Consider the following 67598-nt stretch of genomic DNA (forward strand, 5'->3'; position numbering starts at 1 on the left):
TTGTAACTTGAAAGAGCAGCAGCCTACATCAAGTGATTAGCAATAAGTTCAAGATTTTGTGAGTGGGAAAAAGCAAATAAATGGGTGAATGAGAGACTCTGATAGAGAGCAGAGGGACAAAGTGGGGTAGGGAAAGGGACCTCTTCCTGTGAATGAACATGAGACTTGTGGGTTCCATTTAATAGCTTAGCATAGCGATCATACGAATTGGCAAGCACTGAAACCATCCTTCGAAGCAAATTTCTTCGGAAGAGAAATATGGCAGAAACACCCCGATGATTGAAGTATTCTACTATTTCTTTATGGTGCTCCATCAATCCCTGGGGAAAAATACATCAAGCAGTTAGCTATAGAACGTCAGGCAGCTCCTTAAATGCAAATAATTTTGATGCATCACATAGAATTGCCACCATCTCAATTTCAAAGTTCTATCGCATGGTTGCTTCTATGGCTAATCATAGTACAGAGTTTGAGGACATGAAAATCAGATATCTAGAACAAAGTCCAGTTTTCTCAGCTAATCCAGATAGATAAAACATACAAAGATTAGTAAACCAGAACTGAGCACCCTTTACCCAATATTTTACCTGAAATTACCTAAAGATAAGAGAATTGAGATCTCCTGACCACAACCTTATCAATTCTTTTCTTTTAGGAAGGGAATTCATTAAAACCTTTCTATATATTTAAAAAATAATATATGACAGAACTAACAGGAAGAGACATCATGCTAATACCAAATAGACCATTAGCTTCAATTCTTCCTCATTCCATTCCGGCAAATTGACAACAAGCTAGTACTCTCTCACTGGGACTTCATAAATCACTTGGTCAAGACTAAAAAGAAAATAAGAAAAACATGAACCTACCATCTACATGAATGAAATTTCAAAGTTATAAAGCAGTTTGACAGTTGGCGTACATCTGCAACAGCTAAGCCTCTGACTACAAACAAGGTGTGGGGGAAAGAAAAATGGAAGAGAGCATCGACTGCTAATAATTATATTAGAGCCAGGAGTGAACAAAAGTAAAGTCTCGACCACATAGCTGCTCTATAGTGATGACTGCAACAGTTTCAAATACAATCATAATGGAAAATTCAACTACGTTGTTTACCTGATTCAGCATCCACTTGAAGCCAACTGCAGCAGAGCACTCATTCTTGGAAGCACTAGTAAACCAGTCTAAATTATAAACTTTCTCCAAAGTCTGTATAATAGTCGAGATATTTTTCCTCCTAGCCATTACAGAGAATATCTCCCCATTTGAGCTTACATTAATATGACTATTTAGCAAAGTCTCAAACCATCCACTTCCTGACCTTTGCATTGACAATATGGCAAAGAAACGCACCGGATTCTGTGTGCATTCACCCCTGGCAAAGTATCAATAGCAAAACTTAAGCAAATTTGACAAAACCTGAAATCCCAAAAAAAAAAAAATTCAAAATACAAGTATTCTTGCTTACCTGCTAAAGGTTTCAGGTTTAGGATAATGCAAGGAAGGAATTTGAGATTCTAATTCTGTAATTATGTTACTATCTGGAGATGGCCTCTCAATGACTTGGATTTTCTGAAATTTCATCTTGGTGACGGTACTTATCTGCTTTAAACAGATTGTACAGATATAAACACCACACACCATAGCAAACAACAAAACTATTGTCCTTAAGAAACATGGAGATTTCTTAGGAGGCTTTATAATTAGAGTATCCTGCATGGAAAAGGGAACATATGAAACCCAAATTATCGTCAAGAAGGAGATAACAAGAAGAGGTTAAAAAATTGGCATGCGAGCAAACACTTTTAGTAGAAAATAAGGGGACAATACTGAGAGACATAATTCAAACTAATGCAAGCTAGGCAAGCGAAAAGGTAAAGGTGCCTGGAAAAGAAAAAGACACAAAACAATAGAAGAGTAAAGTTAAATCAGTAGCAAATTGAGTAATTTTACACTAAAAAAATAAAACAAAAACAGTCCTTAAACAGAAAAAATAAATCAAATACTGGTTTTAAACAGGTAGATAATAGTTACACATGAAACTCCAAATTTAAGAATGCCAACAAGCATGAAACCAGTGAAAAGAAAACCCAGATCCAAACATGCAGAGAGTTAAATAAAGCATTATCCTTCAAACCCAGCAAGATGTTATTTATAAAGCTGAAATATTAACTTCAAATAAAATAAAAGACAAAGAAAAAGCTTGAATAGGAAATAAGAAAAATCAAACATTTTCCTCGAGAAAAAAAAAAAGAGCTTTAACACCAACCGACGCAATCCAGGGCCATTCAACAAAAAAATTGAGTTTCTTCTTAGAAAACAAAAGGCATATTACTAACCCAACAAAGCAAAAAAAAAAAAAAAACCCAGAAAGAAAATAAGTGAAAAAATAAAGGGTACCTTGTTAACTAAACAGATATACTCAGCCATTGCTATTTTACAGAAGCTGAAGCAATCCTTGAAGAAAAAAGCAAGAGATTACAGTATATATAATCACAAAGCCGAAGACAAAGAGCGTTCATTGGTACTATCCATCTGCTTTTCCTTCGTATTCTCAGCTACTAAAACAACCCCAAGGAAACAAAAACAAAACGGAAGAAAGGATAGAGAAGAAGAAGCCAAAGAGAAGAGGCAAAATCCTTGCTATGTTTGGACTTTGGAGCAGAGTAAAGCTTTTTTTTTTTTTCTTTCTTCTTTTGTTTGGTTTTGCCTCGTGGAAAACAATGACATGAAAGTGAAACAGCTGTTTTTTACTTGTTTTCTTAGTTTTTATCTACAGACTTTTTTCTTGTTTATTATTCGTACAGAAAATAATTCATGTGTAAATACTAAACAGTAATGACTAATTTAAAAGAAAAAACACAATTTTTGTACGAAATAAATAGATGCCTGAAATCTGGCTAAGGTCCCAGCACGAAACTGGAATCTAACCAAAGCGCACGGCCTCAAGCCGTGTCAAGTGGAGGCTGCAGCGTCTTCCTTGACTTTTGACTTTTATTTATTGATTATGATAATTAATTATTTAATTTTTTATTTTTAATTTAATTAAAACTGAACTTTTGATAAGGGAAAAGGATGGCTTTGCATAAATAAAATACGGATTAACAAGAAGTAATTGTGTAATATTTTAATTTATTTATTTATTTGTGTTTTCTATGCTGCTATGTGTATTTTCTAAATATTTTTATAATAAGATTGATGGTAACTGGTTGAAATAATCTAATTAGGTGGTAGGCCTGATATACGCAATGTTGGCATTTTTTTTTTAATGATTTCACCAATGCTTTCTACCTAAAACGTTATAATACATGACAATATATTTGTACAAAACCTATACCTGTTTCATCGATGCTTTCTCCCTTTGATATAGAGGGTTAAAATTTAAATTTATTTTACTGATGCTAAAATATTATAATACATGGCGATACATTCGTACAAAACTTATATTCGAGCACATGCAATTGAGTTATGTACAATCAAGTGAAATCTAATCCTTTGAAATAATTTGATTTATGGATAACATCGTTGTGATCAAAGATCATAATGTTAAAGAAATTATTATGGCAAGATATGGTGGGGTAGGTCATAAGTCTTTGTAGTCTTTACTATAAATCGATTTTCAACAAAATAAAAAAGACTTACATGGTAAAATCGCTAGCATAAAATATGATCTGAATTGAAATGCATACATTTATCTTGTACATTGTAGGATGGTAAAAATAGCAAAAATTAGTTTAATTTTTGTTGTTTTTCTTAATTTCTTTTTACAATATTTGGGTATTTTACTTGTACTATACAAACAATAACCACCCATAGAAAGTAATTTTAGTATGAAGTTATTTGATGTTTACTACTTCATTAGAATATTACTAATTTTAGCAAAAAATAATCACTCTATTTTAGGTAACAAGATCTCATCAGATAATATAATTATTGACTTTTCCATAAAATTAATTGCTGACTAATTAAGGGTAGGAGTTTATATATTTGTTGTCACCATCTTCGTCAGCGGTAGAAATTTCAAAGCTTTGAATGTTTCCATTTGTCACGGATAAAAGCAAACGAAAATGCTCTTTCCATTCAACCAAATTTCCAAAACCTATTTAATGTCAAACCAAAACCCAGTTGCCTAAGCAACAATTTTGTTTGGAAAGGAATTCGTTTGGTTGGTGGATATGTCTTGATCGTCCATGAGAGTTCTCGTTACGAGCAAGTACGCAATCATCACTAGAAGACTTCTAAACTATTAGTTCCTCCTCCTTTTTTTTTTTTCCTTTTTCTCACACAATTCTTTAAGTAATTCTTTATGGATTAAGTTCATTATAATGGATGGCAGCAAATTAATTTCGAACCGTTTAGCTTGAGATCGAGTTTGCATTTAATTGTTATCATCAAATTTAATCAGAAATACAATATTAAATTAAGCACTAAATTTCAATTACAATAAATTCATTCTTAATTAATCGCAAAACTAGATAATTCCCAAAGATATTGGTTTCTTAATTTTAAGATCAATTATCATTTTAATCATATAAAGTATAAGATGAAGATCTCAATGTCGAGAGATGGCTGCTAGCTAATTTCCAAATCTTTGTTCGCTTACTTAAGCAATGATAAGGTCAACTGATCATAGATTCACAGTATAACAATGGAGGGCTGTGTAAAATAATGGGATTAACATTTATGGAAAATAAATGCCCTCAGTAATCATTTTACTTAAAGAAAGAATTGCTTTGACTTGGTTAGCAGCCCCCCTGCAGATATCTTCACTTCTTCCGGCCCAGGTAGTGGACGAAAGATTAAACTAAAAATTTGAATAACTATATATAATGTGTGTGTATGAAAACACATTTATTATCTTCTGAAAGATTTACATTTATTACTGTATTTAAAAATGATAATCTTACATGTTACATCATGAGCATGATATGATTTAATTTATTAAAATATGTGCAGAAAGAGCAGGCAGGCGTTATAGTGTCGGAGGATTAGTAAGAGATTAGCTATTGGTTCGAATGCTTCTTGCTGAATCATGAGCAGATTTTGATCTTGGTCAAACAATTAAGACTTAAGTTTTGTCTAAGCTTAATCTCTATTTCGTTTGATTATAAGAATGTATTTTTTATATTGATTTAATACATTCAAAATTTACCGTATTTTGATTTATCTAAAAAAAAAATCTCTTCTATTCGACAAATGGACTAACTCGTGTAGTAGCTATGACTCAAACACATCAAGCACGTAGCCACAGCCACAAATTTTGAAAGAATATGAAAGAGTGATGGAAATCTTTTTGCAGCCGCGTGCATCAGGGACTCAAACTCACGGTATTAAATTATTGATGAGGACAAGCCAGACGCGCAGTACTCTACCAAGCACCTAAAACTGGGCATGGTTTGCTTAAATTGGCCCCATTCCATCCCTCCAAAGAGACCTTCTACCTAAATTGTTAATTAATTAATTATTTAATTAATTCCTTGACATTAATAATCACCAGGCATCAATTCCATGAAACCTAATCTAGTCTATTTTTTTCTTTTAGTAAAACATAATGTTTAAAGCAAATTCTTACTTACATAGTGACATTATAACAAACTGACCCAAAATCATCAAAATCAGTGGCAACGATTGAGGGGGGGGAATAAAGCTATCTATCTATATATACAAATTACGCTATTGGCATCCGTGGTGTCACGCATGGCGGCATGCCCATCATTAATGACAATGAGTTGTTCTCCAACCTTTTTCCATAAAGGAATTTTTGATAATTAATGAATGGATAGGGTGCACTTTCATGACTTAGATGAATAATTCTTTGCAAACACCTTTTTTTTTTTTTTCAATTTAGCAAAGAAGAAGGAGGAGGGAAGAGAAGAAAACAAAGTCAGCATATGTGACAGGGTTAAGGTTTCATACAGATTTCTATAAAGTTGCCTTTCTATTAAAGACATTGAAAGTTTAGACCATTTTCAAGGAAGTTCAGGTTTTCTTGCTACATGTGTTTCTAGTTGATGTAACATTAACCTCTCCCATTAGTGAAAAATAATGAGAAAACGATTTATTTTGACTTTTAGTGGATGAAAGACTTTTCTTAATTTCTCTGTACTTGCAAGAGAAATTTTCTTTTAGAGTGCGAGACTAATCTAATTTAATAAGAGCTTAGACTTGATAATTATGAATATGACATGAAAAAATATGAAATTATATAAAATTAAATTTAATTTTATCGTATTTCATGTGTTAATCTTGGTGAGATGTTTAATTTGATTAAACTCTTTTTCATAAAAAGTTATCAAACAAATAAAATTTTTTACATAAAAAGCTCACATGAATGCATATATTTTCTCAAAAAAAAAAGGTACATTTTTCAGAGAATTTATCTACTTGGTTTAGGGGGTCAACCCCTTAATGTAGGATTAGAAATTTAAACCCTAAATTAACAACTGGTATTAACTTTTCTCCTTACAAAAAGCACTTGTATAATTGTAAGCTGAGCAATGCCTTCTTCTCCCTCACAACTCATGGAGCATATAGTGGCAGCTAGCATGGAGGAAAGCATTTCTTGGAATGAAAACAATTATTATAACTTGAGCAACACTCGAAAAGAATGATCCTTTGGCCCCTAGCCAGCGCCTCCCCTAAGCAAATGCAGTGGTCTTTTTTTCTTGAGACAGCCTATCCGATTCATATGTTTTTTCCAACCCTTTTCCTTGAATTTGAAGTTTCAAAGAAAGAATCCAACATAATCACAAAAACCCAAAAAAAGAAAATCATTAAAGATTTAGATATCTCATGTCTGCCGACGTGAACCCCACGCCGGTGTGTATTTGTGGTATCTAGGCAAGTTTAAACATTTGATTTATATCTATTGCGGGAAGTCATTGATGACGAGAAATAAAATAGGAAACATAATCTATCATGGACGTCTTTGTTTTATGGTTGGGGTGGGGTTTCAGGGAGGCACGAAGGAGGGTGTGAGAAATTAACAACATTCTTAGCAAAAAAACAAAACATAATTAAGGAGTGTTTATTGGGAGTTTAAGTATCATTAAGTACTGCTGATGGAGATTCTGTCAAAAGTTATTGTCCCACATGGGACATGGCTTGCGTTTGAAACCATCTATCAAGCATGACACATTTTAACACTTGTCAGAGTAAAAAAGAGAAATAAAAAAACAAATATTTGTTGGTTTTGATTGTGTCGGTGAAATGCAGTTCTATGGTGAAAGAAGAGATGAGATGGACTTGGAGACGTGACATTTAAGTGATTTTAATATGATCATCACTTATGCGATATGTACTACTGTTTCTTATTGTTCCATTAATTTAGAAAACTTTATTAAGGTGTAAATTATCCCTTTTTATAAAGGGAAAAAAAAGCAAAATTTTGGGTATAAATAGCTTGAAATGTGAATTATAAGAAATATGTTAGAAAACTATTTGGTACAAAGACAAATGGAGAGAAAAAGAAAAGTGTTTCAATGTTATATAGGTAGAATGAAGGAGGGAGAATAGAACCAAAGAAGAAAATTTTTTTAATAAAAGATATTAAAGACAAGAAAAAATGAATTATAAAAGAAAGTGAGTTTATCACATAATCATGTTGTAATATCACATTACTATTATTTATTGTAATAAATTAATATGTCACATCAATATATATCACATGTATTAAATAATAAATGTTATTTTAATTAATGGTAGTTAACCAACCTTTAATTATAAAATTTTATTTGATTTAAAAAAATTATAAAATTTTGATTAAATATAATAAATAAGAATTTATTTATAAAATCGTAAATAATTTTAATTTTTTTAATGTATTATTCCAAAAAAAATCACTTGATAAAAGCATCGTAGGTGGAAGACCGAAAGGAAACCTGGGGCAGCGTAGTAATGGACCTTGAAGCGGCTTACGGAGTTAATGGGCTTTGCTAAGCGGTACTCTAGGCCTAAGAAAATTAATCACTAAACAGTATTTAGCAGCTTTCTTCGGCCAATTTTAAAGTAAAATGGGCCTTAGCAAAGAGCCCATAACCATTGGATTTTCTTCTTCATTACCATGGATCTTACACTAGGAAAACAAGATTTCTAATCCGACTCATCTGCAATTAATTATAAAACAAAGAAGAATAAAATAAAATAAAAAATGGGTGAAGGTATGAGGCGTTCATATTCTTTAAGGGATAATAGAGAAATTTTAGTTTCTAAAGATATTGAATTTGATTGGTCAAATCTTATAAATTCAAAACTTCCATCTTCAATAGTCAATTATATTTTTATTTTTAAGAGTCAAGAGTATAAAACAAGAAACCCATTTTCTAATTTTTCATTACTAAGACATTCTAATCTCTCTCTCCTTATTATATTTTATTTTAATCATTTAATAATGCGGTTCAAGTTCTCATGTATATCCTAGTTTATCTATTCTCTTAGTTTGGAATTTATTAATTAGAATATAAACAGGGAACTAAACCGATTCAAGAAACCCTATTTTTTTTTGAGAGAGAATTGAAGGTTTAGTCATAATCTAATCACAAAAAATTTTGCATCAAATTAACTATTCGAGTTGTGCAAAGCATGACTATGATAATCATGCAATTAATTAATCGTACCACCCACTTTATCCTTAATTTCTTTTCTTGCCGACATATGACTGGCATCCATTTTCTTATCCGAGTATTCGTTGCATTAGCATAACATGTAGTTTAGCCCATTTTGTCATAATGCAAATTAGAGGAATATTAATTCATGCTTTACCTGTCACTTTTTTTCGTTTTGGCATGTAATTAAAGAAGTTTATGGAGTCACTTGCTAAAAGAACTAGCTTAATTACTCTTGATATATTGATGGATTATAGGTAGTTGTTACCGGTAAATCATAGGCAGTGCTGCCATTAATTATGCACATGCAAGAATTAATCTACATACGTTTACATAATTTATTTATGCAAATAATAAAACATCCCCAGCTAAATTTCCCATGTAGAAAAGTAATTTCAAAACACAAAGAAGTCAAAGCAGCGCAGGTTAATTAGTTTAAATAATTATTACAGTGGAAGATTTTACGTAAGAACAATGATTGAACAAACTAGACAAGCATTTATTTAATTATAATAACCTTATGATTATTAGTATATATTTACTTGGTGACAACCCTTTTGATAAATATTGAAAAATTCTCCAGGTGGAATGGTAGATGAGTGACGGACGAAAGCATGGGGACGGAATTGAAGTCAATTAATTAAGAAAGAAATTAATGGCGTGCGGGAGGGAAACGAAGATTTCATCACTCTTGTATTTAATTATTATAAGATTAAGCAACAAGTTTAACATAAGGAAGACACTCCATTTGTTTGAATAGATTCAAAGCTTGACGGCTTTAAATATCAGTGAGCATGATGAAAGAGTCTGGATATGGCATTGAAAATAAACTCTCCATGTGTTTTTACTCTTTCATCTTGCCCTTGTTTTGTTTAATCCTGACATGACTAGAGCATGTACTATCATCCCTTCTCATAAACTACAAACCTCAATAATAAAATCTGTTGAACATTTGACCTCTAAGAGTTGCATCAGTCCATATTGCCACTGCAAATGGAGAGAAGTACATTCCACCAAGAACTTCAAATGAGTATTCTCCAAGAATCATGGCTTCGAGTTGATCTCGAATCGACCAGGTCATTAGGCAAAGGTTTTCCATCTTTATTTCTAGTTTTTCTTTTTGACCAACAAGCTGGATCTAGCTAATATATAGATTGAGGAGCAAGGCAACCATTTGCTAAACCGGAGAGAGTACTGAAAAGGTTTGAATGTTTAAATATCATATCATAGTACATTGATGAATATATAATAGATTTTTAAATAAAAAAAATAAGTGTTGAATTAATCCTTTAGATAATGTTTATTACTGTACATGAAATTAAAAGTACATCAAAGTAAGTACAAGTTATGAAGATTATTTATATCTCAACTAGTATTAAAATGTACATCATTTGCTATATAATTAGTACTAAACCAGTGATTTTTTTGTATGAAGATAACAACATGATGGTAACGTATCAATTGATTACACTACGGGTTCTAGAACAGGGCTCCTAGCTAGGTGACAAGAGATCATGCACGAGAAGCTTGGATTTCCTTTTCCTTTGCACTTTTTCTCCATTCAAATCAAAATAAATTTGAAGGCACCACACTTGACTCAGTAACGTTTTGTGTTAGGGTTAAACTAAGCATTTGGAGTAGAATTCTAATTTCCAAATTAAAATTATGAGGAGAGGGAAGAATAATCTTTATCAATTGACTATATCTATATCACATGATTAGAACTTCATATTAAGAAAAACATTATTTTCTAAATGGACAAATTTTGTACGAGTAAAGATCAAATTGGTCGACCGGAATATTAAAAAGTTACATTCCAAGTTTGAAACTGAATCTTTCTAATTTGGCCAAGTAGCTAGTTAGGAATGGTGGAACGTGACTCAATCATGGTATATATTAATGCTATACAAAATAAAAAGATGGAGAACAATTTTCATATATACGAGAGCATGGTGATTTTGGTTTAAAAGGCAAACTTCAGGTATCTCTTAGGTTAGCCAAGTAGCACACCCTAAGCATAGTAATTTTGGTTTTGACCAGGATTTCTTTTTCATCTTACCTGTGATACGGTGATTTTCTATGATTCATTAATGGAAGTCTTCTCCTTTTACTTAAAAAACTAGATTAAGAAATGTGAACCTCAACCCGAACTCAATTGGTCCAGGTCAGCTTTGTTTCATTTTTTAAGCTCTGGCAAGCCAGGTTGCGGTGCGTGATTGCACGCCAACGCTTAAAGACTTCGAAGAAGTTCACCAACTTACCAACTTTTTGGATATTCAAATCAAATTCCGTTCAGCAGCTAAGCGGACTAAATATGCAATTCTCTCTATAAATACATTTGTGTTTGTTGATAACTTCAATCATGTGCTCTTCTTTAATTTGCCTGAATACAAAATATAAGTTATCCTGTCTCGCAAATCTGTTTCCTTTTAACATTTTTCAGGCCCTGATTTGCTTTCCAAGTTACTGAAGAAACAACATCATGGAGAGAAGATTATCATCTTTAAAAATCCAACCACCAACATATGGAAATCTGATCACTATACTCAGTATTGATGGAGGGGGAGTAAGAGGAATCATTCCTGGAGTTATTCTTGCTAAACTCGAATCCGAACTTCAGGTAACAAATGAACATGTCGCCATATATACACATATCCAACGAGAATTCATAGCCAAAATTATGTATTGATGTCACTCATTTTGTATGTTAATTTGGTTCTGACTCTGAAGCTTTCATTGTGTGATGAAAAACAGAATATCGATGGTGAGGATGCTAGGCTTGCAGATTATTTCGACGTGATCGCGGGAACTAGCACCGGTGGTCTCATAACAACCATGGTAGCTGCCCCAAATGAAAATGACCGTCCCCTATATGCTGCCAAAGATATAGTGCCTTTTTACCTTGAAAACAGCCCTAAAATTTTTCCACAGATGAGGTAATCAAAGGAAGAACATATCAATACCTTGAGGCATTTTAGTAACTTTGAAATTAAACGTATATTAATTTTTCTTTCTCTTCTTTTCCATTTCCGTAAGCAACTTAAGCTGTTCTTTTATTCATATTCCTGGCTTTTCGATGACACAGTGGGGTGCTGGGTTGGGCTGCAAAGCTATTAAAAGTTCTAACAGGACCAAGGTACGACGGGAAGTATCTTCGCAAGCTAATAAGAGGCATCTTGGGGACGACAAAACTGCATCAAACCTTGACCAGTGTGGCTATCCCTACTTTTGACATCACGAAACTCCAGCCTACAATCTTTTCCACTTATCAGGTTGTTAATTTTCCATGCCTGCCGACCTTCTCAATTTCTAGTTGTCTGCGCTGTAATTTGCAAAGGGAAGTTAAGCTTTCCTTTTCGTTTTGAACACTTGCTAATTGATTCTTTAATATTTATACCTGTTTAGGTTGAAGAAGGGTTTAGTTAATTAGATATTAAATTTTATGCGTGGTCAACACTATAAGCTAAGCAATAACAAAGTTGAGAATTTGGCCATGCAGATTCCTATCAATCCAGACATGGACGCTCCCTTAGCAGACATCTGCATAGGCACGTCTGCAGCACCAACTTATTTCCCTCCTTATTATTTCAAGAACAACAAAGAAGAATTCAACCTTATCGACGGAGGCATTGCAGCGAACAATCCCGTGAGTAAAATATTTTAGATTCCAAAGCAAATAGCAGAAGCATAAATCAAACGGAGTTTCAACAATCGGTGAGTAAAATTTCTCCGATCAATGGACTGACAAGCTATTGGCCTTTGATCTCAGACATTGGTTGCCATCCGAGAAGTGACCAAACAGATAATGAAGGAGAATCCTAATTTTTCCGATATGGATCCCTTGGACTATACACGCTTCCTTGTGATCTCATTAGGGGGAGGCTCGAACAGACTTGAAAAGAAATACAGCGCCAAGGAAGCCTCCAAATGGGGTGTAATATGTTGGTTATTTGAAAACAATCACACTCCAATAATAGATTGTTATAGCGAAGCAAGCAAGGATATGGTTGACTACCATAACTCTGTGGTTTTCGAAGCCCTCCATTCGGAGGACAAGTATCTCCGGATCGATGTAAGCTTCCATTTTTGTATTCTTTTATCCAAATATAATCGAAGTATAACTAGCAATACATGGTAAATAACTTTATCCCAAATCTCACTGTCCTAGAATAAGAAAATCCAATGTTTTTTTATTTTGTTTTTATAAATGGAAAACCAGGATGACACGCTACGTGGTGAGTTGGCCTCCGTCGATGCAGCTACGAAGGAGAATATGGACAACCTTGTAAAAGTAGGTGAGGACTTGCTCAAGAAAACTGTTACTCGCATTAATCTGGACACCGGTCTATATGAACCAATTGAAAATGGAGGCACCAATGAGGAAGCTCTGCGAAGGTATGAATCATCCTAGCTGCTGCCCAATATCTTTCCTGTTTTGTTGTTTCTCCTGGTAGATCTTACGGGGTCAACAATGGCTTCAGACTAAATCATCAAACATTTTCTAGGTTTGCGAAACTACTCTCGGATGAAAAGAAAGTGAGAGAGTCAAAATCCCCACAGGCCAAAGCTTCTGCTTAGCGTTTGATATTTACTTTGTAAATCAAATTTGTTTCTGACCGTTGAGACATTTTATTTTTTACTTATTATTTCAATAGTTTGTCGATTTGCAAGATCCAATAAGAGCTATTATTACTGTATTCGCCTTTCTGTTGATTATTGTCAACAAAATTATTCCGGATTAATCTTATTCCACGTTGCTAAAAATGTTGTATGCAATCAAGCATGATCGTCAAAACATCATGCTATATAAGAAGTTCCATCCGATTGATTTATATTTATATTTTTCATTTTTTTTCTTCTTTTATAAAAGATTAAAAAAGAAATAAAAATATATTTGGATTTTTCTAAATCCCCTGGACATGCAAAATAGAAATTGGATGAAAACATATAGGCACGACTAATATTGAGGATCACTTTAATAGGAAATTCGATTTTATTACCTCTCCAAGCCAATAATTCAATTCAATAACGATGAACCATTTTTCCTGAAAACAACGGTAACTTGTGCTCTAGCTAGTGTATAAAATCTCAATAACAACTTGATCCTTTTTGAAAGTTTGTTTATATATCTACAACAAATTTGAATAAAATAATATTATTCAAATAATTAATAAACAAATAAAATCAGATTTCTCTACTGTTCTACATGTAAAACTATGCAAATATTTGCTGGATTACTGTCTCAGCATTTCCATTGTTTTGTGCAAGGAGATGGATTGCATCAGCCCTTGGCAAAGCAAGAAATTCCTGCATCAACCACAAACATAGTATTGAGATAGGTTAAGCAGCCATAATCCTTGTTTGCATACCAGTAAAAGTAATTTTTGTAAGTACTATACATAGGAGCTAATTTTGCCACAAGCTTTGACAGCAAGATAATGGCATAGGTTAAATATTTAAAAGATGAGACCAATTAAGAGCCATTGTTAAACTCGAGTTTTATGAGAGTACTAGCTAAGAGAACAGCAACATGAAAACAGAGTAACAGAATATTCACCATCTCTGGCAAGAATCCAAGTTACTGACTTCCTCGGTATCAGTAGTAGGAGAGGAGATGATCGAAGGGTTTTTTTTTTTTCTTTTGTGAAATAGTATTTGACTGGTCATGCATAAGAGGAACAAAGTTAACTTACCATTACTTTAAGTATTGCATTCTCATCGCAAATAACATCTCTTGATGATGCTTGATTAGGACTACTACCATCATCTGATATACGGGTAGTTGATGAGATAGTAACTTGTGAAGACCCCAGGGTACAACTATCGGTGTTTGACTTTGATGTGGCCAGAGAAGTTAGCACAGGAGCATTATTTTCCTTCAAAGAATCAATTCTCAAGAGACTTTCAAAACGATCTTTACACATTTGAAGTTTAAACCATTCAGTATGTGTGTGAAGAGTTGCTCTCATTATCCTCATAAGTTGAGGCTCCTCAATACCAAGTCTCTTGCCAAAAGCAACCTAACCAAGATAAAAAAACCATATATTAACAATTTATGCAGAAAAAGTATATACATGTACATATGATTAACCACTGATCCAGAGATAACAAAGTAATTAAAAATAACCCAGGGCAGTGACAAGCATACATATGTATATATGTATCTACTAAATTTCAAACATCAGTGTACCTGAAGCGAAGTTGCAAGAGCATGTAAAGGCAAGCCTGTCACAAGTGCATCTTCATTTGGTCGAAGCAGTGACAACAAAGTCTCCTTCAAGGGCTTCAGCAAATTGGGGTCACTAGCCGCTAAGGGACCTAAATAGGAGCTCGCAACCCTTAGAGCACCAGAATGATCATCCAAGCCAACCAGTTTTAGAAATTCAACCTAAAACAAACAGAACAGTAAAATAACATTCTTTGTATGCTTATTGGCAACTTGAACAGAAATTCACCCTTAATGTTTCACTTAATAAAGCCACTGCCAGTGTAAAATCTACTGACCTGCTTGAGTTGGAATAGCAAAACAGGATTTTGCACAAAGAAGCTTGGATCCAATGCATTAATTTCCTCCACAACCTCAGCAGCCATTCCTCTGCTAGCTAGTTCCCTCATCCCCAGAACAATTTCATATTTTTCTTCCCCATTGATTTTCTCCACTCCCTGCAGAACAAAGCTACATTATTATTTATCAATTTATCATTAAAATAGTAACATAAATAAGAATTCCCAAATATACCTGTTGTGTCTTTGGTATATTTGTGCCGTCAACTTGCATTGCAGTGCCAACCTCTTGCTTCCCGCATCGGTTAGAATGGATATCAGAAATATCTAGTTCATCATGTCTTCCCCTCCATCGCTTGCGTTTACTTCTTTCACCAGCAACATGGCTTCTGTTTCTCAGGAGCCTTGAATTTTCAGATTGATTTGACCCACTAGTGCTACAGTCTTCAAGGTTGTTGGCTGGCTCAGAAGCATATCTTAATTCAACATCAGTTCCTTGCATGGTACTCAGATCTGTAGTAGCAGAAGATTCACTATTTGAACGCTTAGTGCTGCTATAATCCACATCAAGAGAACAGTCTTGTGATGAACAATTCCTAGACTCTTGTTGGTTCACTTTGAAAGATTCAGAAAGTGTTTGCATTCCTGGAAAAGGACAAGTTAATCAGCATTTGCAGAAGGTAAAGAAGAATATAGTGAACACACATTAATGCTAGAGTTTCACAACATGGGATAAAATTACCAGATTCCACAATTCCCCTATAAATACAGTACTCACGAACAAGTTCATCAAGCATGGCAGCATCCAATCTCATTCGACATATTTCATTCTGCATACATAGTCAAAATTAACAATCAACAACTAAAAAGCCAACAAATGAAGGGGACTCTAGGCCCAGACCCCAGAAAGATTAGGTGGATGCATCCTTGTGAGAGAGAGTATCTTCAGAATGTAAAATATTAAATGCACATCCTCATGATCCAGCGTAACTGTGCAGATATTAGTCGGACAATTACTAAAAGGAAGGCACATATTGCCATGGGCCTTCAGATTTGAAGTTAAAACCTACTTTAAGTATTAATTTATCAAATGAAAAATCCTAGTACTCTTTTGATATTCATCTCAGATATATGGGGAAAACAGGAATCACCACCGATTGAAGTATAGAGACCATGCAAAACCCCAACATCAATAAAGTAAGGAATCAGGGAGATGGGGGTGGGATTGATAATTGTTTCAACAAACCTGAAATGCCTGAAACAGATCACCCTTTGCAAATCTCAAGCTATCAATAGCCCCTTGTCTTGTAAGCTCTACAGCATGTGCGAGAGCTTGTATATCCACCTGATTTTCAAAACAAACACATAAGTACACAACATATAAGAGGCATCCATGTAACCTAACAAATAAACACAGAGCATTGCAAATTCATGCATCAACCCATATCGATATATGAGTCATTTCATCCCCAAAAAAATCTAAAAACACCCTAGCTCCAAAAAATACACACCTCATAAAATGGAGGCGCCTCATAAAAACTCTCCTGAGGTATTGCAGGGGGGTCACGTTCCTCAAGAAGCAATCTCTCAGTAAGATCTGAAATGGGTGATGAAATACCTTGTTGAAAGCAAAAACCTTTATGTATGCTGAAAATGTAGGGAAACCATTGCAAACTTATCAGAATCAATATAAATAAGCCCACTATCTCACAGAAAGTATTCCATGAAATAACATCTATAGAGAGTTGCAGTAATACCTTATCAAATACCTCATCGTCATTGAAAAGATTGGATTATATGCATGTAAATGAGCTCTTAAAACAGAAGACAATAATCCAGCAATCTCATACCTCCTCTTCTCATCCCACTGTGCACATATAACACAAGATTCCTTAAACACAAGATTCTTCTCAGCAATCACAGAAAGAGTTGCATATAAGAACAAATTCCAACTCACCTCATTTGCCACTGGGGAAGTTTGATCATCTTTGTCATATATAAAGGCAAGAAGAACATGCTTGAATTCCTCATATGCTTCCTTAAAGACAGATGCAAAAATCTATCAGAACCCCCAAGTGAACAGAATATGTTTGAACACCATTAATTGATTTCCAGGTATAAATCACAGGCATTAAACCAATTCCAAAAATAAACCTATAAGCAGCAGTTAGAGTAGACTGACAAAACAACCAAAAAAGCAAAGTTACCAACTCCAATGACAGTATACTTGCAACACAATGCACAAATTTGGATCTCCTTATCCCTTAACGTGGAAACATATCTTGGAAGTAATTCTACAATATCCATTGTCTAAAGGTTTGGACAAGTCATGCCTCCAAATATCAAGAAAGGAATTAATAAAACACAAGCATGTAAGGTGACTGGAAGACAATTTAGGACAATTACTATTAAAAAGGATTCTCTTTGCAGATTATTAAATACCAATTTAAAATGAATTTTCAACATCATAAGTCATAACAGCACATATCTCACAATTCCTCTTTATCCATTATTTCCCGGAATCAAATAACAACCCACTTCTAAAGAATAGCACAAAAACTTTTCAAGCAGTTTAAGCATTTAGCGATGACACAAGTATTTGAGTTGACAACAAGATGCCACTTATTAAATGAATCTTTAAAGATCATACCATATATGGAGTAACTTATTATTCCTCTTTCTTCATGATTTCTCCAAAATCAACTAAAACAAAAGCATAATCCGCTCCATTTTTCCACACTTTTTATTACCAACTCCATTTCGAACTAGTTCCATAACATAAATCCAAATAGAAAAAATGCCAACAAATAAATCAATAGTAATACTTCAAGGTTCGCAATTCAAAAATTAGCATTGCAGGCGTCTAAATAGTTGTCATTAATAGCATATTAATGCCAAAGTCTAAAAGTAATTAAAAAATTAACAGAAAGGATGAAATTTTATAGAAAAGCGATTAAAAAAACAGATGTTAAACTTACCGGATAGGCATTGAGAGCACAAGGAGCAAGAGAGGTCCTCAAGTAATCAATTGCAAAGCCACGATCCTCCTTTGTTCCATTCCTCAATAACTCAATAAATTTCTTCAAAAGAACAAAACATAAAAAGAAAAAGAAAAATTCAATCACCGATGCAAATTCAAACTCCAAAAACAAAATAACTAATTCCACGTAAGCACATTTCTATTAAAGAAAAATAGGAAGGACTAGGAGATTAACCTGTTTTTGTAACCGAAAGAGGAAGCGATGATCGTCTAGGATAAAAGGAGCATGAGCTCCGAGGAGATCGATAGCGGCGTCAATGTCACCGGCCTCTAACAAACGCCTGATCTGGCGAATGATTAACCTCGAACGATAAGAAGAGGAAGACAGAGAAGGAGAGGAAGGAGAGGTGAGGGAAGGCGAAGACGGTGGCGAAGAGTCCTCGATCAAGTTTTCTGATTTGGCGAAATCGAGGATGAGAGCGTCGAGTGCTTCCCAGTTGACAGGCGAAGAGTCCATGTGTTTGGTTAATTCCCTCGGGAAAGTTTTGAAGAGAGAGCGAGAAAGTGATGGAAAGTGTAAAATTCTGGTTCTGTTTATTAATTTTTCCGTGTGTAATTGGGGGTCTTTTGCATTTAGGAAGGGGAAAGAGGCAATTCCTCGACAGCAAAAAAGGCGGCGATAAGAGGTTAAAAAAAAAAAAAAAAGGAATTGGGGGTTTACATAGGTGCCAGGTGTCACGTAATTTTTATGTGTTTCGTCAATGCTATCCCTGTGTTAAAAACTGCCACGTCACTGACGTCAACGTGGATTCTATCTAATAAAGTGTAAATACCATCTCCTTTTTCTTATTTTTCTTTTTCTTTTTGGTCTCATTTGTTAAGGAAAAAAGATTCCTAAACCCTAAACCCTGTCCAGTGTTTGATTTAGGTTAAGAAATGGGTTCATGTAGACGATGAGACAACCTCAAACAGAACCTGCAATACTCTATAGTCTACACACAAACAAATGGGTGTCCATATGATTCTTCCGGCTCGAACTGCTGCATTATTTAAACGATGATCCTCCAGAGTAAATGGATACAGAGGTTTTCAGGCATGCCGAGTCAATATAATTTGACTAAGTCCTTTCTACCAAGAAATAAGTACACTACAGCAATTGTACACTTGTTTAAGATCCTACTTCAGAATATGGAAATGTCAAAAACAGCGACATACACGTCACTGAGGCAGCGCTGCAAATGAAATACATGTGGTGCATCCGCTGGCAATAACATGTCACAGCTCTTAACATGTCAGTGCTCTGCACATGTAATCCTTCTTATTGGTAGTAATAACAGTTCAGCGCTCTTTATTGGTGAATTAAGTGAGCAAGAAATTTTTCACAACCCCAATCAGCTACAAAACGTTGAGAGGTTTGAACTTGTGATTTTCTCATATAACCTTAAACAGATCACGAAATGAGAATTTGCTCCTCAGTCATTATCATCGGTCCCCTCATTGTTGTCTGCTTTGGAAAACCAGAATCACACTTGTAATCCTGACATCTTCAGATATTCCTTCAGAAGATCATTACACGTTAATGAAGTTCACTTAATGTTTATCAGCTTCCACTTTCAAGCCAACTTTGTCCTGATGGCTTTGCCGATCCTTTTGTTTCCATTTGCTTCCTTACTCGTACAGCATCATTCCATCTTCCAGCCTTTGCATATATATTTGACAGGGTGATATAGTGTCCAGCTTGCTCAGGTTCCAAGCAAATTAAATGTTCAGCAGCTACCTTTGCAACGTCAATATTGTGATAAGCTCGACAGGCAGCAAGTAGAGCCCCCCAAATGCACTTGTCAGGCTTTAGAGGCATTTTCTCAATAAAATTAATTGCATCTTCAAGCCGACCAGCACGTGATAGCATATCAACAACACAAGCAAAGTGCTCCATGCTTGGGCTCAAGTGAAAGCCTCTGGTCATACTACTGAAGACTTTAAGTCCCTCATCCACAAGACCCGAGTGATTACAAGCTGATAGTGCTGAAGTCAAGGTCACAGGACTAGGGCAAACGCCCAAATAATTCATCTCTTTCAGAAGCTGAAGAGCAGCTTCGCCAAGTCCATGAAGTGCAAACCCTCCAATCATTGTGTTCCATGACACTAAGTCTCTGGCAACCATGTTAGAGAACACAGAGTATGCAGATCCAATGGACCCACACTTTGAGTACATGTGAACCAATGCGTTCCAAATTGGACAAATAGAATCAGAATACTGTCTCCTAATATAGGCATGTAATTGTTTCCCCTGTCTCAACTCGCACACTGGCAAAACAGTGCATATCGTTGTTTGATCATTTTTAATTCCCATTCTTTGCATCTCACCAAAACAGTCAACAGCCATATGCCCCAATCCCCGATCAACAAAACCAAGAATCATTGCATTCCAGGTAACAGTATCAGACTTGTCCATTAACTCAAATATGTTCCCAGCATCACGACTCCTGCCACACTTTGAATGCAGTGTCAACAAGGCAGGCCCAGCTGAACCATAAAATGAACGACCAATCATCATTTTAATCCCAAAACCGTGGATCTCTTTCCCACTCAACAGAGCACCAAGATGCCTACAAGATACAAGTGCACTAGAAAGACAATCCAAATCAGGCAGAACAACTCCCTTATTCAGCATATCCTTAAAAATCCTCAATGATGATTCATGTTGTCCGATCCTTGAATAGCCCGATATCAAAGTAGTCCATGAGATAATATTAGGCTCTTTAATATATTCAAAAATTTTCAAAGCCTCATCACATCTTCCCATTCTACAATAACCATCCATTACCATATTCCATGTAACAACGTCAGGTTCGAAACCATCTAATCTCATACAATTCAAAATCTCCAAACCGAATTCTAACATCCCATTACCCACATAGCCTGAAATCATCAAATTCCATGAAAACAAATCTCTTCCCACCATCTCATCAAAAACCCGCCTCGCGCTCGTTAGATCCCCACATCTCCCATACATATCAATCAAGGAATTACAAACCTCTAAATAAAACTCACACCCGCAAACAATCACATCCTTATGCACACAAATTCCAGTTTCCAGACACAACCCCTGCACAGACGCCCTCAGGACCTTAGGAAACACAAAACCATCAGGCAAGACACCTGACATTTTCATTTCACAGTAACTTTCAATGCATTTCCTGTACATTCCGTGCCTTGAATACAAGCCAAGGATGGCGGTCCAGGAGAACACGTTTGGTTGAGGCAGTCTGTCAAACAGTTTGTTGGCGGACACCAAATCGTCGCAATCTGCATACATTTGGACCAATTTGGTGATTATGAAAGTGTTCTGGTGTGACCCATTTGAGATTATCTGTGGGTGAATTTGTTTGCCTTGGCTCAGTGACTTTGATTTGCTGCAGAGTTGAAGGAGATTGTTGAGTTGGGAAAGAGAGATGCGAGGTTTGGATAGAGTTGACAGTGCTCCTTGTGAGCGCCATACATTCATTTCATTTCACAGAAAATCGAGTTGGAATTAATACTAAACAGAGTGCTCATACGAAGATGAGAGCTTGGCGGTAATTCCCGTTACCACTTTCGAACTTTGTTTGTAGAAAGAAATGCTTAGATAGATAAAAGGCAGAAAATGTTTAGATTGCCTAATATGGCCATTTAATTTTTTTCAGCCTTCAACTTTTTGATAGTTTTCTTTTATTTTTCTCCCAATAGGTCCCAATTTTATGTCCATCAATGAATCAATTATTTTTTTTCTAATTAATATTAATTAATAAATTTATCAGCATTTATGTCTTATCACTTATGAGTAATCAGATAATTAAATATTTTAACATCTTAAATTACTATTAATTAAATTATGTGCTTAATGAGATTCATTAAATAACAAAAAACATAATAACTAAAAAAATCTCTTTAATTCGAAACTAGAAAGCTATTCATCATTTTCTTTGCTTTTATTCAACAGTTTATTGTCGTCAAATTCATGAGAACAATGTAAAATTAAGATACAGAGTTTTGTTTTTAGGTACAGTACACACAATGGTTAAGATTTGCCTTATTCATTTGTTCCAACAAAGTGAATTGAATGGTTTAACATTAAGGTTGCAGGCAGCCTAAGAACTTGTAGTATCAGCTTTCGGAAACATGGTGGTCGTCTGGGGCAGAAGTCCTTGTGGCAAGCTGCTTTGCAATCTCTGCCCGACGCAGCTTCCTCTCCTCGGACAGAAGTTTTGCAAATCTGCACTGACCAAATGTAGCTCAATAACCCTGTATGATATCCTATAGTTTTTGTTCCTGGAAATTTTCAAAGAAAAAAAATAGAGAGGGTTTGGATTACAACCTGATGAGAGCTTCTTCATTGGTTCCTTCATTGTCAACTGGTTCAAAAATTCCACTGTCGAGATTCATCATTGAAACAGGTTTCTGCAAGAGCCTTTCACCAATCTCTACGAGATTCTTCATGTTCTTTTGAGTAGCTTTATCAGATGATGATGCATCCCCACTTAACTTGTCATCCTAATTCAATCAAATTAAATAACCCATCATTTAGTTCATCCTTCCAAACAAATTTATTCTGATTAATAAGCTAATCAATGAGAATTGCGATTGGAAATGGGTACCTGGATACGAAGATAGTTTTGCTCACATTTAATAGACCTGAAAATCAATGACATATGAAGGTCAACCATATCTGCTCCAGCAAAAGTTAATGCATCAACTAATGGAGAACTTCCTTCACTGTAAAGCCATCCAAGGATTCCCCATTTTGCTGCCATTGTCGCATTGTATTTCTTTTCCATCTTGGAAGTCCCTGTGCCTAGTGAAATAATCAAATAATTCTCATAGTTGAGGGCTCGTCCCAGCGAAACTTCTTGATCACCTGGGAAAGCTGGCCCTGTTGGCTTCAGTGCTAGCAGTGCCTTCAAAATTAATTAAAAACACAGATAGTTTGGCTCTCTAGTTTTAGACAACCAAAGATCAGACCAAAGACAAAATGCTGAATAAAATATCGAATTGTTCCTTACTGGGTTGTTTGCTGCTATCCCTCCATCAACAAGATGAAATTCCCTGTCATTTCCTTCAGAGTCTTTGGTTTTAAACGTATAAGCTGGAAAATAAGTCGGGGCTGAAGAAGTACTAATACAAATATCTGATAGCAAAGCATCTTTAGAAGTGTCTATCTTCGCCTGCATCATTTCCAAAAGTTTCACTGTCAACATCGTAACACAGATGAATATTCTGGCAGATATATGCATGGAAATTGAAATGGTTAATTCCACCTCAAATGTTGAGAAAACAGTGGGTTGAAGCAATTTGATGTCAAACGTGGGTATAACAACACGGGTCAAAGTCTCGTGAAGCCTTCGATTTCCTAGTACCTTGCAAATGATCTTCCTTAGGTACTTGCCATTGTATTTTGGCCTCATTAGAGCATTCATTTTCATTGTCATCCTCCTAAAAAAGCACCACAGACAGAGCTGTTATATCCAGTATGGTACACGTTGTAAGAAAGAAAAAACTTAATGCTGCTATTGCTATGTATGTAACGACTGGTACTTGTAGTTGCTGCGAGGAAATATTTTAGGGCCGTGCTTGAGATAGAATGGAGCAATGTCTTTCCCCTTAAAAAGAGGACGCCCATTTTCGTCAGGAGTTGTTAACATGGCTGTCATCAGACCCCCTGTGCTAGTTCCTGCTATCACGTCAAAATAATCTGCAATCCGAGCATTTTCCCCATCTAGTTCCTGAAAAAGAACGAAGATTATTTCATTCACTTCATCATCAATTCTACTTCTCCACAAATGTTTTCTGCTTGCATGTTTTCACTTGACTGATCATAGAGTTCTGTTTACTTTGTTAATCAAAAATAATAAAAGAAAGAGAAAAAAATAACGACTAGTCTGCATACTTGTAACTTGAGTTCAAGGAAACTCAAGATGGTTGCTGGTATAATGCCCCTAATTCCTCCCCCATCAATGCTTAAAACTGTGATTCTTTGACCATAGGCTGATAACATGACTGCACGACTCTCCATGGTATAAAAAACTAAAAATGCTTCAAGTATTCAATCAATTATTTGTCGTGACTACAATAAATGGAAGCTTGACCTTGTCAAGTTGTGATTAAATAGCTTCTCTTGCAGTCACATATTTGAGGTTGGGCAAGGTTGGCCTTTGCTTGCAGTTCAAAGATAAAATTAGGCACAAACGTATAAATTATTAGGCAAAAATTTGCTTTATACTCGTGGAAACGCAACTTCTATCTAGCATCTATCCTTCCAAACTGAATTGTTATTTGACTACATAGCAGTTACTCAACTTACCTCTCTCTCCCTCTCTGTTTGCGGACCTCGACAGCATTGGCGGTTTCTTGCACCTTAAACAAAACAAGTGAGGGGTCGTTTTCCAACATTAATTTACCCTTGCACTTGATTGTCTAGAGCTACCCCTGTCTTTGTTATGCGCTCTTGTCTTTTATCTGTTTTCAGTTTAACTGATCAATCAACAGATTGCTATCCATCCCATACTTCTTTTGAAGATGGGAATGCCATTTCGCTATTCATTTAGTTATCTCCTGGCCTAAGCAAAATCATTTCTTGTATCATTATGTACTCTTAATTTGCCTAAAACCAGACAATTGAACGGTTGGGAAAGAAAGCAAGAACATGCTCAGCATCGACCTTTTTTTCTTTCTCATACTCTTTAGGGTCATCAGCCATTCATTAAGGAATAAAGACCAAATGTTATAAATGGTTATCCAAACTTAAAATGTTTTGCATAGTGAAACACTACCATCTCAGCTAAGCTAAAAGAAAGATAGACGGAAGAGAAAACAAAATAACAGCTCCAGCAAAAGCTTGTGGTCGTTATCTCTTCTCTGAAGGGTCATATTGTAGATAAATACATGATGGAAACTTTGATGAGAACAAGCTTGTGGTCGTCATCTCTCTACTTAAAAAGATCAAATTGTAGTTGACACATGATTGAGTATTTGATGAGAACCAAGATATATTTGATATCCCACAAAAACTATAATCACTTGAGAGATTGATTTCATTGATAAATCATGAAAAAGAATAACTAGTTGGTTGATTTACAGTTGTATTCATCAAGGGTTTTTAACGGAATAAACAGGAAAAATAATATAAATTACATAACAAAACCAAGTACTTGGCATGATGAAATTAATTTTTCATCTGCAGCCTCATAAAGGAAGGTAAAAATTACCTTGTAGAAGACGATATTACATATGCATGTTAGAGTTTTAACAACACAACAATGGAGTGCCTTCTCCTGTGTGAAAATTTTGGTTTGGAAGAGGCACGTCAAGCAAATGTGGATGATAAAAATTCCAAAATGGATGGATGTGCCGGTGCTTGCTGCATGGTGCAATATCAATTCAATCTTCACAGTGGGTCAATATTTCAGCCCCGTGTTCGGTTATAAGAATAGTGTGCTCGAACTGTGCTGACAGGCTCCCATCTGCTGTGATCACTGTCCAGTTATCATCCCACATTACTGGATTAATGCTGCCTATCGTTAGCATTGGTTCTGCAAAAAGTGAAAATAAAAGAATCAATAACCTAGTGATACCATATGATGATATAAAGTGTATGTCATTCGTTCCAGTTTATATATCTACTTCAAACTATAGTTAATAAGATAATTATGTTAGCCTGTTAGGCCAACTCAGTACCCAGGACCACAAGCATGAATGTTAATCAACCATCACTTTAGTAGAACTTAAATTCAAGGATGAATAGAATACCGATAGTGAAAGTCTGGTTCAAGACCATGCATCCACCACCATTGTTCCCTGAAATTAAAAAGAAATATTATTCAGTTATTTTGTGGGCTTCCAGTAGAAAATGCTCGTGTATGTATGCACAAGTAGAGATGGGGCCATCTAGAGGATAAAAGTTTCCCTTCCCACAGGCCACAAAAGAAAAGTTGCCATGATATCAAGGCACATGTTTCTATAACTATTCAGCAGTGGAACTACTCCTGCCACTGCTTAATTTTGAAAAAGTCTTATCTGAAAATTGCTATACTACCAATTTTACCAACAACCTGGTATGACTTAAGAAACAAGTACGGTTGAAGCATTTATTTCTAACATTTGACATATTGACCTTCTCATATCATTTCAGAAAGTATGAGCTTACCACTAACTTAATTGCCCAAAATATCAAACCCAATAGATCAAACAATCCCCCTTCTCCCACCTTCCATGAGAATTTTAAAAGGCAACTCCATCGTGAGAAAGATAAGTAGAAGTCAATAGAAATATAAAATCATAGTCTAGAATCAAATAGCAAAGGTAAAAAGATCGGAGTTAGCATAGTTACTGAAGTGTAGAACAACAGGATCAGCGTGAAAAACCCGTCCAACCCCATGGCCAACAAATTGCCGGACAACACCATAACGAAATTTGTCTGCATGGTCACTTAAAAAATCATAAATTACAAGTGAGCATCAAAAAGAGTGGTAACAGATATACATATATATATATATATACAGAGAAAACTAAAAAAGATAAAGTCATCTTAAACTGAAAAGGATGTAATAAAAGATAAATGAATTCTTTGATTAAAAGAATGGGAGAAAAAAACATCAGTAGTAATCTTCAAGTTTTCACCGTAACAAGACACACACCACACTCTCCATATATAATCAAAGCTTGAAGTATCAAGATTTAGATTGACTGTACTGTCAAATTCAAGCATCCTCTATATTTCTCAAATATTTATAACTTACACATGGAAAGGTAAGAAAAGCAAGTTATGAGTTACGATATTCACCACAACCAGAAAAAAATAAATGCAAACATGAAAAGTATAATGAGCCTAAAATTAGTATATTACCACAGCATTTTGCTGTTAAAGAATGCAGATGATACAGAATTTGAAAACAGACACACAAAGACTATATCAAGTGCCTTACTGAATTGTTTTGCCGATTTTCTTGAACTCCACTCCTGGTGCACATATTGATATTGCTTTATCCAGGCATTCTTTGGTTACCTAATCATGCATCCAACCAAAATTTCTAGTAGCATGTAATTGGGGCAGAAAACCACGGGTCAAACAAACTATTAACTTCTAAACTTAGGTCAGCAGAAATACCATTTCAAAATGAAAATCCCAAACACTCAAGTACAAAAAGAAACACTTGAAATTTCAAAGTGTAATAAACAGAATTGATTCAAGATAATTAACAATTAATGGCCAAGTCAAAGACAAAGGATCAATATGTTCAGCAAAAAGGCTAAGCCTAGTTTCAACAACAAAAAGAACTAAACCAGGCAAAATCATAGATACCCTCAGCTCACTCAATCAGATAAGCAAAATGAACATTTATTATACATCTTAGCCTTGGTTTTAGAACAAAATTTTTCTTTTTTAACAACAATAAGACATATATACATACATACACATATATATATATACACATACATACATACATACATACATACATATATATAAGGTCATTTGCAGAAGGACAACCCCCTGTAGAATTTCAACTATTGACCAAACCTGATACGGTGTCTTGAGAAGCTTAAATCTTCTCACAGATCAGACCACTAACAAGCTGATTACATCTCTAAAAATGAGAATGACTGTTTTATTACTTCAATTATATTCAATCATCAACAGTCATAATCTTGTTCTATATTTTCCAACAAGAAAATCATGTCGAAGAGGAACAAGTTTATGCATCTAGTCAACCATGACAAGTAAATCATCATATTACTCTTAGAGGTTAAACTAAAGAAAGTTACCTTCACAAGGTTACTTGCTTCCTCATCAACATCTCCACAAAAGAAAGTTGCTGATGTATCACCATGATAACCCTGCAAACCTCTGTCCCATTAATGAATGCTCCAAAACATAAAGATCAGAAGTTGCAGAATTGCAGCGACCAATTATCAGAAAAAACATGAGTTCAACATATGTTAATGTGTCAATGGCCACTTTGGGATGATCTCCAACACTCAAACCATAGAAAAATCAACGTAGAAATATGTGGTCAGACATAATCTGTGGGAGAATTCCAAAAGAAAACCATCTGGGGTATGCCACTCAATCAAAAATTACTTATAGAAAAAGTTACTTACATTTAGATACACTGTGACATCAATATTGATTATATCACCATCCTGCAAATGAAAACATGTACTTGTGATTTTCTATATTCATACAAACAATAACATAGAATACAGGAAGCAGTTTAAGAACCTAAATAGAAAGGACCTCAAGTGGACAAGAATCTGGTATTCCATGGCAAATGCATTCATTCACTGATGTGCAAACACTTTTTGGAAATCCACCATAGCCAAGAGGTGAAGGATATGCTCCATTATCGATAATCATTTGATGAACTGCTTGGTCAATTTCATCAGTTGTTATGCCTGGCTGCCAACAGAAGTAAACATCTAAATCTTAGAGACAAACCACCAACCTTCTATGTAATTCACGCATAACTGCAGCCCTCCAACTGTCTATTAAGTAAACTAACAACAGAAGAAGAATGATGAATTGCAAGGCTGCTTTGTACCATGAATGCAGCTTAATAAAAGTAGAATTTTACAACAAGCAAAACTGAAAGACCGGTTAGGAGGACATGCAGGCCTTAAGAAATACAATATTACCTTCACTAAGGTCCCGGCATAATTGAGAACCTGTGCTGCAAGCCTTCCCGAAGCTCTCATGCATTCTATGCCCTTTAGATCATGCACTTCATGTCCACTGGCAATTCCAGGCGCCATCCGAGTTTTGACATAAGGTGGCCTTTGTATATGATTTGGAACAAGTCGACGAGGAGATATCTTGCCAGGTCTCAGACGTTTGCGCTTGCTGTTTGGCACTTCCTCCAAATTGCACCTAATTATAACCATTAAACTGTCAAATGTGCAGGTATGCATGTGCATGTTCCTGCTTAGTATGCTATTAGGGAAACTTTCTTATAGAGTTATAGATGCAATTAGCAAACCATATAGATTACCAAGGAGCAAGCTGCAAGGTACCCAAGATGCATTTCCTCCCACATATCACTTTGTAATACATCAACTATGAGAATATCTTTCCCCAATAGAACCTTTTAATAAATAAAATATGAGAATAAATTAACAAAAGGAAGATAGAGAGACAGTTTCCTCTGCGCAACGAGATTTGTAAACAACAGAAACATATAGCAAGCACTACATAAAGCTTTATATTATCATACCAAAAGAATATTGATGAAAATATAGAATCTAAGGGGAAAAAGTGAGGCTCTGTTTCTTGCACCTGTGTCTCAAATAGCAAACATGTTCAATCAGAGAGTCTTCTATCATACCTTCTATTGAATAAGAGATTGGTTAAGCCAGAGAACGTTCTAGATGATTGCATTGACACATGCTTACAACCTGTGAATGCAAATAAAGACAATAGGAACAAAAACGAATAAATGGTCAATGACAAACCATCTTTATCCTAATCACCATATTAAAACATAATTACAGTAACATAACACTAAGACTATGTTTGGTAGAAGGGAAAGAGGAAGGAAGGAAAAGGAGTGGAGGAATAGTGTTTCTTTCCTTCTCAGTTCCCTTCCTTTGGTAAGAGGGAAATAGGAGGGGGGAACGAATATGGATGGAATTGCACATTTCCATTCCCTCCAAATTTAATCCTTTCAAATTGGGAGGAAAACACTCTTTCTACTTAATAATTTCATTTTCAATTTTACACATAGTCTCTGTCTTTCCCTCTATTTTCTATCTTCATACCAAACAAAAACAGGAAAACTTCCTTCCTCTCCTTTATTTTTTCTTTCCTCACTTTTTTCCCTTCCTTCCTACCAAACAAAGTGTAAGTTTTGTCATACAAATGCAACAATTCAATCATATATAAACTATCTGTATTCCAGCAAAAGCATGCCTTTTCAGCATCACGGTGTAGCTTTACTAAGACAGAAGTCACTGCTCCCACCGAACCTAAAAGTATCAAATAGACCATGCTCAGACTATCTCAAATAGTTCAACACTGCATAATTTGAAAAATCCTGTTTGGGCCCTAAAATCCCAAAACCTGTTTATTTGCACTACTATACTTAAAATCATCATTTTATGCTCAAAGCAGTCCACTTCCCAACCTAACACCATAAACTCCATCCGGGTTTTAAACATCTTAACTTACTATCAACTAGAAAACATCAAATTTCAAGCTTTGGGTCCATAGAAAAAAGTAAAGTGGTTACTAAATACTGCAATATATAAAATGAAAGCAGAACCTAAAGTAAATAAAAAGCTGAACAAGGTATTACAGCAACAAAAACAAAACCTGGGTTGTAATTAAATAGTTGAGAAAGAGGCTGTCTTGATTGAACTAAACGATCACCAACAAAAGAAGAGATCATCCTCGGTTGCAAAGAAGAGGCCCCCACCATTTTTCTTTCTTTCACACTTTTTTTTTCCTGTCCTCTCCCGCTTTGTTATCTCTTTATTTGTAACCCATCTTTCTTTTCCTCTGCATTTTTGCTCATTTTCATGGGATTTTTTCTGTGAGAAGCCCAATCTTATATTTGGGCTTTAACATGGATATAAATGAATTGGACCCATTCCCACATTGAAGATTGGATTGCTCTAGGACTTGGGTTGATGGACTAACTTATTGTTGATGACTCAAATTAAGTCCACAACTTTGTCATTTAAATTGTTAGAGAGAGAGAGAGAGAGAGTTTTCTTTTGTTTTTTGGATATGAAGGTCCCAAGTCGAAGTTTGGAAATTGTTAGAGTAAATGAAAATGTGGAATAAATTTACCTCTCTCTCTATATATATATAGTCTAAAGCTAGTATGGGTCCAATAAGCTGGACCTAGTAAATGAATAAAATTAAAAAAAAAAAGGAAAACCAATTAAAATTGAAGAGCTAGGAAAGACTATTCTTGGGCACATATCACCATGTGCATTTTAATTTTTTATATATAACATGTGAGTAAGCAAATGTACAAGTTGACTCACATTTAAGAATGTTCAGTATTCACCGAAATCCAAATTTAATTCCAGTTAAAATTTCTGCCTACCCCAATCTCCAACTTGATTCAACTCAAATTCTTTCACTGTTGGGTCCTGTTTTAAGTATCATTTAGGACGTTCCTTACATCATATCTGTCTTTTATTCGTTTTTGAGTTTCGGATCAAATAAAATTCAAAATTTTAATCAATTAAAATTTTAATTTATCTATAATATTACTTTTATATTATAAAATTAAACTTCTTATTTTACATTGAATCTTAATCGTATTATATTTTATACTTTTATATTATAAAAGTGGGTTTAATAAGATAATGCTTCTATGAGATCTAGATAAGGTTGGCTTGTAATTCTATTGGAGTTAAAGTGAGTAAGTGTTTTGTGAGACTGTTGAAAGGTAAGTATACAAAATATCTATGGATTGCTTTGATAAGTTACTAAAGAAATCTATAATTTTTTAGAAATAAAAAAATTATTTTACTCTGTGAATGTAGATAAAGTATAGAGTCACATAAAATTTTATATTTTTTATTTATTTAATTTATGTAAATATTATCTTTGATATGTTTTAAGTAATTTTCATAACATTAACCAAAAAGTAAAGAATGAAATTACGCAGGCTTTATCTATGCGCATTTCTTGAATCTCAGTTCTTTAATTTGAATGTTACTTAAATTTACTTAATGAAATATTTTTCTCTTAAAAAAGAAATATATTTTACAATTGTTATTTAAAAAAAACATGCACTTTATTGTGTTATTTTTTTTATAATTGAATGAGGAATGATTTGAATTTTATTATTTAAATAGAGAGATTATACATCAACAAATGAAACAAATATTTAAATATTTATTGTGTTATCTTTTATCATTTAAAAACAATTTATGATTAATTTTTTTTTCCTAATAAGCATCAATAGCTACCCTTCATATTCAATCTAGAAATTCCATCGAAATTTCTCATTATCTAAATCCACCATGCTTTCACATGGTTGGACATTATAAAACAAAAAGACCTTCGATTTTTATTTTTTTGTTTTTGATTTTTTTTTTCTCTTTAAGGCAAAAAAACAAAGGAGAGAGCAGCTCGAATGGCGAAAAGACAAAACACAAGAAAAAGAAAGGGCATGATTCGGAGCATCATCTCCGATCTAGCTTGCAAACATTATAATAATAATATAAAGAGAAAAACAAAATATTATTTTATCTGTATTTGTATAAGGTACGGCCAGCCCGCATAAAATGCGGTGATATCCACGCCACGACTACCTGTCGTTTTGTAGAGCCCGCTCTCCACGACAAATTTTCGGAATCCAATGCTCTTATGCAGACACTCTTCCGGGTTCGGTCAGCCCCTCTTCACTGACAATGGGCTCCGCCCCATCTCGCGGCCCCGCTTTTCTTCCCTTCTTCTTTTACCTTCTTTTCCATTTTTTAAAAAATTAGAAAAAAATTTCCTTTTCCTTGCTAAAAACAAGAGAAAGAAATAATTTTCCTTTTACAATTTTCATAAATTTAAATCAAGCAAAATGAAGGGAATGTTGAAGGGCCACACCACGTGTTAGAATGTGAGAGAGTAGTACAGTGACGTCCCCGTGGAAGGCTTATCCATGAAAAGGATTGACCATAAATAGTGTTGTAGAGCATAGTTAAGGTAAAGGACGCGTGAGAAAGGGAGAAAGGGAAAGTGTCAATGTGGTGGAAAATGTGAGGGGATGATCACATCCTCAGAGAGGAGAAAGATTATCTGCAGCAATGCTTTCTATATATTTGTCGGAGGGAGAACAGTGATTTAACTAGAACAAAAAATTATACTAGAGATTACAGAGGTACCATTTTTAACTCTTTCATTGAAAAAAATATGTAGTGGTAGTAGTTTTATTTGATGATCTTGGCAAAGTTAAGTTTAGACGACAAATTGAAAAGGAATCCTAGTAACGTTATCCATGTAGAAAAATAAGCAAATGTCCCTCGATTAGGCAGGGCAACGGGCAGCCCCTAGGTCCACCCTTAACGACTGTGTTACCAGCAATGATTTAAGACATCCCCCCCCGGCAAAAAGAAGGCAAATTGTTGGTGGACACACCGAAGGACCTGACTCAATGCTGTTCTTATGTAAGTTCGTAAGTTGTTTATTTTTATTTTAATTTTTTCAAGGGCCCAATCTGATATTTACAAGGACCTGGCTCTTTTTAACGCCATGCTAGGGTGGGCTGTTAAATTTCTAAGGACCCCCATGTTTTAAGAGGTACAATGTCCTATAAGAAAGAGAGAAACAAAACAGTACTTGGCAAGCATTATTATGACCCCCAAAAAGCAGATATTTCGTAGAAGTTTTGTCAGAGGCCGAGCAGGGATTTCGAAAGGCCCGATAATCATTAGGGTACCCCTTGTCAGTCGGTTGCTCAAGGGGTTCTGATACTGAACGATATTAATGAATATGAATCCCAGCGGATTCCTCACACAAGAATAACAAGAAAAAAAAAAATTTAAAGGCCCACCACGTGAACCAACTTAATTCTACAATGGAATTTGGAGTGTATCTTGAAAGGAAGAGATGAGAAGTTCATGGAAACGAAAATTTTAGTCATTTAAAGTTTGGATAACAATGTTTCATGTCCACGTTGTTGAGTTCTGATCACATTGCTCGATCCCAATCTGCAAAGGGGATAAGAGAAACGAGAAATAAAGTAGTGGCCGTGGCGAAGCATGCATGGAAGACATACAGATTTGAATCAAACTCTACAAATAATTGTAGCATTATTTTCTTTTAGAAGAAAGAGTTCAACTTCCGTGGTGGTCCTCGAGTTTAGGAAAAAGTCGAATTAACCAGTAGAAACGTACATCTAAAACGTTTGTTGGTGGCAAGCACTGTACGATATGCAGAGACGATGCTTCTACATTGTTTTGGGACAGAGTCTTGGGAAAACCCGGTAGGTAGGTACCGAGGTTAAATTGACCAATCAAGGGAGAGTTATCTCCATCTCTCTTTGTTCAATTCCATTTCACCTTTAGGGTTTCTGACCATTTTCTTTTTTGTAAATTTTCTCCCCTCCAATATATTGGACCACTATTAACAAAGACTTTCAATTATCGGACACACTTCCATTGAAGTATTTTCCTTTGGGTTGCCGCAAGTTTCAATGGGAAAAAATCCCTTTTGTTTAAATTTTCTTTTTGCACAACTCCCTCTACTTTATCTTAGACAAATGTAGATAAGGTTTTTCAAGTTGGGTGACAAAGTGCTTTTGGCACAATGCTCAAAATGCTTGATTCAGCAGGCAGGATAGCTATCAAAGCATCAACTATGGATTGGATTCCGTATGAATGAAGCGGGAGCTTTGTGTTTTGTCCTAGTGTCTGGATAAAAGAAAAAGATCTATAACAGGATGTGAATAATGCAATCATTCTAAAGAATTCATCATTACTTATTTGAAAAGATTATAATCATTAGTTTATTGAAAGTGCTTTTATAGAGACTTTTTTAATTTTATTATTTGTTCAGATTCTTATTTATTGTATGTTCACACAAACTCTATGCTAAGTTTTTTTTTGCCCCTCTCTTTCTATTGAACCAAACAATTAAAAATTACTTTGCTGGAAAACAACAAAGAAAATCATTGGTTGTATTATTTTCTCTTCTTTATCTTCCAAGGCCATTGTCCTTAATTTGTTTTTTTCCCTTGCCGGGTCAATTGTCTTTTTATATGGACAAAACTTTGTGTAACTTTGATGATGGAAACCCCTTTCAAATATTTACAAGTACATCAACGAAGTCAGTAAAATTTATTTCACTACTTATAAACAGGTACATTTATTCCTCTCTCTCTCTTCTTTCAAGACAAATGGGTGCTTTCTTATCTTGTCCAATTGCCATTTTCCCTTGTTTTGTTCAAATCGATCATGCCAAACCCTTTGCCTTGACCATTTGGCAACAGTGCCCCACTAGGCCACCAATCCACCAACCAAATTGGGGCATCCCAATCCCATTCTCATGACAGAAACGTGGCGGTTTTCCAAAGGCAAGAAACTAGACTTTGATCAAGTTAAGATTTATTCAGAGATCTTTCAAATAAAAATCCCCATGTAAAAGAAAAGAACGTAGTACCAGTCCCACTCAATATTGTCCATGAAGCCTTAATGTTTTCGTATGACTTTAAAAAGAAGCAAAAGACGTAAGCCGCAAAAGTCTTACTTTTAAAAGGAAAGATAGAGCGAGTGAGGGGTCCTGAAAAAATGTCTGATGCAAAGCTGAAAGCCCCGACTTCGGAAAGAAAAAAAGGGTTGCTTTTGGGAATTGAGAGGACCCAAATTTCTCCCTTTTCTTTTCTTCTCATGAGCAACAATAATCATAATTCAAAAGAGAGGATCGACATGTTGTCTTTGGACATGAAAGGAATCCATAGTTCACATATCTGGAAAGCTCAAATCAAAGGATTTGGTTTATGATTTTGCATACATTGCTTCCATTTTACGCCTATATGCCTTGAGATTCTTCATCTTGCTTTTTCACTTGCTTTCTTTTCCCTCCCATATCAGTATCACTCTTCCTTTTAGCAGGTCTTTGCATTCAAAATCTTTTCCCCACTGTTTAGTGCCATAAAGAGACAGCAAAACCTAAAGTTCTTTATTGATCCTTCTGCTTGGTTGAAAGCTATAACCCTATGAAAATTGCAAAAGTATGTACCAATCATAGCCTTTCATCACTACCCTTTCTTTTATATATATATATTTATTTATTTATTTTTTCATCCCGCCCCATTTGGATCCAACATCATTTAACAGTTTTGACCTGATGGGACTGCCTTATGAGGGAGAGTGGGCCTTTATTGTATGGTTTTTTCCAAGTATTTCCCCTTCTGATATATGGGTTTCCGAGCATTCCCAATCATTGTTGATTGGAATCAATGCGGTTTTGTTAGAAATATTCCCACAAGCACCTCTCTTCCTAGACATTGCGTACAGCTTTCAACTTTTAACTCCCTCCATATATTTTTAAACCGTATATGCTAAAAGCACCACTAGTTAATCTACTATATTAAGGAGAAAAGTAATCGCGCCGGTCAAACTAGGACTATCCTCGTTAAGGCCAAACCAAGTAGTGCTTGCTTTATTGAGCTTAGAAAAGGAAATAGTAGTATTTATGTTTCCACCTCCTTCCTTTTTTTCTTGCACTTTTAAATTTAAGATTATGAAGAATTTTATGTGTTAAATTCTTAACCGTCTATGGTAAATTTGATTATATTTTATAATTGAAGATTATTTATGAATTATATAAGAGTAAAAGTATGAGAAAATTCAACTTAATTGCATTCCATCCAAGAAATTAATCTAAAGGGCTACCTAATCATAAAGTTATTGCATCAATCTTAGATCCTAATTAATTAACATCATTAAGCCCCTTAAACATGGTTACTTTAGGATAACCAAAGGAAAACAATGAGCACATTTTACAAGGTAGCTAGGGTTAGTTGGGAATAATTAGTGAGAATCACCCATAATTAATCATTCAATCAACTTTTAACTAATTATATATGCAAAGGTTCAACTAAAGTAGGGCCAAAAAGCACTTTGAGATTAAAGTTGAAAATCTTAGCCGTAGGAGAGGGGCGGAGATACTCACTCTTTACGTGACAGCCGCCCAAAGTTTTTAATTAAGCGGGCAAAATCTCTTATAGTTTTCCGTGCCCACCCTTACCTAGGTCCATGCGCCCTTGCCTATCCTCCCCTCCCCCCCGCCACCCTTTTTAATGATCTTACCAAAGGAATCTCAATTTGCATTTTTCATCTTAATTTGATTAATTTACCGTTTAATTAACCGAAGGAGGGCTAATTTATTTCATACATTTATTAGTAAAATAGTAGTAAGGAGATAGAAATGATTACATTTCTATTTTCTCTAAAGAGGGCCTTTATTTTCTAGTGAGTCGTAATAAGGACCTTTATATATTATGTATTAAAGACTTAACCTCACACTTAGTTAGGACATCATGTCACATTAGCTCAAAAGTAATGATTAGGGTTATGTAGTTGGAGGGTCATGAATCAATCAGCTCAGTCATTTGGTTCAAAAATTCTCTTTTTGTGATCATAACATTCTAGAAGTCGTTCATATCACTGGAATTAAATACCAATTTGATTGAAAAATACTTGAGAGAGTTTCCATAACGAGCAGATGATTACCTTCCAGTACTATTTTGGAGTATTTTTTTTTCCACATTTATATGATGTTAAGTAAGACCCACCAAATGATAAAGAAAATGTTTGAAATCAGTAAGGAAGAAGTAAATCAACCTCTCTCTTTTTTTTTATTTGTTTCTTTCTTTCAAAGAATTTTATGCATAACACAATGCAATCATTCACTGAAAAACATCATTCCATTGTACTTGCACACTGTTCAGCATGTACACGTATGAAATTTCATGGACCCCCTCACCAATCTAGAAAAAATTCTTATATTACTCCATAGATGGGGCAGGCTTGAGGGGTCACGCACTCTAAAAGCTTACTAGAGAATATGATGGCAAGAAATATGATTCCATCCCAACCAACTTTCCCATTGCATGAGAATATAAGGAAATAGGTCACTACTAATTCTATGCAAATGCTTTTTGCACCTGCAGCCAATCTGATCATCATCATAAAATTTTATATTAACCTAATTATGTTTTGATTTTAAAATCTATGGCCAGCTTTCTAGTGATTGTACATGTACTTAGATCGATGGATCCTCATCAGATTCTTGTTTCATTAAAGATGGAAGAAAAATGAGAAAACGAAGAGAGTAATTCCTTCTTGTATTGTATAACTCTAACAATTATATAAAAGAAAGTGACATACTTTGACTTAAAATAGGTAACTATTTCAATCAGTTAACATTGCTTAGAACTGATATTATATTCATATAAAATGAGCTTTGAGATATTGATGGATGGTAAAAAATCAATGAGAGTACTATAGCTAGAAACAGTGAATATTTCTTGGAGAGTGGTCCATGTTGCCTACTTTGGGACCCGACGAGCCCCACGTGTGAAGAGACTACACACATATATATGTATATATGCATGCGTGACATGCAAATCTCAATGTCAATGGCAATAACTGATCATCAGCATGTACGATATGTATGTAAAGTTGTAAACATATATCGTCATCGTCCCCACGTTACAGCATTCATTTCTGTATTACCTAACTGTTATGCCCTTGTGGCCCTTAATTAAATGACCATGTGTGCTACGTCTTCTAGCTCGATCGAACGTTCAAGAAGGGAATAGCATTTAGTAGTAGCTAGGTAGCTCATCTCTCAAAGACCAGACCATTTCCGGGGTCTCGGTTGCCGGCTGCCTCTTAAAAAATGCAACGCCATCACGTTGAGAGATGACCCTAATGAGATCATCCCTATGCTCAATGTAGACAAAACTGGCAATTTAAAGTGTTTATCACTTTAAATTGTTTGAATCGTGCAGACGCAACATTCGCTGCAAATTCCCTCTAAATTTCTTTAAGCTGGAAACTGCTGGTCTTTCATGCTTTCTACTCTATGTTTTTGTGGTTAATTTGATATTATCAATATCAATTCATAATTGATTGAAATTAAAAAAGGGAATAAGTAGTACAAAAATAATGACTAATTGATTGAGTAAAAGTTCTTGTTATAAAAATTATCCACAAAAAATAATGATAAAATTCAGAAAAATCAATCAAATGAAAAAAAATTAAAAATTTATTTAATTTGGCTTCTTGTTTATGTTTACAAAGGTTTAATATATTGAGAAATTAAAATATAATAAAACCTCTTTTTCAAAAGCACTTTCTACATCCTCTCTTAATATTCTCAAAAAAACGTTCACCTAAACAGTATTTTTTCTCTAGGACTTTCAAAGTCATTACTTCACTTTTAAAGATTAAAGATCTATTTTTATAGCATAAAAGTTCAAAACAGAATATGATTAAAACACAATCTAAAATGAGACGTTTAAAATTGTACAATTACTCAATATTGTACATAACAAAAATTCTAATCAATTAGGATTTTAAATTTTAGTCAAACCAAAACTCAACAATTCGAATAAAATTTTACTTTATTTTTCTTTCTAATAAACACCTAACATAATTGCATCGTATGAAAACAAAACCATGCATTTAGTTGTTAATTAATTGTTGCTTTTATAACTTCAAAAGGTAAAACAAAAAAAAAACAATCAAATGGTATTTGTAAAAAAAAAAAAACCAAACATTTTAATTCACACTTACATGATTTTCAAGTATATAGTAGAGTAGCAGTGGAAAACTACTTTTTTAAAAAAAGAAAAATAAAAAAGAATAAGAAAATTACTTTGGTTGCATTATTTTTTATTTTTTATTTAAGAAAAAAAAAAGAGAATTACCTTGCAAACAGAATTTAAGACATTCAATGAACCATCTTGATTACACTCATCGTAGACCAACTACCGCGCGTTCGTTGAGATTTTCTCAGATTGGTGAAACTTCTTTTACAGCTTCCAGCAGGCATTACTATGTTAGTACACCACTTTTCACGTGAGTTAGTTTAATTCGTGAGAAACAAAAATTCTCTTTTTTTGTCTATTTGTAATAAATTATAGTTTTAAAGTTGATAGCAAAAGAAATTAAATTCAGATAAAATTTAAAAATATTTTGATCGTATAAAAGATCTAATACATTAGTAACACGTGTCTCTTTTGCCTGTACCGCGTTTAATGAAAATGCAAAAGAAATTACATTCTCAATAGCATTAGAATAATAACTCATCACTAAAATTCTAGTTTGGAAACCATTTATGGAAAGGAATAAATCAACAATGGATAATTGACGGCTTACCCTATTGCTATCAATAACAATTATAAGGCTACAATTGTACTTTCATCAGCTAAACAGTTCTTACGCCTAAGGCTAATGTCACAGGCCAGTGCTTCAAGCCTGTGACACTGAAACCTTCTTCTCTACTTCCCAACGGACTGTCCCCATACATTACCGTCCTGTCCTTCAGAGTCCGTACCACCATCCGGGGAATTAAACTACGTGGCATTGCCTAATTAGTCAAAACTTCGGGGCGTTTCCCTTACAGCCCCCTGGTCCGCGTTACGGCGCCGTCAAATTGCCCCGTTACAGATTCCCCGTCGCTGTTAATGGACCACCATCACCCACAGCCACCCCTTTAAAACCGCAAAATGAATCCTCACCGTTCAACGTTCCCTCCCCTCTCATCATCATCATCTTAAACTAACAAAAGCCAGAAAACGAACGCTCAAAACCAACAAAAACGAATTTTCTCTCTCTCACATAGAAAGAAAAAAGATCAAGAATTTTTACTTATTCTAAATTATGGGGAGAAAGTGTAGAACAATTGGAGAAATTACACTTATGGAGATAGCTAACGTAGGAGTTCGAACAAGAGCCATGGCGGCAACTGAAACAGTTAAAGTTAAGAAGAAGCGCAGAAGGTTAAACGACGACGAAGAAGCTCAAGTTAAGGTAACTTCCTCAACGACGTCGTATATCCAGTTAAGAAGCCGGAGAATTTTGGTGGATCATCGTCGGAAGGAAAATCGGTGTTCGAGCCATAACTCGGATCATGATGATGACGTGTCTTGTTGTTCAAGCAATATCGGATCGAGCGAGAAAAGGATTATCGAATTGCCAGATCTGGAGGTGAATTTCGAACTTTTTTGTCAAAAACAAAATTAATTAGCTTTGTCTTTATGGATTCTAGGAATTTCGGTTTGTCCAGCTTTAATTGCTGCTATTAAATTCGAAGAATTTTTAAAATTTTTGCAGGATGAGAGTATTGAAGTTGAAACGTCTCCATATTTTAGTAGCAGAGAAAGGTCTGTATAATTTTTTCTTATAATAATTAAATGTATAATTTTTTTTATTTTTTATTTTAATATTTAAGTTACTGTAATTTGTTTCAAAAGAAACCTTCTTATAATAATTATTCGTACAAATTTTTTTATTTTTATTTTAATATTTATGTTATTGTAATTCACTTGATCACATCTTTTGAATTCGAATTTTAAAAGAAGTCAATTATTTAAATTTTTTTATAATAATTATACTTATACTTTATTTATTTTTGTTTAAATATATAAATTACTGTAATTTATTTGGTCACATCTCTTGAATTTGAATTTCAAAAGAAGTAGGTCATTTAAATTTTCTTAAAATAATTATACGTATAAATTAATATTTTTTTTACTATTTAAGTTACTGTAACTTACTTGCTCACATCTCTTGAATTCGATCATTTAAATTTTCTTTTTCGTTATAAATTCTCTTTCTTTATATAATCGTTTCTCTGAAATTCTCTAGCAGTTCGATGAATTCTAGCAGGAGAGAAACGACGCCATCGAGTGAGCTCCGAGCTGAACCAGAAGACCAGGATTCAATGTCGAAGCCATCAGAGGTGAACTCTCGCCGTAGATCAACGGTGGAGAAGATCAATCCAATCAAAGCTGAAATCGAAGAATTCTTTGCTTCTGCTGAGAAAGATCTTCAAAAACATTTTACGGAAAAGTATGTTCATGCACATTCTCTTCAAAAACCGAGATTTTCTTTCCCGTCGTTACAGTTCCTTAGCAACCAACCGGAAATTAGAAACTAAAAAAAAGCTTTTCTTGTTTTTGTTTACTTTTTTAGGTATAACTTCGATTTTGTCAAGGAAGAACCGTTGGAAGGACGTTACGAGTGGGTTCGACTAAAGCCATTAGGAAAAAGCCAAAACGAAAAAATAGGGGAAAAAAGCAACGAATAATTTATTTAGAAGAAGAAGAAGAAGAAGAAAAAGATCAACATGGCGATTTCTCTTAGGTACTAGTAATTTTATTTATTTTTTTCGCACTTTTCTAGGGTTTTCTTTTATGTACAGAATTAGAAGAAGAAAGAAGAAGGGAGGTCGGTCCGATGATATTTATATGTGGGGAGAGAATGAGAGAGGGAAGGACTCTTCGGGAAAGAAAAATGGGGGAAAATCAGCTTAGGGAAGAACAAAGAGAATTGAAAACGGTTATTTGAATAACGAAATTCTGTTTGGAGTCGACTTTGCTGGTTTTAGGAAATTTTCAGCCCCTAAAATTCGTGTCTGTTTCTTCTGCTAAAGTCTGTCTGCTGCTGCTGTTTCTCTTCTCTCTTTCTGGTACGGCGTCAGTTGCAGTAATTCTTAGTAGCTTGTAGTAATTTTTTTTTGGTTGCATTTATTTAATTCAATAAAATTTAATAATACATTTATTTATTTATGTCCTTTTCTGTTTTTTTTTTCAATTATATATATCTGCGATTTTCTCTTTCTTTGTGATATTTTGGCAAAATCATCGAATGTAAAAATATCACCTTAATTAACCAAAAAAAAAAGGAGAGAGAGAGAGAGATCAGATGACGTGAACGGCAATTACACGCGCCATGCCGGGCAAGTTACGGACACGTGATTAGTATTGGAATGCTGATCTCATCCCATAACGTGCCAGTCGATTTCATTCTCCACTTTTTTTTTTTCCTTTTATTTCCATGTCGTGCTTTATTTTTCCTGGTTTATTTCTATGGAAGCAGAATAGCTGATCTTATCCCATAAGGTGCCAGTCGATTTCATTCTCCACTTTTTTTTTCCTTTTATTTCCATATCGTGCTTTGTTTTTCCTGGTTTATTTCTATGGAAGCAGAATATTTGTTAGAATGTTTTCTTTTTATTTCGGATTACAATGCTTTATTTCTTTATTTAGTCAGAAGGAAATGCATAGGAGATTGCAATCCCTTTTCCTTCCACCATAACATATAAGTTAAAAAATCACAATTACTAGTGTATTAATTGGATAAAGATTTCAATTTAACGATAAAGATGGGAAAAGCAATATGGAAATCGGCCTTCCTGTACTTCTCATCGTATCAATGTCCCTTAGTTTTGTACCTTATATATATATGATAACATTCTATTAAGTGAAAATATGAAATGCCATTAACTACAAATAATGGGGCGATTGAGTACATTAATAATCTTTATGTTGAGTGAGACAGATCACAATGTTGATTAATGATTGGATCATGAAAACTAGATATGCTTTTTCTTGAATAAAGAAAAAGAAGATTACTTGATTTATTTATGTATCCTTGATGATATATCTGACAACTATGATGAGACTCGTGAAATAAAAAAATATTATTAAAAGTGTTTCACGGGTGTAAGAATGAGACAATAATTCTATAATAATTAAAATTTTGATTGAGGTTTGAACTTAATTTAAAAAATATTTATGTAGTTTATGCATGTTGTTAATAAACTTGGTACTGTCCTTTCATCATTAAAATGTGCGATAGTAATGAACAGTTGGTCTATAAAAAACTTTAGTATAAAATTAACCGAAAGGCTGATTGACATAATATGACAAACAAGTTAAAATGATATATGCTACGAAGAATGTAGACCTTTGCCACCACTTTCCGAGACATGGAATCACCTGCCAAACTTATATTCCATCTTTTTATGTCATGTTATTTAGAGCTACTAGTAAACAAATTACACCAAATCACATTATGCTATCATGTCAACAAATTCATCACTACCAAACGCTAGCAATTACGAAATGCCAATTTGCTACGACAAGACTATGATAGAGAACTAGGAACGGTACGTTATGGTTTAATTAAGCAATAATAATAATAATATAAAATCCTTAATTATCATCACGGTCCTCTTTATCACATTTATCAATTTAATATATATTTTTTAAAATATTTAAATGTTAAACTTGAGCAAACAAAACAACAACAACAAAAAAATCCTTAGAAATATACATCCGTAATATGTATATGTATAATTTAATTTCTACAAAAGTAAACACAACGAGATAATGTTTCCTCTTAGGGCATGGACATTAGCATGGGGAGAGTTCAGTGTCGGAGGGTTATTTTGCATTCTACTGTGAACTGTCTTGTCGCCAAAAGGCAAAGTACCGTAACAGTATTAACCCTCAAGCAGCCATGAAACCGCACACTTTGCCTGACCATGGAAAGAAAAAGGACATCCGAAAGATTACAAAAGCTATTAAAAATAAGTGTTTTTAATAAATTTATTAATTAAATAATAATATACATAAAATCTATATAATAATACGTTAAATATAAGTCCTGAAGAGCGGGTTTAAAATAAATGGGAGGAAGAGCGAAGCGACGGCGATCGTGGGAAATAGCGGCGGTCGTGGAATTGCGTGCAGTTTATTTAATTTCACCTTTCCCAATGGGTAAATTAATTGAGGGTGAGTAATGTATTACCCTACCATTCTTCTTCGATCTGGTGCCGCCCTCCTCCCGACACACAATCTATTTGCTGCCTGTAAATTGTTGACTTTTCAGATTTCCTGTTTGCTCAATTTCATGTTTTCCAAATTTTGAAATTCAAGGAAGGGGAAAATGGAAAGAAGTAAAATTTCTTCTTCGAGGTTGAAGACATTCTCTTTGGGTTAGTCATCAGGACAGCCCATATAGCAGCTCTTACCCAAGTTCAAAGGAAAATCTATGGGCTCAATCTCCTTCTTAAAAGACCAATTCCATTAAAATCTGCTGGGCCTAATCTGATCCTTACTCAAGCCCTGAAACCTCTTTTTTTTTTTGGTTTAAATTTAATGAAAAACAGTATCTAAACATAGCAGGTTTTTATTGCCTACACCTCTGTATAAATTACATATGCAGCTTTCTATAATTTCACGCTATACTTCTTCACGGCAGGAAGTTGATACCATAGAGTTGCATCTAGCTATGCCCTGCTTCTCTGAAGCATGTGCAACTAAATCCTTCACAACTTGACGAAATCTCCTTCTGTAAGTTGGCAACTTCGATACACTTCTCACCATTCCAACCATCCTGCCGGTTTTGTTTTGACATCAAAAGCAAAGATTGATCAAACAGAAGCTATTTGGGAAAGCACCAAGTACTATATAATATTAGCAGGGTTTAGATGAAGTTCAAACCTCCTACTTATGCCCTCAATTTGGGCAGCTCTGAGAGAATCTTGAGGCACTGAACTGCCGTTATCCCAACCATCCATCCGTTCTGTATTGCTCCCAAAAAGAAGCAACTTTTCCAGCAGCCTAACTTCATTGTCTCCCAGCTTTATGACCCTGATCTGTTCCTTCAGGACCATTATTGGGTTAAAGAACCAGTCTAACAGTTTGTCTTTTGGCCTATTCAGATGGTTTATTTCAACATCATCAAGCATTAGCAAACCATTAGAACCGGATCGGATGGAGTTGAGGAGAGTATGCAAGAAGCAATAACATGGCAGGCCAACACCTATGATCACTGCTTCATTTCCATTCTTTGCCTTCAACCATTCACCAAGATCCACCGGAGTTATTACATCGGCATCCAGTAGCTCCTTGCCTTTAATCTCACAAGATTTCATAATATTCGTCCAAATCTGTTACATTTCGTCCCAATTATATGATTCACCATTTATCCAATGAAAGGAAAACGATATGGACTGATGACCAGTGATTAGTAAAAGATCAGTAAGATGTCTTTATCAGTGTTCACGTACAACTCTTTCTAAGATAGTTTGTTTCATAGCGGGAAGTTTTCTAAATGTCTATCTTAAGGGGCTTCACAAACCAAGCTAACCACTAAACACTTTTCAGCTGTACAACACAATTTTCATCCTGTAAACTTTATATGCGAAAGAATGAAAGAAACCATTGCAGGGAAAAAACAAAACAGTATGAATACTGATAGTTCTGATTTAGTGGTGACCAGAAACTGTTGCTTTACTGAAACCTACCTGAACCATTTTCACCTCTTGTATTGCCTCTCTAACTGATACCGAATGAACCAAGCTTGGCATGAGCATTGCAGGAGCTTCACCAGAAGCAGAACTGAATTTGCCACCAAGTCCCCCAACAGAATACTCAAGTTCAGAACCACTTTTCTTGCGATAACGGGGCCTGGCTGTGAAAAAAATGCAAAATTTCAACTATTAAAATGTTAAAAACGCAATGTTCTGTCAGAACCAGAAGTTCGAAAGATTTGGAAAGCTAATTACTTTGGGAAGATTGTCCCCTCTCTGAGATAGAGCCAATCATTTGTGTACTCATCAAATTCAGCAATCATTGCAATCACATAAGCAACCCCTCTCTGGAATGATCTTTCCTGCATCCATAGAATTCCTTGACATCGATTGACAATAGGCAAAAATATGAAAATAGGGACACAGTTGAAGCCTGAAGCCAACCTGATACACGATGACAGATCCATACAATCCAATGAAGAAACTTGAAAAAATAGCAACTAATATGCTCCCAATGACAACAATTGGCCAGAAAAGGATTGTCAAACCAGCAATGGGGATGCAAACTGTTTCGAGAAATGGCCCTTCTCTGCTAATTAGATCATGCGTCAATCGAAACCATCCCTTGAATAACATGTATGGACTCTTTACCACAGCAATTATGGTATAAAAGGGAATATCCACGACTAGTCCCAACAATCCAACAACTATAAGTCCTGGCACAAGAATTAACCTGCAAGACAAAACTGTTAAGTCCTAACAATCTGATTATCAGAGAAGTAGATTCATTTTCTTAACTCCAATTTGCAAGTAAAACAATATTGGTTGGCAGCTACCAGTAAAACCAACATTACCGCAGAGTTTGGAGCTCATTTGAAACAGGGGATTCACGAAGCTCCTTCAAGTAGAGCGGGTATGAATGAAAACATAAATCTGCAAAATCTCTAACCACAGTGCAACTTCCTTCCACGGTTTCCCATGTTCCATCCTAATAGGTAATAAAATAGCAGAAAATTAACAAGAATGAAACAGAAAATAAATTCAAACAACCACCTAATAAGAAAAGAAGTACTACAGAAATTACCACCACACAGTGAAAGAATCTCTTGGACTTATCCCCATGTCTGAAGGCTTCAAACGCTGAAACCCAGGGAGTCAAGAAGCCATAGCCAATTCCTAGAAGAACACTACCGGCTATGCTTAAAGCCAGCCATATACCAAATAACGCAGGCAAAGCAATCAATATAGCAACTTTAAGGGGTGCATCGAATCTATTAGTCCTGCAATTACCAACCCTTTGTGAAACAAGTCAAGAAAATCAAATCCAGATAACACATAATCTTTCCTAATCAGAATCACTACATAAAGAAACAGTCTTTCAATGCTATTTGAAGGAAAGAAAGGTTCTTGGATGGTTTACCTTATAATTGTGTACACGGTCCAGGCAATATGTGCAGGTAACAATCCCAGGATGACCCCAACATTTCCAATTATCATTACCAAACCAGCAATAGGTCCAACAAGTAAACCTGGAAACATTCAGTGAAAAATCATCATAAAACCATCAAGAACAACCACCACCAGATTGAAATAAGCAAATGAAACATCAAAAAGAACGAACCTTTTAGAGCACCAAGACAGAGAGCAGAACAGAAGGCAAACACTACATAAACGATCTTTAGCCAACCTGCTTGCGTACGGTTTCCCACATCCATCCCAGAATACCATGAAAACTTAGACACAACCATCAAATGAAATATTTTCTGTAATTTGATAGTAACACTCAATAATAAATAACACAAGGCCAAGCAAACAAGTGAGATTAAAAACCAGGCACGAGAGATGCAATATGCGTGCCCCGCAAGAAGCTGACAGCTAACTAGAAATTAAATAGAACACGAAGACTCGAAATCCAACCGAAAAGGAAAAAAAAAAAGAAACCAATCACCAGATGATGGGACCATAAAGAAATGTTCAAAGTTCAAATAAAAGGTCTTAAGAGAGAGAATCAATCGTTGCTGTTTTAACTTGAGACTTGAGGGGGTTACATGTAACTAGGACATAGAAGACATTGACAAACAAAGAAACGGAGCTATGCCATGTCATTCAATGGTTAGATCATCATCCGATCAAGGGATTACGTTCAAAGCTGCACAGAATTACCGTATACTACAAGGTAGGTTAATAGCTAAGACCCATTTAGTCGGCGCGTAGTATATTATGTTCTGCTATGGATGTGGGGCTCAAGCTGACGCCAAACGGCTGCTAAATCCCATTGGTCAAACGAAGTACATGCATTCATCTTATCAATATTTATCTTCATTTTCCATAAATATATTATAGCATAGAATATAATAAATTGAACAGTAGTAGTATAATAATTATCCATTTTGACAAATCTTTTTTCTCTATAGTTATTGACAAATGCCATATTCATGAAATTGATGGCAAGTAAAGTAAGACACTCTATTTATTTTTAATTAAATACCTTTTACATGCTTTTGTAATTATAATAATAACTATACATGTGATGCTCATTGTCACATAATCATTTTGACAAATTTTTTTCTCTATATTTATTGACAAATGCCATATTTATGAATTGATGGCAAGCAAAGTAAGACACTCTATTTATTTTTAATTAAATACCCTATACATACTTTTGTAATTATAATAATAAGTATACATGTGATGCTCAACTAGCTTCACGATTTTATCCCATAAAAAAAATCTCACAAGTTAAAATAGTGTGAACTTTTATATATCCAGTATCATTCTAGTATATAATCTATGTAAAATTTATGACTCTCCTATCTAAGATCATGACATCCACCTTTAATTCCTACTAAGAGTTTTTTTTAAATGTGAGACTTTACGACTTTACCCGTTAAGAACATTATCTTGATGGTGTAAGATTCATGTTCACGAGAGAACCACGTGAGAACCAGGACACTCATGCCTTATGTCACCTAGTGAAAATATTAATGTCTTTATCAAATTTATGTAGGTCGGTAATTTTTGAGAAAAGAAATGAGTTTGGATTTAGTGTCATGACTGGTGATTAAAAAAAGATAGTACTACTAATGTTATTTATAGCAAGTATGACTCATTGAAATGATAATTTTTATTTTATTCTAAGTATTAAATTGTTTACATCATCAGATTGTGACATGTATGGTTCATCGAACCAATATGCCAAAGAAAAAAACACTTTAAAATAAATTTTTGATTTGTTTTTTTATCATTGTTAATCTTGTAAATATGATTAATAATGTAATTGTTCATGTTACATTCAAATTCTAATTGAGAATCAGTTTAAATTTATGTGAAATTTTGTTGGTTTAGAATTACTCAATGATTAAGTTCATTTAATAGATAAATATATATAATAGATAAGAATTTCGGATCAGTAGAGATTCTCAATAATGAAGCAATAGATGTTTATAAATATAGAATATGTATTTAAGAGAGTTCACAAAATTGTAAAAATGTGAGAAAAAGTGAAAAAAAAAAAACAAAACACCGGATTACATTAGGATGGAGAGTATTTCAAACGCGAGCGAGCATAGACACTAAGGGAGGCCATCAGTTAAGAAGATATTTTTCGCCCATTCTGACCTTTTTCGCGTGCAGGACAAAAAAATGATTCTACCGTCGTTGCAACAGAATAATCACTGGGAGAAGCTGACAAAGGCGTCACGTTCTCATTGGTGTGGTCCCCTCACATCCCCGACGAAACATTTAACGGTGTGCTTTGTTTCGGCCCAACAGAGAATTTTAGTCAACTTGGATTGGGTCAGGTGGAATGAATGGTGAAATTTAACAACAAATTTAGGCCGAACGGGACATTCATCATTGTTTTTTATTTAGGCAACGGTCAGCTCCAAATCTTTTGCAAGTTTATTCAAGGAATACTTAGCAATATATATATATATATATATACATTTCCTTTGTTTCTTTGTTATAAAGATGGTATTGCTGCCATTTATATAGCTTCAAATTTTTGCAAACCCTTTCTTTGTAATTGATCTTATTCGAAATTATATGTGAAATTCTTATGCAAAATGTTAAAAGTTTTTCTACTCAAAAACAATAGCGTAAGCCCAGCCCAAGATCCATGATTCAGGCCCAGGACTATTCAGTAACACGTGGAGACCACGTCAGACTCACTTATTCCGCGTGAACCGTGCAGGGTCCTTTCGATTTCGAAAGCCAAAACTTTTTCCATTGGGCGCGTAAATGCGACGAAAGACCAAAATATTAGGCGCCCAACTGAAAAAAACAAAAAACATTTTTCTTTTTTAAAAACAGTTATAAACGGTTGATTCAGTCCTCTCCGTTAAAATAAATTCAGCTTATCCTCAAACAAGCCGTAAACGAAAAAAAAAAAAAATAAAGCGTATAAGGAAAAAGGAAAAGAAAAGATACATTCGGGAGAGGGGGAAATAGGAATAGGCGCTGTTTCTTCTTCGTCTTCTTCGGAGTCCCCTGCTTTTTAAGCGAATTGGCGGTTATGGATCAAAGGGTGAAGAAGGAAGCTGAAGAGATACATCAGAGAACGATGTCGTTTGCTGGTCGGAGACTTAAATCTACTGGCGAAGAGGACTTGACTCTCGCTCAGTTATCTCACACTCCTAAGCTCAAGCCTTCTTCTTCGGTCTCTTTTTTCTTCTCCTTTCTCTCTCTTGGTTTCTGTTTGGTTGGCTAGAATTTAAAAGAAAACGATAGAAAATATAGGAAGTGCGTTAGATCTCGTACTTGTAGGTGTTTGAAACAAATCCTTAGAAGGCTGCATACTGTTTTTGCTCGATTCATGATAATTTTCGTTGCATTCGTTTTATTTGTTTATTTATTTGCAGGGAAAGAAGAAGAAGAAGAAGAAGAAGGACAAGGCGTTAACTGAGAGAAAAGAGAAGCAAAAGAGCCAATCCGAGTCCATAATTAAACACGTAAAACTTCTTTTCTTCTTCTTCTTTCTATTGTTTAAATGTTTTCGTTACGGTTCTTAGAAATAATAATAATTCTCCAATGGTCCAACTGTAGTTCAAATTTCAAATTCAATGCTAGGAGAACAAATTGTGACTGGATGTTTTGGTTAGAGTTTTTCCTATTTATGCTTTCAAAGTTTGTTTGAAAATGTCAATAGAAAATATTTTGTAGAGTAATACTAATAAAATTAAAAATTGACGACTGAAAAGCACAAACTCAAGGATAGAGGTAAACTTATTGTCCACGGTCAAATTGCTTGGCGTATGGACTAGGAAAGGAACCGGAGGATTTCTAAATTCAAACTTCCAGCAAGAACTCTTGTCTTTTAGCTCAAATGAAGTATGGAATTAGCACTAACACATAGATTTTTGGACAGGAAGTGTCGGGTCCTGGAGGGAAGCATATGAGGTTAGTTAAGCATCTAAAAGAAATGGGCTCTATGCAGCTTTATTGCTTGTGGATTTTCATTGTTTGATGATGCCTGGCTTTGTGTTTTTGAAGCTCTAAGAAAAATAAGGGCGCAGGTGACGGGAAATGCACCCCTGAAATTAAGTCGCCAGCTATGATTCGCGCAGAGGAGGTTCAATCAAATCTAGAACCTGAATTTCCTAGTTTTGCAAAATCTTTGGTCAGATCACATGTTGGAAGCTGTTTTTGGATGGTTAGCTTTGTTAAATGCATGAATTTCACTTTGGATTATCATAGTACTAGAGAATTTTGAGGTGTACTTTCCTTTTTGTGACCATTTTGGTTTTTGTTTTTCCTCATAGGGGCTTCCTGGGATGTTCTGTAAAATACATTTACCAAGGAAAGATACTATGATCATTTTGGAAGATGAGAGTGGGCACCAATTTCATGTAAAGTACTATTCTGATAAAACAGGATTGAGTGCTGGTTGGAGACAGTTTTGTAGTGTGCATAATTTGCTTGAGGGAGATGTTTTGATCTTCCAGTTAGTTGAACCAACCAAATTCAAGGTGATGGTTTAAATTACTTTTCCTATAGCCATTCTTCTTGGTTGCCCAGTTTTCTTGAGTTAGATTGTTTATAGTTCTAAGGTTTGCTTAAATGCAATCTGCGATTATAGTTAGTTTGACATTTCTACCTAGTGATTGAGGTTTAAAAATGAGAAGAAAATTCTAGGGATGTCAAATTTCCACATGCCCTCACCATTGATGGGCATACTGCGCTGATTTTTTTTTTGGGGGTTTAATTCGTGCATTGGGGACTGATCCCATACCTCATGTTTTATAATAGTATGTATTATTATAGTAATATTGATAAAAAAATTGCATGTAAAAAATATATTTGTTTTTTGTAAGGTCAAATGAAAAATGCATGCCAGAAAAATAGGGATGAAAAAAGCATGAGTGGGGATGCCATTTCTGTCAGGAGTGTACTCCTTGCCCTGCATCTGTTCTGTGGACATTTGTAAGAAGTTCAGCATAGTATCATCCTTGTACTGTGTAATTTTGTTGGAACATATAGGAAATTTAGCAGAAACTGATTTACTGTGTAAATGTAAAATTAATTTACATTCATAAGAGTTTTTGCTTCATCTTATACTTATGTTAGTTAATCTTGGAAAATCAGAAGCCATTTGGAGAATGGAGTTTTTTTGCTCGTATTCTCATTAATCTTGTATGCAGCCCTAGTAATTTTCCCTTTAGTGCATCTTACAAAAAACAATGAACTGGTAAGAAGTATATTACTGGTACTGGAACTTTAGGTGATTGTTCTATCAGCAGTGGACTGATTGCAGTGTTGGGTTGGCAAAGATGTCAAACATTAAACATGTCCCTTTCTACAAGATAGATGAGGAACTGTTATTTATCTAGAATTTGGGCTTTCTTTCTCTAGAGAAAAGGAAATGGAAACTCCAAACTCAGCATGTCTTATCCACATAATTAGACAGAGAAGTGTAATTGATCTAGGTCAGAGAGCACTGGCTACTTATGCAGTTTGATCAAATTGACCATCCTTATGTGTTTTAAAAGTCTTATACTGAATGCTATTGTGTGTTAAGAGGTGTTAATAGACATGACAATATCTCCATCTCCTGAGGAAAAATAAAGTTTCCCATGATCATGCATGTATTATGCCTCTGATGCTAAAGTGCAAGTGTCCTTATGTTGTTAAAGCTGAAGAAAGAAGAGTTTCACTGTTATGTTGCTTTCCTGGTATAACTAGATGTTCGTTTTAGAATTCACCTCGTGAAGACTCCCTGAGGATTGTTCACCTCAATGTCACTGTTATATTATTAAATGTTGTCAATTTCTTTTATTAGCGGCTGTGTAAACCTCTTTAGACTAAATACAGCCTAGCATGTCATATAGCTTTTACACTTTTCTTAGAAAAAATAGGTGATTCACAAATTTTTACTTCCTGGTCCAGGAAATCCATAGCATTTAGAAACAATGCTAGTGAACACCGTGTTGAGCAAAATGCAAACCATTTTGGATTCAAAGAAGTTGGCTGTTACTGTTACACCAAAGGCAAAGGATCACCTTGACTAGGATGAGTTTTGTGGGGTTGATGGTTTGGGAGAGACTGAAGCCTTTCTCGCCCTCTTCATATAATCTCTTGTATTGCTTCTCTAAGCCTGGAATTGCATTAAATTCTGAGGCTCCAACCAGAAACCAAAGGATCTGCTTAATAATTGTTGTTAATTTTGTACCTAAACTTGCTAGAGAAGACTGGTTCTGATCATATGGATTTTACATCTAACTAGTTATTTAAGAGCTGCTAAACCATCAAATGTGGAATAAAAGCCCCCAGCTTCTTGCGTTAACTTAAGATGTTAAAATACATGACCACTAACATCTTTTACATTAACTGTTTTGCATTAACGTTGGGGGGGGGGGGGGGGGGGGGGGGNGGGGGCGGTGCGGCATTGGCTGAGATTTTACTAAATATTTGTGTTATTGTGAAAATTCAGTTATTTACATTACTATGATCTCTAACATATATCAACCTCATTTTTGTAGGTATACATAATAAGAGCAAATGATTTGACTGAACTGGATGGGGCTCTTGGCCTCCTAAATTTGGATGCTCATACAAAACAAAGTGATGCAGGTAAGTTACTGGTTTGGTATCTTGAATATTATGCTTGCATCTCAGAAGGTTTGCATTATAACCGAATTTTTGAAAAAAAAAAAAAGAGGATGCAGAAATTGGTATAACGGCCTGTAAAAGTACAAAGAGGAAACGTCCAAAATCTCTTCCATTAGCTGTTGTTCAAAAGAAGAATAAGAGGTCTGGCCTACAGACCAATCTTGGGCAGCCAGCAGAGCAATCTGAAAATGACAGTGAAGAAGTTGGTTCAGAAGTTTTAGAAGGTTTCAAGCTATCTGTGCCTACCATTCAATTCAAAGATATAACAAGTTTTGAGAACTTCAGCATTTTGGTTGGTGACTTGGTTATAGATTCTGAGCTCTCAGAAGACATTCGCAATAAATATTTCAAGCTATGCCGTAGTCAAAATTCTTTCCTTCATGAAAATATTATCCAGGGTATAAATTTTAAATTGATAGTTGGAACCATTTCCGAGACTGTCAATATTGCTGATGCCATAAGAGCTTGCAAGCTCACAACATCTCAGGATGAATTTGATAGTTGGGACAAGACCTTGAAAGCCTTTGACCTGTTGGGCATGAATGTTGGATTCTTACGAACTCGACTGCACCGGCTTGTAAACCTTGCGTTTGAATCAGAAGGTGCTGCTGATGCGCGGAGGTACGTTGAAGCTAAAATGGAACGAGCTCAGACAGAGGACGAGATAAGAAATCTTGAGGCAAAACTTGCTGAGTTGAAGGATACCTGTAAAACGTTTGGAGTTGAAATAGCGAGTTTGCAGTCTCAAGCAGAAACATATGAGCTCAGATTTGAGGAAGAAGTTCAAGCTTCATGGTGAGATTGTCTTTAAGATGTACCAATGGTTACCTTTCAAAAAAAAGAAAAGATGTACCAATGGTTCACGTCCACAGTTATCGTCTTGTGCTTATGTATGCAAAATCTCTCTTTGACTCAATACCTATAAGGCAACCCTAGTTTTATCAAAGATGTTGACAGGAGATTACTAGGTAGGAAATCTGTAAACTTGTAGTGAGATTTGTAGTCACTTATCTTTCATTGATTGTTGTGGTTTCTTTATTTTTTTTTTCCCCAAATCACTTGGATGATTCTGTGACGTTGGAGGAATGATACTACTGCTATCTCTCTCTCTTGCCTGAGGCTTAATTGCTTTTATGTTCCTTTATTTCACATGTTAATGGCAGAATTATGATCAGGTAAGGGAAACTCTAAGATCGTGGTTGAGGTCAAATAGGATCAAGAAGAGTATGCTTCATGGCAACGGGATAACTGATGATTACATGAAGGAAGCGACCTTGATCACATCTGTGGTTTCTTCAAAGGTTTTGTTTTTGCATTTCCAAACGCAACATTATGAGGCAAGTGATGACCATGCCCTGCTTGCAGTTTTGTTTTCATGCATTTCTCTTACTGGTTTAATGAAGCTTAGAAATTAACTCAAGTAATCAAGCAATAGGCAGAACGGGTTAAACCCGTGCTTGGAGGAAGTCAACCCTAAATTATTCTTGAACAAGGAACCCGAAAAAAAAGATTGGTGTGGCCTTGTAGCTGTACCCGTATACAATAATCAAATAGTCAACAATTGAACCAGCATATATGAACAGTCATTTTCTTTTTTGTTAAAAAGAAAATCAGAAAGGAAAATGCAGATGAACATTCGTGCATTAGTTGTCACATTCATGGCTAATCACTTGCCAGTCACCCCATCCAGACTCAAACCTCCTCTTGCCATTTCTTCCCCAATGTAATACTAACATGTTTTTTTGATAAAAATGCTGCCCCAGTTCTTGTTTTTATTTTTCTCTTGCATTAATCCATGAACATCAGACACATTTGGGAAGGCGTGGAAAACTACAGTAAGGGAAAATGATCAATAGCACTTCGATTCAAAGTTGGCCTTTTGGCCACATCCAAAGGATCTCTGCTCAGCACTCCCCCATGCTATATATAAAATTTGAATCAATGTATTATGAATTCACTAATGGTTTAAGGATCTCAGTATTCCGAACACAAACAAGATGCAAAAAAAAAAAGAAAAAGAAGGGGAAAAGGTTAGTATACCTTCCAAAGGATACTACAAAAGACATGAACAGATTTAAGTCAAAGTGAAATTACATGAGTAGATCTTAGTCAAAAAAACCATGACCTAAGACAGATCTATCAATTGCTCAACAGTAGAAAGTTCTTGAACTGCAAACATTTTGTACAAAAGAACTGCCAAATTAACACCAACTCCTGAGAGATACAAAGAAAAATAAGAACACTAAACCCCAAGGCAAGAAAAATAAGAGAAATTAAGATAAAAAACAATCCCCATTAGCACAAGTTTTAAGACCTTCGACTTTACCTAAACCTCCTACAAAATAAGAAGAAAGCCACCCCCAATCCCCCTTTAAAAAAATATACTCCACATCTCTACAAGTTATCCCCTCCAAGAAATGTAACTATATTCCAATCTCCACATCCCTGCAACTTGATCCTCCTTCACTTAAAAGGTCCTACAACAAAAAGCATTGATGAATCAGATTAAGCAGCCTAAAATAGTTAGCTTCATAAGGAAAATGAATGTTTTATTTCTCTCTAAGTTTATCTTCTCACCTCTGAAGTCTTGCTAACATGGTTCTCCTCATGAACAAAACCAGACCTTTTACTGTCACCCATTCTCTCCACAGACCCTTCACTCTTGCCAGCTTTTTTGGAACCAATGTGGGTTCTCTTGAGCCCCAGAAATCCCTTCCACCTTGTGGAACCCTTTGGAGGCCTCAGTGTCACATTATCATCATCATCCTCAACAAGAAGCTCTTCTCTCAAAGTCCTTTGCATTTGATTGCTACAATTATCTTTGAATGGCAAAAGCTTACCCTTAAAGAAAAGCTCATCAGCACTCATCATGGAATAGTTTGTCACTGAAAATTCGAAGTCTGAAGACACTGGAGCCTCTCTTGCACTCCTTTCTTGCTTCAGTATCTGCTGAGTCTCAACAAAATCGTTTGAGAAAGAGATTCTTGGACTCATGGGAGCGCAGTGGTGATGACCTTTGTGCTCGGAGTTATACATGTCTAAGCATGCCATGAGCTTATCAAAACAACATGGAAACCCTAATAAATTCTATAGGGACCCCCTTACACTATTACAACTTACCAAGTAGATGTTTGTATTTATATCTAAGGAAGTAGGGGAGCTTGATGTATCTTTTTTTTTTTAATTCAAGCATGTCATGCCCATGATGTGATGTTTTTTGTCATGACATGTTAATTGGCATTCAATGATGACCAATTTTGAAGACAGAGAATCCTCCAACTATGGTTCTATTTTTTTACTGTGTTCTCTTGGACTGGACGTAGGTGAAGTTACTAAGAAGCTTTCTTTTCGTCCAAAGTTCTACCATAATATAATCGATAAAATAAATACATAAACAAGTAACCCTCTTTTCTAGAACCAATCTCCTTATGCTTCGTGTTTCTGAAATACACTCGGAAAACTTTCTATGAAGATTCCAAGAAACAGTCCTTTGTCCTTCCACACCAGTGAAATCTTTTCCCTTTTCCTTTACAGAATTCTATCATATATTTATGAACATCACAATAATTTCCACTACCATTTATCTCACTCGTACGCTTGTTTTTATTTCAACTACAAAGATAGTGAGACTGCAACCACATCATGATTTTTTGAACATTTAATCCAATTGCAAAAAGCAAAGTGGGTGATAGGTAGTACCCAATAGAGCTGCCTCTTTTCATTACATTTGGGTGCAAAGACTGAATCATATTTTCACAAGAATAGCATCTGCCAGTGATAAGCAATATGCATGGATGCACAGTTTACAGACTTAACCTATTTTTTTTTTTTTACTCTTTTAATTTTTAAACGTGTGGTTCAGTGGGTTCCAATGCAGAAGAGAGCTGAGGCATCATTAATTATGAAGACAGTAAATAAATCAATAAAAAAAATAATGGATGGGTTTTTCTGAAGAAATGGGTGTCTTGTAGCCAGATTTAGGGAGGTGGAAACAGTTTCTATTGCTGGCATGGAAAGCAACAGCAGTGTTATTTAAAGGATAGGGTTTTGGGCTTTTGAAGAGGTAACTGCTTTTAATGTTTTCAGCTCAAAGTTTTATTCATTTTTCTTTTTGACAAAGAAAGAAAAAAAATAATAATAAAAAGAAGAGTTGCAGTCTTGCAGAGTCCAGAGAGAAGGAGCTGCCAAGGTAGGGGATTGTCTTGGATTTGCTTCTGCTTGACCCTGCTTTGACTTGTAAGTGAAATACCAGTGAATGAGCTGGCGATACCGACTCATCAAAAGTACCACGTGATCTGGGGTTTGCTTTTTCTTTAAATAACTTTTAAACCAAAATTTTTAACTCCTCTATTCAAATTTTCTACATGTTGATAAGCCACCATTTTATCACTTCTTTATCTCCTAGAAACCCAGTTTAAGGTTTTAATACCTTGTTGATTGTTTGATAATCATTGAGGTTTTCTGATAATAATCACGTATTAATTAGCAAGTGGTAAGTAGGAGAGGCAATCTGCAAATCTCCTTCCAACTAGTTATCAGTGTTAGTATACTGGAAGGGATCACGTGGTCACGTGCAGACCTCTTTTCTCTTCCTAACATAATGGTCTTTGTCTTGCACTACGGATCAGATGACAACTACAAATCATGAGTCATTGAGGATTAGGTTCTGCTGTCAACTTTTCCCCCTTCTTTTTATTTAATTTTATTTCTTTTTCACACTTTTTATCAGCTGTGTGAACATGTGAAATTCACTTGGGGGAATGATTTTAAACTATCCAAATACATTGGCAGAGATGCTAACATGTTCTCACAAACCCTTGTCCTCTTCATCGAGCTGTTCAAAACCTTTTTGGTGATACTAGGCGTTTTCCTTTCTGTGATATTAAATAACAGTACATAGATGGTGAGTATCTAATTAAAATATGAACAATTGGGTTAGGTCTGGAATCTGGCAAAGGGCACACATTCATTTGGATTTTGGAGTGTGCCGATCAGCTTTTAGTTTAATTTTTTAACCTTAGGAAAAGACAGATAAAGAAGGAACAGTTTCAAAGATCATGGTGAGCTAGGGTAGGTCTGCGAGTAACATGTGGGGGTGGGGGGAAAGAAGAAGAATACAAAGAAGACTGATCTGCTTTTAAATATTGAATTGAATTTTTGCTCATAAAAGGACATGGTTGTCACTCACATGACTCAAAAACCCTGTTTTTTTTTTTTAATTTCCCTTCTCTCCAAGATTCAGCCAAATGGGGTTAAGACACGTGGTGGATTCTCATGTATCAGTGCCTGCAAATGAGGACCAGTCAAAACTCCACATTGAATCCCAACACACACAGAGCCTTGGGTTTGGCTGTGGTGGTGGTGCGGGGCCTGAAAGAACTGAGAGCAGTCGCTTTTTGGGCTTCATCTAATCTTTACTGTCTCTGTTCTGGTCTCCTATCTTGCTAGCAACAGCTTGGAGTTTTATTAGATTTTTGGAGTATTTTAACAAAACCTGAGAATGCCCCCACCTCTCTTCCTTTGAGTGGAGGGGGTTTCTTCTCTGTTCATCTCTCCCCGATTGGAGACATTGTTTAACGTGCAAAAATCCTGTTGCATAAATATTTTTTTTCGGTTCCCAATGTTGGATCAGAAGGAAAACGAAGTTCTCTGGGTGGGTGGAACTGTGCAGGTGTTGTTGCCTTCCATGTAAAAACTTAGGGGTAGGAAGTACGGAGGAGTACATGTGGGTCTTTCCTTTATTTGTGTTATTCTCCATCCGTGGGAACTGCCAAATTCGACCAACTTTCGTTTCTTCTTCCCTTATACTCCCCCATTCATGAATGGTTTAATCCCAATCTTTTCCAACTTGTTCTTTAATTAAATACCCAACAATGGATTCTATTTCTAAGTTATATGCTACCATTTTCTTCGAGGATAATGAAATCTTCTGTACCAACATCGACCTCAAGGCCCTTGTAATTGTCAGACCAACCTTCACAACTCTTGGGCTTTCCCTCTAAGCCTGGCTTAGGCTGTATATCAGTACGCTTTCCAGATGAAGGAAACCGCAGATCAGCTTGCGGAATTAGAATGTTAAGGAAATTATATAGTTCTATCCCACTAATATGCAGAAAAAAGATACAATTATTTCAAATCTGGATTGAAATAGGCAGGAAAACCCACAATGGAAGCCGAGAATCAGGCTTCATTATGAAATACACACATATTTGTAGTAGTGGTAGTAGTAGTAGTAGTTGAAACCTGCATGCATGGCTGCAAACACATAAGATTAATTTTAAGAACGTTCGTCCGTTCATTAAATTTTTTCTGAAGATTACCAATCACTTGGATAAATTTTCATATGCAAGCGTTGTTGAGCATAATTCACGAGCTTCTCAATCTCCTTTCCATTTTCAATTTGGCCGTCATGGTTGGAATCTGCCTCTTTCATCGCTTGACGTGCCTTCCACCATCCAAACCAAACTCTCAGGCTGTGAAGAGCTTCTTTCAGCTCTTCCTGGTTGATCCGTCCATCATTATCAGCATCGAAATGGCGCAGCCAGGCTTTGAATTCGTCCACCGTTATTTCCCTGTTGGGATGGACCTGAATACAGCGCAATATGATCGCCATCTCTCTCTCTCTCTCTCTCTCTCTCTGATAGGATAATGGAAGAACTCTGCGAATGGAAGGCGATGCACGATGTGCTCATCATGGTTTCCTTTATGGCGCTAGTTGAATATCTCTCAAAAGGTGATGCTTGAATAGGTTGATCTTAGTGGAGAACAGAATCCACCAGCTTGGGCTGGGGATGACACTTTCTTCCTATGGGCATCTTTTAACATATCTTTTAAGATGATCTTTTCTTTGTTCAATTCCATTCAACTTTATTCTGCAAGCATGGACACGGTTTCTTTTGAGTTTCGATTGATACCCTTACTGAGATAAAATGCTTGACTTTAGCAGGCCAAAATGAAGCACGACTATAATGCTTCAAAACTAAATTTGTTTGTTAATAACAATTGGTTTATTTACATTTAAAAAAGGGATAAATGAAAAAACAAATTCACCACAAGATGCAAGCAGAGGGTCTAAAATCAAGAAACAGAACACTTAAACATTTGATTTATTACTTAATATATAATCTCTTTGCTTAAATAATAGTGTTCAATTCCCTTCCATAAAAAAAAAAAAAATAAGGCATGGTGCTGCAGAATACTAAAGTTTTGTTTGTGCTGATATCAAAAGTAAGCTATAAGACAACAACTAGTAGGTGCATATAAAAATATATCTAGGGGCTGTCACTTTTTCTTCTCTGTTTTTCAGGCAACTTAATTAAAGATTATATTTAGTTTGTTGCCTGCCAGGCGGTGAACTAATGTATAATTCAATCAAGTTAATCATCCAAGGTATATAAAATTCATTTCTATGATCTTTTAAGAGTTAGTAGTATAAACTAACAAGCTTGCCATTGAAAATTGAGAATGATTTTATTCCACATGGATTATTGGATATTAGAAGACACCGAGAGTCTTACTACTTGTCTCAGAAAAAAAAAAAATCCCAACAAAATTCTAGAGGACGAGATTAAGAGGCCAATGCCATTGCATTGGTATAAATTCAATAGTAGCTAGTTTTTTTAGGAAAAAAAAAAGTCTGAATTATTGTAAGTAAATAACCCAAAAGCACAATAACATCGTATTTTTAGTTTAAAGGAAATCTGAATACAAATTAGTAAACAACCTCGATTTTTGCAGCAGTGTAAAGCTTCTTCTTGGGGAGGTTTACTTGCATCGTGACAATCAGTCTTGACCCGTGGAGCAGTACTTTCTAGGAAATGGGGTTAAGCTCTTGAGCAAACCTATGAGTTCTTCTTCAACTGCAAGGTTCCTTAACCACTAATTCCGAGTTAATCAAAAAATCTTCAAACTTATTAACAAGGGAAAAAGAAATGTACACTTCATCTCATGGCAATGCAAAGTATGCACCAGCAGGGTATCCAGCAACCGCCATGAAAGCACAACCTTCGCACGTCTCACCTTTCCATGGAACAGCAAGCGCTACGGGGTGGTCTACTGGCCTTTGCCATTGTTGTGATGACCCTGCCAATTGTTTGATTACTTGTTTATGTCCATGTGTTACCTTTGGACAAATTGCTGAGATAGTGAACAAAGGGTCCATCTGTAAGCTTCTAAAACACCTATTTTAAGTATATTTTCCCACAATTTTATGATCCTGAAGTCTTGAAAAACTGATTTTGGCTCTTGATTTTTGGTATGCAGCTTGTGCAGCAAGTGGTGCAGTTTATGGACTGCTGGCTCTTGCAGGCTTATCCTGCTTGTACTCGTGTGTTTACAGGTCAAGATTGAGAGGGCAATATGACTTGGAAGAGGCTCCTTGTGCAGATTGCTTGGTTCATTTCTGCTGTGAGACTTGCTCACTTTGTCAAGAATACAGAGAGCTCAAGAACCGTGGCTTTGATATGGGAATTGGTAAGTTGGCTCGGTTTTGTTGCCTTTTTCTTTAATTTTTATTCTGTCAGATTAGCATTAGCTCTGTCATTTTCACCTAACTCTATGCCTAACTGATCAGAAAGTCATCTCTAACAAAGCTATAACAGTAACAATGCCGACAAAATCCGAACTTTTAGAGTTATGACTAAAATAAGACCAAAGCAATATCTAGTCACTCTTTTCCCTTTTCCCCCTTTCCATTTCAAACATTAGCAAAGGGTAGAAGGAAGCAATCAGAGTTGGAAGAATTTTACATGAGTGTAACCATAGTAGTAGTTCTTTTTTACTCTTATACTTGAAGGACTTAATTCTAGAATCTGGAGAGGAGAGGCTTACAACTGCAGGTAAATGTAGAATCCTTACTTTCTCAATATGATTGAAGTGATCAGAAACAAGTTATAACTTGACTTCAATTTCCAAAGGTGAGCATAACGATAGAAACCTAGTTAGTGGCACTCACTTCAATTTTTTTTTCTCACCTAGTGTGAAGTTGTCCCTTCTATATTGATTAATCGATTTTGAATTCAAGGTTGGCAAGCAAATATGGATCGACAAGGCAGAGGAATTACAGTTGCTCCTGTTGTTGGACGTATGGCCAGATGATCGAACCCAAAGTACTCCACCAACATGTTCAATCTCTCTTCTATTTTATGCACCATCTGGATTCTGTAGTATTTAGTTAATGCATTTTGATTTGTGCTTTTTATTCTGAAAAAGTACTGCATATCGTTTGGGTTCTGCCAACAGAAATATTTTTCACTATATTCAGTGCCTTTATTTCAAAACGGAGCTGCCTAAGCACAATAGGTGGGGTGGGATGGGACAGTTTCCAAGTGTTCACTTAATCGTCCATATAACAAAGGACTAGAGATTGGAAGTTAGTAGCCTAATTAACTCTATGTCCCTTATTTGATATATAGTAACTAGAAATGCAGAAAAGATGAACTAGGACAACAAGATTTTGATATATCCGCCTGCTGCCAAGAACTTACCCATATGATATTGGGGCTAGTTTCCCATTTTAAAGGGCATAACACAGCATCACTGAGATGGCTTCATGGTGCGAGTCATCATGGTCATAAATTCATTTATATCGATCAAACCATCCCCATCAGCATCAACCCCTCGAATCATTTTGCGACAAGCTTCCAAGCTACACCTCTCTCCCATCTTCTTAAGCACCTCCATCAGTTCCTCTGCGCTTATTTTCCCATTGCCATCCAAATCATACACCCGAAATGCACTTTGGATATCATTGGAATTGATCCCTTCTCCCATGTTACGCATCATTTCAATGAACTCCTTGAAGTCGATAAAGCCATCCCCATCGGTGTCAATTGCACTAAATGCCTTTGCCACTTCTGTTTCTGCCATTCCTTTACCTAGTACTTTCAGAGCTGACTTGTACTCCTCCTTCGAGATCTTACCATCTCTGTTGGTGTCAAATTTGTCGAACACCCATTTCATCTCTTCCGCATTTGGCTGATAAGTCCTTGAAGACACGTTAGACTGTTGCCTTTCCTTGGTGATGCTCAACTGAGTTGGTTTTCTTGACAACTTCCTTGGAAGCCCTCCATATTTGAACTCGATAAAACTCAATTTCGACATCCTTGGATATTGCTGTATGAAATGCAATGTTGAAACTGATAAGTCTGATACGATCTCCTATGTTAGGCACCTCTCTCTATATATAACCTTGACAATTTGACATTCCCTTTTATCCTTCTTACCTATTAGGAATCAAATGGCGAGATCAAGTGGAATCTCTATTAATCTCACTTTTTACGAAAGGCTGTCGCAATTTGGTCTGGTATTCTTATTCCAAAGTGATCATTTCCATCCATAGAAATTCAGATTGAAGTCATGGCGTAATAGAAAAGGCATACTACTTTCTAGGCCAAACTAAAGCAGAAGGAAGGTATTCCTACGCTACAAGTTGAATCATAGGCACTATCGTGCTAGATTCCTATTCGACTCTGCCCTTTCGGCAAGATTGATGTTAATTATACAAAAGTAAAAACCACTTAGCCTTTTTCTGTTGGGAACTGAGACGAATTACGTACAGAATAACAGGGGAAAAAGAGAGTGCTTTCGTATAGAATAGTGGAATTCACTTGCAAATATTGTTTTACGTCCGAAGAATAATTAAAGAATAGAGGATTTGCCAGTCTTTCTAGGCTACTTCTATAGCACACAGATATACCATTAACAGAAAGGAAGAATACAAAACTGCGAGTCAGAATCAGAACCAGTTTAAGTTCTTGGCAAAATGATTTCCAACAACGTGAAGGGTTTGCTGTGCATTCATGATAGCTATGTAAGATTAATGTCAACTGAGACTTTCTGGTGCAGAGGACTTAAAGGAGGAATCTCGGAAGAACTTATTCTTTGTTTGAAACTCGATGAATAATCATTAGAACGAAAAGAAATTGACAAAAGGAGGCAAAACGGTTCAAGGAAACAGTGGACTTTGTAGTAGTATATAGGACATTGTTTGTGAATCAACAATCACTACCCATTTTCTGCAAAACTAAAGTAGCTGTGACTCAAAATACCGCTAAAGATCATTTAACCACACTTGCAAGGTGAGAGGTTAGCAGAAAAAGGAGGATGGATTAAAGGGTAGTTGCCAGAATCTAATATAAGATCTTTGGTTTTGATATACGAGTGACTAATCACTTGAACATTTTATCTAAGTTCTAATAACTCTGATTGCCTGCTTTGCTTCAAAGGAGGGTTCAAACACCCGAATCAACAAAGGGTATTCCCTACACTGATATATATATATATATATATATGTAGAAATGAAGAGTTTGTAAGAGTAGGGTTTTTCTTGATCTATTGGTGGAAATGGAATGAAGAAAAAAACCAAATAATTTAGTCTGTCTTGGAAGGAATGTTAGGATTTAAGATGTAAACCATGGACTTTGCTTTGCTCCTTTCAAACCACCGCATAAACTAGGGTCGCCTGCATTACATATTAAAACTCAACCGGACAGCAGGTCCCAATATGTAAGCCTATGCAAAACCGTCTCTCACAAGCCAAATATACAAAATTTTTAATATAATGAACTCAAAAAAGAGAGAAAAAAACGACAAGTACTAATTATGTAAACATTTATACTTAAACAAGCTAATTCACCAGCATAACTGATATTAATCCCTGGAATTTGCTCTGAACTTCCTCCTCTTCTTCTGCATTTATACCAGTCAGCTGTCTGGCTCTTTTTGCTTGCACTAACCAATCTGTTCTAGCCACTACTATGACCAAGACAATCACACATGCCACCTGGGCTGCCAATAGTCCCAGCCAAAGGCCCAACAAGCCTATGTCCATGAAAAAGCCCATTAAAAATGCAATAGGCAACCCAACACCATAGAATGATCCCAAATTTATGTTGGCACCCAAAGTTGGCCTAGCACTCCCCCTCAACACCCCACAGCCGGTGGTTTGTGGGCAGTTCCCTAGCTCACAGAGCCCTGCCACCGGCATCACCATTGCTGTCAACGACAAAATCGCTTTATCATTTGTAAAAATTTGTCCCCAAGCATTTCTCATTGTTGTCATGAATGACATAGCCATGAAACTAGTGAAAACAGCACATGATAATGCAATCGTGGACGAGGTTTTTGCTTTGCTTGGCTGGTTTGCTCCCAACTCATTACCAACCCGTGTAGACACGGCTAGACTCAAAGATGAAGGGAAGATATAGATAAGTGAAGTTGCTTGTATCAGGATTCCCACTGTAGCGACTGCCTCTGGGGCATTAGTGAGAAGCCCTGAAAGGACTATCATAAGCTCATACCACCACCACTCCAAGCAAACAGATATGCAAGTTGGTATAGCTAGGCAAAGTATTGGCTTCCATTCATCAAAGCATTCCAGGGACCAACCTTGCCATGTTTTATCACAAATGCCAGAGAAGCATAGGTAAAGCAAAAGGGTTATAAGCAAATTCAAATCTGTCAAGGCAACTGCTACAGCTATACCTTGGATGCCAAGGCTAAGATGATAGACAAGGATGTAGTTGATAGGAGCATGTAAAGCAAGGGCAAAAGCTGCACTTAACATAAGAGGGAGGGTTATGTTTTGTGTTCTAAGGTAAATTCTGAGAGGGTTTATTAGAGATTGGAAGAGTAGATCTGGAAGAGAGAATGCAAGATAAGTAGAGGCAACCGTCGAGATAACTGGGTCTTGGCCACAAAAAAGAAGGATGGGCTCAATGTTTAGCCACAATATTGAAATGGGCAAACAGGATATTGTGAGAATGGCTATGGTGCGTTGTAAGGTTTGACCCATAAGAGGCCACTGTTTGGCCCCGCAGGCTTGAGAAGATATGGCTTCCATTCCCATTGCAAGGCCAGAAATGACAGAATAGCCTGTAATGTTCGCAATACCAATCGATAGAGACCCTCCTGCCAATGCTTCTTTGCCCAATTTCCCCATAAAAAACATCGATATTGCTGATTTTCCATAGATAAGAAGGCCAGTAATGATCATAGGCAGGGCTATGGCATAAAGCTGCTTGATCTCTTCAACAACCTGAGAGATAAACGAAGAGAGAAAAGATATTTTTTGGCATTGGATTTATCTCTTTTTTTTTTCCCTCTTTACCTACTAAAAAGTAAAAACAAAACCAAGTACAAAGAACAGTAACGAAAAATACAAGGAATAGTGGCGTCACTGTGGAAACTAACCTTTGAAAGTGATGGTAGCCAAGCTTGACACTGGCAATGAAAGGAATCTTGCTTCTCTGGTGAAACATCCTTAACACATTCTTGAGATAATCTATCATCTTCGTTGAGCAACAAAGGAGTAGTAGAACTGTAATAAGCTGCAACTCCCTGACCACTCATTTTAATCAAAACCTGGAGGATATTTCTTCTAGAAACATGCAAAGAAAAAACAGGGTCTTGGATTAATAAACCAAGAAAAAAAAAAAGGGTTAATCAATCCTTCCTCTCTTCTAAAGACATGCAAAATAGGTGTATATACCACTAGCTAGAGCTGTGTTCTGAATGTCCCTTCTTTCCTTCTTTCTTTCTTCCTCCTTTTTGATGAGAAAATAAAAAGAGAGTAGTGGGGAGAGAGAGG

The 67598-nt window shown here is 35.5% G+C and overlaps 13 protein-coding genes across 20 annotated transcripts in view; 4 read left to right on the forward strand and 9 right to left on the reverse strand.

The window, feature by feature from the left end:
* LOC18611102 (nodulation protein H) overlaps positions 1-2445 on the reverse strand; it is a 3455-nt gene extending 1010 nt beyond the window's left edge. The window contains exons 1-5 of the mRNA XM_007047150.2: positions 2401-2445; positions 1469-1713; positions 1117-1375; positions 141-320; positions 1-23 (exon numbers count right to left, since the gene is read on the reverse strand). The exon at positions 1-23 is cut by the window's left edge and continues 133 nt beyond it. Coding sequence (XP_007047212.2) covers positions 1-23; positions 141-320; positions 1117-1375; positions 1469-1713; positions 2401-2430 — 737 coding nt within the window. The 5' untranslated portion in view covers positions 2431-2445. The remainder of the gene's footprint in view (positions 24-140; positions 321-1116; positions 1376-1468; positions 1714-2400) is intronic.
* LOC18611103 (patatin-like protein 1) lies at positions 10962-13300 on the forward strand. Its single transcript, XM_007047153.2, has 7 exons — positions 10962-11223; positions 11358-11539; positions 11689-11875; positions 12103-12249; positions 12373-12675; positions 12823-12998; positions 13109-13300. The coding sequence occupies exons 1-7, from the start codon at positions 11086-11088 to the stop codon at positions 13179-13181; spliced, it is 1206 nt and encodes a 401-aa protein (XP_007047215.2). The 5' UTR covers positions 10962-11085; the 3' UTR covers positions 13182-13300.
* On the reverse strand, positions 13681-18745 carry LOC18611104. The gene is made up of 12 exons (XM_018115416.1): positions 18323-18745; positions 18086-18187; positions 17065-17145; positions 16865-16974; positions 16619-16754; positions 16354-16452; positions 15850-15937; positions 15343-15752; positions 15108-15266; positions 14794-14991; positions 14297-14623; positions 13681-13910 (listed from the first exon to the last, which is right to left on the reverse strand). The coding sequence occupies exons 1-12, from the start codon at positions 18602-18604 to the stop codon at positions 13818-13820; spliced, it is 2085 nt and encodes a 694-aa protein (XP_017970905.1). The 5' UTR covers positions 18605-18745; the 3' UTR covers positions 13681-13817.
* On the reverse strand, positions 19101-21756 carry LOC18611105 (pentatricopeptide repeat-containing protein DOT4, chloroplastic). The gene has a single exon (XM_007047156.2). It carries the CDS (start codon positions 21593-21595, stop codon positions 19688-19690), a length of 1908 nt encoding a protein of 635 aa, XP_007047218.1. The 5' UTR covers positions 21596-21756; the 3' UTR covers positions 19101-19687.
* LOC18611106 (patatin-like protein 1) lies at positions 22017-24160 on the reverse strand. The gene is made up of 7 exons (XM_007047157.2): positions 24014-24160; positions 23662-23849; positions 23385-23559; positions 23130-23291; positions 22725-23024; positions 22445-22620; positions 22017-22342 (listed from the first exon to the last, which is right to left on the reverse strand). Exons 1-7 carry the CDS (start codon positions 24137-24139, stop codon positions 22234-22236), a joined length of 1236 nt encoding a protein of 411 aa, XP_007047219.1. The 5' UTR covers positions 24140-24160; the 3' UTR covers positions 22017-22233.
* LOC18611107 (methionine aminopeptidase 1D, chloroplastic/mitochondrial) lies at positions 25130-30654 on the reverse strand. Of its 6 annotated transcripts, none has more exons than XM_018114222.1 (11): positions 30428-30510; positions 30026-30081; positions 29442-29511; positions 28756-28987; positions 28358-28519; positions 28222-28263; positions 27886-27957; positions 27048-27127; positions 26453-26550; positions 25873-25920; positions 25130-25655 (listed from the first exon to the last, which is right to left on the reverse strand). In XM_018114222.1, exons 3-11 carry the CDS (start codon positions 29492-29494, stop codon positions 25504-25506), a joined length of 939 nt encoding a protein of 312 aa, XP_017969711.1. In that variant the 5' UTR covers positions 29495-29511; positions 30026-30081; positions 30428-30510; the 3' UTR covers positions 25130-25503. The 6 variants fall into 6 exon arrangements, 5 of the variants coding, with proteins under 5 accessions (XP_017969711.1, XP_007047220.1, XP_017969710.1 ...); XR_001926242.1 differs by lacking the exon at positions 30026-30081 and adding an exon at positions 26270-26329 and having other exon boundaries at positions 25608-25655; positions 30428-30654; XM_007047158.2 differs by lacking the exon at positions 30026-30081 and having other exon boundaries at positions 30428-30642.
* On the forward strand, positions 40321-42367 carry LOC18611108 (cyclin-dependent kinase inhibitor 7). Of its 2 annotated transcripts, none has more exons than XM_018126057.1 (4): positions 40321-40788; positions 40915-40964; positions 41449-41652; positions 41776-42367. In XM_018126057.1, the coding sequence occupies exons 1-4, from the start codon at positions 40462-40464 to the stop codon at positions 41888-41890; spliced, it is 696 nt and encodes a 231-aa protein (XP_017981546.1). In that variant the 5' UTR covers positions 40321-40461; the 3' UTR covers positions 41891-42367. The 2 variants fall into 2 exon arrangements, with proteins under 2 accessions (XP_017981546.1, XP_007047224.2); XM_007047162.2 differs by having other exon boundaries at positions 40322-40788; positions 41452-41652.
* On the reverse strand, positions 44658-47902 carry LOC18611109 (uncharacterized membrane protein At3g27390). Of its 2 annotated transcripts, none has more exons than XM_018122058.1 (9): positions 47526-47902; positions 47325-47433; positions 46989-47199; positions 46759-46892; positions 46349-46637; positions 46160-46266; positions 45899-46061; positions 45093-45541; positions 44658-44985 (listed from the first exon to the last, which is right to left on the reverse strand). In XM_018122058.1, exons 1-9 carry the CDS (start codon positions 47650-47652, stop codon positions 44832-44834), a joined length of 1743 nt encoding a protein of 580 aa, XP_017977547.1. In that variant the 5' UTR covers positions 47653-47902; the 3' UTR covers positions 44658-44831. The 2 variants fall into 2 exon arrangements, with proteins under 2 accessions (XP_017977547.1, XP_007047226.2); XM_007047164.2 differs by having other exon boundaries at positions 44767-44985; positions 46989-47184; positions 47526-47901.
* On the forward strand, positions 50276-55121 carry LOC18611110 (B3 domain-containing protein Os01g0234100). The gene is made up of 7 exons (XM_007047165.2): positions 50276-50561; positions 50764-50853; positions 51270-51301; positions 51395-51554; positions 51664-51870; positions 53881-53971; positions 54058-55121. Exons 1-7 carry the CDS (start codon positions 50418-50420, stop codon positions 54807-54809), a joined length of 1476 nt encoding a protein of 491 aa, XP_007047227.2. The 5' UTR covers positions 50276-50417; the 3' UTR covers positions 54810-55121.
* LOC18611111 lies at positions 55938-57104 on the reverse strand. Its single transcript, XM_018127463.1, has 2 exons — positions 56588-57104; positions 55938-56487 (listed from the first exon to the last, which is right to left on the reverse strand). The coding sequence occupies exons 1-2, from the start codon at positions 57059-57061 to the stop codon at positions 56434-56436; spliced, it is 528 nt and encodes a 175-aa protein (XP_017982952.1). The 5' UTR covers positions 57062-57104; the 3' UTR covers positions 55938-56433.
* Positions 61778-63196, forward strand: LOC18611113 (cell number regulator 1). Its single transcript, XM_018127469.1, has 3 exons — positions 61778-62173; positions 62273-62482; positions 63033-63196. Exons 1-3 carry the CDS (start codon positions 61942-61944, stop codon positions 63104-63106), a joined length of 516 nt encoding a protein of 171 aa, XP_017982958.1. The 5' UTR covers positions 61778-61941; the 3' UTR covers positions 63107-63196.
* Positions 63241-64171, reverse strand: LOC18611114 (calmodulin-like protein 1). Its single transcript, XM_007047172.2, has one exon. It carries the CDS (start codon positions 64109-64111, stop codon positions 63545-63547), a length of 567 nt encoding a protein of 188 aa, XP_007047234.1. The 5' UTR covers positions 64112-64171; the 3' UTR covers positions 63241-63544.
* LOC18611115 (protein DETOXIFICATION 49) overlaps positions 65405-67598 on the reverse strand; it is a 2296-nt gene continuing 102 nt past the window's right edge. Inside the window, exons 1-3 of the mRNA XM_007047173.2 lie at positions 67500-67598; positions 67202-67388; positions 65405-67046 (exon numbers count right to left, since the gene is read on the reverse strand). The exon at positions 67500-67598 is cut by the window's right edge and continues 102 nt beyond it. Coding sequence (XP_007047235.2) covers positions 65637-67046; positions 67202-67360 — 1569 coding nt within the window. The 5' untranslated portion in view covers positions 67361-67388; positions 67500-67598 and the 3' untranslated portion in view covers positions 65405-65636. The remainder of the gene's footprint in view (positions 67047-67201; positions 67389-67499) is intronic.

The sequence above is a fragment of the Theobroma cacao genome, chromosome 1 (genome assembly GCF_000208745.1).
Source record: "Theobroma cacao cultivar B97-61/B2 chromosome 1, Criollo_cocoa_genome_V2, whole genome shotgun sequence".
NCBI classification, from domain to species: Eukaryota; Viridiplantae; Streptophyta; class Magnoliopsida; order Malvales; family Malvaceae; genus Theobroma; species Theobroma cacao.

Bases quoted from the DNA above. Each gene is read 5' to 3' on its own strand.
- LOC18611103 (XM_007047153.2), top strand. From the start codon at position 11,086: ATGGAGAGAAGATTATCATCTTTAAAAATCCAACCACCAACATATGGA. The intron at 11,224-11,357 runs GTAACAAATGAA...GATGAAAAACAG, and splicing joins AACTCGAATCCGAACTTCAG to AATATCGATGGTGAGGATGC. The intron at 12,999-13,108 runs GTATGAATCATC...AACATTTTCTAG, and splicing joins AATGAGGAAGCTCTGCGAAG to GTTTGCGAAACTACTCTCGG.
- LOC18611104 (XM_018115416.1), bottom strand. From the start codon at position 18,604: ATGGACTCTTCGCCTGTCAACTGGGAAGCACTCGACGCTCTCATCCTC. The intron at 16,975-17,064 runs GTGAGTTGGAAT...ATATGTGCACAG, and splicing joins CTTCCCCAGTGGCAAATGAG to TGGGATGAGAAGAGGAGGTA. The intron at 15,267-15,342 runs GTATATTTGGGA...TTTGTTCTGCAG, and splicing joins ATATACCAAAGACACAACAG to GGAGTGGAGAAAATCAATGG.
- LOC18611105 (XM_007047156.2), bottom strand. From the start codon at position 21,595: ATGAATGTATGGCGCTCACAAGGAGCACTGTCAACTCTATCCAAACCT.
- LOC18611106 (XM_007047157.2), bottom strand. From the start codon at position 24,139: ATGGAGAGTCGTGCAGTCATGTTATCAGCCTATGGTCAAAGAATCACA. The intron at 23,292-23,384 runs GTGGAATTAACC...GAAATGATGCAG, and splicing joins CTGTTTTCTCAACATTTGAG to GCGAAGATAGACACTTCTAA. The intron at 22,343-22,444 runs GTTGTAATCCAA...TGGTCAGTGCAG, and splicing joins AATGAAGAAGCTCTCATCAG to ATTTGCAAAACTTCTGTCCG.
- LOC18611107 (XM_007047158.2), bottom strand. From the start codon at position 30,533: ATGGTGGGGGCCTCTTCTTTGCAACCGAGGATGATCTCTTCTTTTGTT. The intron at 28,264-28,357 runs GTCCTTTCTATT...TTTCATTTGCAG, and splicing joins CAGATTCTTGTCCACTTGAG to GATGGTGATATAATCAATAT. The intron at 26,551-27,047 runs GTAAGGCACTTG...TGATTTTTTAAG, and splicing joins AAAATCGGCAAAACAATTCA to TGACCATGCAGACAAATTTC.
- LOC18611108 (XM_018126057.1), top strand. From the start codon at position 40,462: ATGGGGAGAAAGTGTAGAACAATTGGAGAAATTACACTTATGGAGATA. The intron at 40,789-40,914 runs GTGAATTTCGAA...AAATTTTTGCAG, and splicing joins TCGAATTGCCAGATCTGGAG to GATGAGAGTATTGAAGTTGA. The intron at 41,653-41,775 runs GTATGTTCATGC...TTACTTTTTTAG, and splicing joins CAAAAACATTTTACGGAAAA to GTATAACTTCGATTTTGTCA.
- LOC18611109 (XM_018122058.1), bottom strand. From the start codon at position 47,652: ATGGTTGTGTCTAAGTTTTCATGGTATTCTGGGATGGATGTGGGAAAC. The intron at 46,638-46,758 runs GTAATGTTGGTT...TTTGTCTTGCAG, and splicing joins AATGAGCTCCAAACTCTGCG to GTTAATTCTTGTGCCAGGAC. The intron at 45,542-45,898 runs GTAGGTTTCAGT...GAAATGTAACAG, and splicing joins AAGAGGTGAAAATGGTTCAG to ATTTGGACGAATATTATGAA.
- LOC18611110 (XM_007047165.2), top strand. From the start codon at position 50,418: ATGGATCAAAGGGTGAAGAAGGAAGCTGAAGAGATACATCAGAGAACG. The intron at 51,555-51,663 runs GTTAGCTTTGTT...TTTTCCTCATAG, and splicing joins TTGGAAGCTGTTTTTGGATG to GGGCTTCCTGGGATGTTCTG. The intron at 51,871-53,880 runs GTGATGGTTTAA...TCATTTTTGTAG, and splicing joins TTGAACCAACCAAATTCAAG to GTATACATAATAAGAGCAAA.
- LOC18611111 (XM_018127463.1), bottom strand. From the start codon at position 57,061: ATGGCATGCTTAGACATGTATAACTCCGAGCACAAAGGTCATCACCAC. The intron at 56,488-56,587 runs GTGAGAAGATAA...TTTTTGTTGTAG, and splicing joins ATGTTAGCAAGACTTCAGAG to GACCTTTTAAGTGAAGGAGG.
- LOC18611113 (XM_018127469.1), top strand. From the start codon at position 61,942: ATGTACACTTCATCTCATGGCAATGCAAAGTATGCACCAGCAGGGTAT. The intron at 62,174-62,272 runs GTAAGCTTCTAA...TTTGGTATGCAG, and splicing joins AGTGAACAAAGGGTCCATCT to CTTGTGCAGCAAGTGGTGCA. The intron at 62,483-63,032 runs GTAAGTTGGCTC...TTTGAATTCAAG, and splicing joins TGGCTTTGATATGGGAATTG to GTTGGCAAGCAAATATGGAT.
- LOC18611114 (XM_007047172.2), bottom strand. From the start codon at position 64,111: ATGTCGAAATTGAGTTTTATCGAGTTCAAATATGGAGGGCTTCCAAGG.